This window comes from Crassostrea angulata, chromosome 8 (genome assembly GCF_025612915.1).
Source record: "Crassostrea angulata isolate pt1a10 chromosome 8, ASM2561291v2, whole genome shotgun sequence".
Lineage (NCBI taxonomy): Eukaryota > Metazoa > Mollusca > Bivalvia > Ostreida > Ostreidae > Magallana > Magallana angulata.
The window spans coordinates 38,145,173-38,198,026 of record NC_069118.1 but is presented as its reverse complement, the minus strand read 5'-3'; the positions used below and the strand labels follow the sequence as shown (position 1 = coordinate 38,198,026).

Here is a 52,854-nt window from a genome sequence, read left to right as displayed (position 1 = left end):
TATGTCTTTTGGGTTTTCTTATTTAGGCCTACATGTACTTGATAAATTAGACAATTAATTTATTTCTAAAAACAGATTTCACCATTATAACGATAATTCACTAAATATTAATGATATAGCCTATACTAATTAAATACTTAATATTGATTAAATTTGTCTATTTAGATTGTCATAGAATCATAGAGTCATCATCAAGTCATACTGTAGAATAAATGCCCGCTTCTTTTTCGTATTTTAGCTACGCCATTGATCAAAAATAGCAGTATCCGTTGTCACGTGATACGCATAACTGCATAAATTAAGATGGCGACTGGCTGAATGGAAAACCTGCCCTTGTGAGACTTTCTTCCAAAATTTCGTCCTTATGAAGAAGAGAAATCGGCCTCAAACACAAAATGTCGGAAATTAATACAAGTGACCTAACTCCCGATGAACTTCGGAGAGAAATTGAACGTCTGCAAGTCGAGTTACAGGAGACAACTCAGGAGAAAGTGCAGGCTGCAGAATATGGTTTGGCCGTTCTAGAGGAAAAAGAACGCCTGCGTCTGCAGATAGAAGAGATAGAAGGTCATTATGAAACCGTGAAACACGAGCTCGATTGTGCCAAAGAGGTAGGGGGTTTAATGATATAGATTTAAGATTTCATTATTTTATTTAGGTCTATGTTGTACATGTGTTCGGCCAAGGGACAATTCATTTGGTGATGCAATCTGACCGGCATTTTCCTGATTACACTGTTAATATGCATCTGACGGAAAGCTAAATGAGCGAAACAGAACTTATAATCTGTGAATCAAATCAAAACCAAACAGAAAACATTTTCATTCAACGAGTTTGTATTAAATTAGGCCTATAGTTGCACACACGTGAAGCTATAAGCATGTTCCAAAGCCTGAGTCACTGTGTTGACTAATATATATACATCTGTCTCAGAGAAGAAGGTGTGTATCTTATTACATGCTGTGTAATGCCTACATACTTCTGTGATTTCATCATTTGTGTGCCTGATACAGTTTAGTATATTTCATTTTTTTAGTAACTCACTTTACCACAATAGAAGTAACGAGACTGCACTACAGTTCGATGCATTTCTGTATGTTGTTTCTTGCATGTAGGATATAAATATGCTGGTATACTTGTTACATCGAATCTTGTTCTACATCGAAAAAATATCATTGACATATAATGCCATTCACTGTGTTTGGGATATCTAGAATATTATGAATACTGCATTAAATACATTGAATTACATTGATGAAACTTGACTACGGATTAAGATTAACTAATACAATTTTGTATCAGATTGCCTGATTACAGTGACCAATATTGTTCTCATGTTTATTATCTTATAAATAGTTTCAGGCAAATGTTACAGGGGTAAATATTGACTGTGGTCTTAAATGTTATCTCTGGCTCTTGGGTACGAGGTTACACACACTTCCTTTCTTTCTGGTCAGGGTATATGTAATAACCAATCTAGACATCAGTCTACGAGGGATTTTTGCTTCATGATATAAAGTAGACATGTAAACATGTGACAAAGAACATCATTCTGAATTTTTAGCTTTTAAGTTGCACACCACACCTTATTTTTTTGGCCTTTCTCACTTAAGTTTCTTGTGACTGAATTGATCGAGACAATTCTGTTGGAATTTGAAACCAAATAATGCACTAGTCTGTCACCTCAGACAATATTGAATGCTTGTTTAGATACTTTATTCTTCACATGATTGCACAGTTTAAAAATTATGAGGGGTTTTGGACTTTTGGTTTTGTTTGCTGTGTGTCGATCTTCTGCACATTCGTGTTGGTCTTTGTGTGTTTATATTTCAGAATCTGTTTTTCATCATTTGAAGTTTCAGCATTGAATAATACAAGGACATAATTATAATAGGGACACTATATACATTCAAATACCTTTTTGTGTAGATTTCAGAATTTTATAAATCTTTATTATAAATATGTCTAATTCACAGATACATGTAGGAAGGAATTCAGTTTTAATTTTTTTCTTACATGTATGACACAAATGAAAAATGATTGTGCAGGAACAATTACTGTGAAGATGGTAAACTCTATTTTTGAGAATATGTACATGTACTTGAAACTTCAGACACTCTCCATTCAGGAATTAAATGTTATTGTTTATCTTCAGTTGCTGATTTAGAATTGGGGAGAATTGATTTTTGTATGTTGGACTTGATACATTAATGTAGGGTTGTAAGTTTATATCAAGATCAGGAGCCTAATGCACCATGTACATTACTGTATGATGTTTACTGAATTGAAAAAAAAATATATTAATTTGAAAGATGTGATGTTTGTGTTCAACATCCTTTGTTTGGTAACTGGATGATGTGATAGCTGTTCATTCCCCCCCCCCCCCCCAAAAAAAAAATTATAGATTTTTAAAGAATATTAGGCTATCATTAATTTGTAGGTTTATAATCATAAATGTATTACCAAGATTTAATTAAATTAATCTATTGTGTGAATTAAGTTAAATTTTCTGTATAAATTGTGTGAGATTATTTACCAGTACAATGGATGTAATTAAATTAAGCTACAATGATCAGGTAATGCTCACTTAATTAAGGACTGGTGGCCTGCAGTGTGCAGCTTTGTCAAACAAGTCCTGTTCTGCCAGGGGGCTCACTGCTAACACAGTCAGCCTTGTAACATGTCTGTGCAGAAAAAAAAACTACCTATAAGGGTCTCCACTGTACTGTAGTGAGATGGAAGAGATCTTAAAAAATGTCAAAATGTTTTGCACTGTGGTCCCAGAGAGAGAGAGAGAGAGAGAGAGAGAGAGAGAGATTGGAAAAAAGGCCAGGCTGTGCAGCTGTGTTTATACTTTTTATTTGTATAGTCATTCTGGAGTTTTAGAAAGCACTAAGCTTTGGTATGTGTAAAAAAAGAAAAGTCAGCAAAATGTTTTGAACTAGGCAGTTTTTAGAACCTCATAAAGGCACACATATTAAATAAATATATGTGCATTTTGTGTAGCTCTCCTTTGTTGCATTTATGATCTAAGTTTAAATATGTTTCATAGCACAACGGAAAATGTCTGAGCTCAGTATTATTTGTGGCCTCATTAACACATACTTGATAAATGATTATGTGCATTTTGTCTGGTCCTCTTTTTTATTGCATCCACAGTCAGTTAAATGTATATAAACAAGGGGAAGGTACTCTGTTCAGAGAAACAATTTGTGATGCTTTATGGGCAGATAAATAGCTCCCCTCATTTTGATCTTACAATAAATCAACAATTATCACTCTATACTGCCACTCATTCCAACTGGACCGTTAATTATTTCACCTGGGAGGTGTAACCAACAGGTATGTAATTTACCTGTCCCAGGTAAAGCCACATGTAATGGCTGTTTAATTTTCATCACATTTGTATCTGAGGTAAATTCCCATGTAATGAACCCCAAGTCTTTTGGGTTCAAAAATGAAGGAAAAAATATTTGTCTGTTACAAAATAAGCTCAACAGGTAGTAAATACCTTCTGTCTGACACAAGGTAGGGCACAGGTAGATACAGGTGTGTCAGAGTGATTCGACCGGACAGGTAAACTGTCAACTTGGCTTAGCAAGTTTCCTGTCAAATCCTGATTTTGATCTCCTGTCCAATGACACAAATAATGTCTATATGTCCTTTGATATATATTAATCTGGAGATATTGATTCCAGGTCACTTAAACTGTTATTATACCTGCATGCCAGGTAGCTAGCAGGGCGAAATCTAAGATATTTTTTTCTGGTAACTATAGTAGCATATTGTAGTTCAAAGAAAGCATGGCTACCATGATGGAATCAATACATATATCAAGTGCTGCATATGAAGATGGAATTCTGATTTATATATAGCAGTAATTGTCGACTCTCATGAATACAGATTTAAATTGTATGTGCACATGAGTATAGATATTGTATAAATGATATTGTGAATAAACATATCTTTATTGATAATGGAAGACTTGAATAGCATTTGTATATGTAAAGTTGAATTTATTTGCATCATCTCAGTGCAATATTTTAGGTATTAGTGGTTCTGAGACAGAGCTATAATAAAAGTATCACCCAATGAAACATTCATGATATTTAGAAACTGATATAAATTTAAAACATCTATGATATTAAGAATCTATTTTAGAACATAGTAATTTTTTTGTTCATTTCTGATGCATTCTTGTCAAAATTTGATCACATTTCATTGTTTGGCCTGGTATACAAAGTGTTGGGGTCATTAAGGTCATGTGAGGTCATAACATGCCCCATTTGCATCTGACCTTCATTGGCTGTGACTGGTGCAGTAAGAGGGCTTGTTATAGCAGCTGTTTCAGAACCAGACAACTGTTCCCTTTGTCATGGTAAATTGGGATCATGTTAAAGGGGAGATGAATGGAGAGTAGGGAAGTCTGCATCTGTTTTAATGTGGCTGATGATGATGATAAAATCTGTATACTCCCCAGTGAACTCTCTCTCTCTCTCTCTCTCTCTCTCTCTTGTAGACAGGGAAATATCAACCAATATAACAAAACATTGCAGCAATGGATTAAGGGTAATTAACCATAGTCATGTTAATCAACTGTAAAGGAGTAGCCTTGACATCTCCTACGTCTCGAATTAGCAAAGTCTTTATGTTGTAATGTTATGGATCAGTTTTCCAGATTTGATGCAGCTTTGGTAGACAAGAACATAGATCTGTGCCAATCCCTGTGTTCAAAAGAGGGGGGGAGGGTGTCATCTTTGGCTAGCATGAAGAAGGGCAGTAGGAAAATAGATATGGAGTAGTAGTTGTGATCAATGAATCCTGGCACTCGGTAGAAAGCGAGGGTTTTCTATTAGGTTGATTGAAATATGCTCAACGTTGAATGTGTAGATTTTATACACAAAGTCAAAGTATAGTAATTATGAATGTTTCTGAGGTATTCACATGTATTCTTTTTATGGTATTATCTTGGACACCATATTCTTTGAAGAATTGACTCTTACTATTGATAGAGAGGAAACTTTCAAAAAATGAGATTATTGAATTTATGAATAAAACTAGACAACGGACAAAGATGAAAGTTTCATAATACACATATAATATATTGTAAAAAGGATATTCCTTCTTATATATCCAAACGAACTTCAAGCACAACGAAATTACATCCCCATGAACCAAAAAAATTTTGGCTACCCAAGAACATTGACCCCCACAAAAAAGATATGATTCCTCAGTTTGGAAAACCTATTTACAAGATCTACTAGTAATTAATATCTTTGTCATCATCACAAAATAACCCCCCTATCTTAATCTATATTGCCCATAATGAGATCTGCTGTATCACCGATAATGAGACCTGTATACCATGTATACCAGTCACTTGTTTATCTGATTTCTATCAGGATGAGAATCTCCTTCAAACACACTGCTCTGGCCTCCCAAGTGAAAACATACGGTTGCTGTTGGAGGAGATAATAATGGAGCCAGGTTAATGATCTATTGTGATATCAGGAAGTTATATGAACAAAAACTTCCAACCAACTCAATACATGTACATTGCATTGTAGTGCAATGTAGCCAAGTTTTCTAGAAAGAAAAAAAAGTACATTGTTTACAGTTGTGTAATTTTTTGGAAATCTGTATATTAACTGTGCATCTATATGAGCCATACATTTTTAGACAATAATCACAAGGGTTTATTATAATCAGATAATTTTTTGCTGAATCGATAAACTTCGTTAATTGATACATGAGGGTCATATGAGTTTTCTATTCCCTGTCAATCAAAGATTGGTCAATCTGTTGATTATCATCTGCTTATTTGTTCTTTTGCTTACAAGTGTAAGCTCCTATAAGATTTAAATACTGTATACAGGGAAATATTCGCCTCCGTTTAATTCTTTGCTTCTTTCACTATGATCATTGTCAGCTGGCTAATTTAAGACTAGGCAAATTCCATTGTCTCAATCTATCTCCATTTAACAAAACTGTGTGTGTGTGTGCAAATTCAAGATGGAGCAAAACTGTATGCAAGTGTAGAAGGGCAAAAATTACACAAGGCGAAAATAAACCTGTACACAGTTTGCATTTGGTGAAAACTAAAATTAATACAGATTAGCAAACTTAGCTAAAGACATCCAATGAACTGTCGAGACTGTGTCGTGACCTTAAACTCCCATCATCAATGTTGTATTTTTAAAAAAATGCCGCCTTTTAATCAGCTCTAGTTTCATCTATTCCAAAAGAAGTGCTCATTGATCAAAATAAATGGCTGTTTATATATTTTCTATTCACTTTTCATTGCTTGTAGAATAAGATTGATAGTGATGGGGGTGAAGAAGGAGGATACAGTAAATCTTTCGCTTTCACCAACTGTGTTAACTTTATGAGATGATATCTGTATTAATTTCCTTTTCTGCTAACTGATAAATATGTTAACTTTTATTGTAGGCCTTAAGTAAACACCAGGACACTTTTCGGAAGCAGCAGAAGTCCGGGATCCACCATGAGGACTCGGTCCTACAGGAAGCTGCCACACGGGAAGAAAGTTACAAGTCCACCCTCATCGAGTACGAGACAGAACTCAAGACCTGCAAGCAGGCACTCGAGCGCTTCTCATCTGAAAACGAGCGCCTGAACTCAGCACTGCTCGAGTGTCAGCAGCACAATGACAGCCTGGAGGAGCAGAGGCGGCAGATCAAGAACGAGATTCGCGAGTACAAGATCCGAGAGAACAGGAATCTCGTGGACTACGCGGAGCTCGAGGATGAAAACATCAACCTCCAGAAGCAGGTGTCTCAACTCAAGCAGAGCCAGGTGGAGTTCGAGGGTAGGAAACTGGTTTCAGGAAAAAATATCGTTAACTTTTTAAATGTTAACCTTTCATAAGCTTGGATGAAATATTATGAAGATGATGATTAAAAATATTCTATTATTCAAGATTTTTCATTCACACCAAGGCAGATTATTCACTGTTTTAAGAGATCATTTAAACTATTGATATAATATTTGGATGAATTTATAAATGTTTGAGACAGTTTAAATTAAACTGGTTTTCTTCAGCTCACTTATTACAAATGCCGAGTAATTACTTGCAACTCAGAAATCAATGAAACTCTCACAAATTATTTTTTTTCCAGCTATGAAGCATGAAGTAAAGCGACTCCAAGAAGAGGCAGACGACCTAAATGTACAGCTGGATGATGCTGTCAATTTAAAAAAAATTGTGGACAAAAACTACGAGGAAGCAATCGCAGCTCTCCAACATGAGCGAGAGCAAAAACACGCCCTCAAAAAGGAACTGGACACCAGGCTTAATCAGGAGTCCATGTTTAATTTGAGTAACCTCGCTCAGCTGGGGGGTCTCACAGAGGGGCTACCCAGGTCGATGCATCAAGACAACGGGGTCGCCCCAGAGGAGGACGACAGTGAAAATCCGTCCCTGCGAAGGTTACAGGCAGATTTCAAGAAGGACGACACAAAGTCACCTGTCAAGCCTGGGCCGGGTAAGGTAAATGACATTCTGAGTGAGATCCAGGAGAACGAGGTGAAGAAGTTGGAACAGCTATTGGAGCAGAGTGAGTCCGAGAAGTCGGAGCTTCAGAATGCCCTCGAGGAGGCTCAGAAACTCATTGAGGACACACAGAGGGACCTCATCGAGCAGAAGAGTCGGGCCGATCAATTGAAGGCCCAGATTTCCTCTGTGATAAGTTCCCCGGAATCTCCAGGAGTGGAGGAATCTTTGGAAGAACTTATTGCTAAGGAAAGCGATCCGGAGAAGAGGGCTCTGCTCGAGATGAAGAAGAACTTGTTCTCCAATGAGAAGAAATACTCAACAGCTCTGTCTGAGATTAGCCACTTACAGAGCGAGATCAATAAACTTCAGGAAAAAGGTCATAGTGGTTCAAAGCAAGGTAACAAGGAGTTTGACAGTGCAATCAATGATTTGAGGAGCAAGTGTAATCAATATGAAGAGCTGATCAAAGATTTGGAGAAAGATCTGAAGACGATGACCCTGGCTGCTGGAGAAGCTCAAGGCAGTCTGAACACGACTCAGGACGAGTTAGTCAGGGTTACAGAGGAGCTTGCACAGCTTTATCATCTCGTGTGTGAAGTCACAGGTGAAACACCAAGCCGAGTCATGTTGGACCATGCCAAGGCATCGTCACAACTGGCGCGGCAAGAGAATGGTGAGGAGAAAGAAGAGGAGAAAGATGATGAAAAATCAGATGAGACTTCACCAAAGACCAAATCTAAAAAATCAAAATCCAAGAAAGACATTTCTAGTAGTGAAAGTAAGGGAGATCCTATCTCCTGCTACAAACTGTCAGAGACAATCATGGATCAAGTGAAATATCTCAAGCGAGCTGTGGAACATCTCATGGAGGTGTCCCGACAGCGTGGAGACGACTCGGAGAGTTCGGACGTTTTGGAGTTGCAAGAACAAATTGTTAAACTCAAAGCCATGTTGTCCACCAAGAGAGAACAAATTGCCACACTCAGGAGCGTGCTCAAAGCCAACAAGTCCACTGCCGAGATCGCTCTGGCCAATCTCAAACAGAAGTACGAGAACGAGAAGGTCATTGTTACAGAAACCATGATGAAACTCAGAAATGAGCTCAAGGCACTCAAGGAAGACGCGGCTACGTTTGCCTCACTGAGAGCCATTTTTGCCAAACGGTGCGACGAGTATGTCACTCAGCTCGACGAGCAACAGCGACAGTTGATCAGTGCCGAGGAGGAGAAGAAAACTCTGAACTCGCTGCTGCGTATGGCGATTCAGCAGAAACTGACGCTGACGCAGCGCCTCGAGGATCTGGAGTTTGACCGGGAGAGGAGGACCATGCGGCGACAAGATGGGGGTGGAGGAAGGGGGCGGAGTAAGACGGCGTCCAAAGTAAGTCACTCCCACAACTCATATCCTGACGACCGGCACGGGGGCGCGAGGTCTTATCACCATAACTTCAGGCGAGATTATTAGTCGCCTGTTTTGCGGTGAGTTTAGTCAACAGAAGAGCACAAGTGCTTAGGAATGCCTGGCAACCATTTCCTCTCTCTCTATACATAATATCTTAATCATTTATATACTGTTGCCTCTGTATTTGCAATGTTATAAAGAATGCACTTTTTTGGAATAATATCTCTCTTCTTTTTTAAAAAGTACTTTGTCAAGTATTTTGCTTTTTCCTTTATATGCATGACTTTATTTTAATATACATGTACCTTGATTTTGATATTTTACCAAAATTGTGTTAGGACATTTAGCAATGCTCATATTTTAATACTTTGGCCATTTTTATGAACATTTTCCTGTTTAATCTATCCCAAAAAAAGTTTCAAATTTAAATTCATTGAATTTTCAGTAAGTATTTGAGGGACATAGTGGTAATATGATTATGTATTTCGAGAACATATATCTGTTCCTGAGGTTTTCAGGAAAGTAAGCTATAGGAAATGGTTGCCAGTGATGCCACTCTCTCTTACCTACCGCTTACTCCTGTACTGCTAGAGGTGAAGGTCAGGTCACGGGTTTGTATCATAACCATGGTAACAGGTCACATGTACCTTTAGGTCTCTGTCAGGCTTAGATGTAGGTAACTATAATCAACTCATACCTGTGTACATATAAGGAGCCGAGCACTAAAATTAACAACGCAAGCAGTTAAAAGGTTTCAACATTATATTCTATCAATTCTCTCTTCTGAGTGTTTTCATTCAAAAGTAGGTTGCTCTGCTTCGATCAATGAGGAAGGAACACGCGCTTGACTATAGGTGAAGCTTTTTAACAAGATTCTGAATTTTTCTATTTTCTTAAAGAAAAGTATTTCTTCAGTGTTCTTCTAGCAATAGAAGGAGTAGATCTTTGTTTGTCCTACACGTAGCTACTACCATTCATATATAACTTCAACACTGATCCATTTCTTTGCCTTTCTTGGAGTGATGTCTATAATATCAAATGTGTGTAATAATTTTCAAGGAAGATAACTCTTAGGAAAACGACCAAAACAAATCAGTTTGAAAATGCACTTGGTATGGATATATCAATTTGTGATCCCATTGTCCAGAATTATAGGAAATCAGTATATATTATTTTAGCACTGTATTTCAAATTTTTTGGGAGCCAAGATTATTAAATACTTGTAAAAAGAGTTTTTAAAGGAGAGAAAACAAAAATGACCATTCCATTTGAACACCGTCTAGTAATGACTTGTAGACTTGCTTCTCTTTTCCTCCTTGTACGGGAAACAGCAGCAGTATGTATGATGTGTAATTATCTTTTCGTTATTTCTCTTTTCTTACAATTTGATAGAATGTGTATCTGTATATATGTATTATAAACTTCTAGAGCCTTTGTGTTTGTGTTCCGTCGGACAGATGTGTGCTGCATGAGATCACCTTGCTATTTCAAACAGATCTGTTCTCTTATAGTCATACTAGTACAGTGTATATATACATGTACAATTTACTGCAAATGTATGATATTTGGCTGTTCATCACATTTTGCCTTTTTTTTAGGGGGAAAGTAGCTTCCACTGTATCAATAACATTTCTAAATGTGGGTATATGAATAGAAACATTCGAAAAACATAGCAAAGCAAATCTAGGCTAACTTGTTGAAAAAATCAAATACTGTACTGCCAGTTGTTATTCCCATTATATCTGTAATTACGTGTTTTCAGTGTATCTTTCTCTGCTTTTAAAATGTATGTATTTTACAATTGAATTTTTGTGGTTTAAGTTTCATTCATATTAAAATTCCACTCAACCATAGAAATGTAAAGCTTATGGATCATATGGACAATGCCAGAAACTTGTAAAAACATCAATATGCTTGCATGAGTTCAGGAAAATCAGAACCATATAAAGACTGCATCTTTGAAGAAATTGAGAACCCAGCCATCCCATCATGTAAAGGGGGAGGGGGTGGGGGGGGGGGGGGTGAATGAACTCAACTTTTAAAGTAGAGTGTCATATTGGAAAACATTGCTTCATTATTAGGGCTCTTTATACTCTAACAAACAATAAAGTTTTTGGGCTAAAAAATTAAGATTACTGAATGAATTTGTATATAGCCGCAGTGATAAATGTCTAAATTGAGCATATGTTTTTATTTTCCCTGGGAAACATGCTTACAGTAATACTCAAACCGAAATTCATGCAAACATTTGCCTTGGTCTAACTTATAAAACTTTTTACATTAAGGGGCAGACAACTCCCACATTTACACATAGTGCTGCTTAGCCGTTCAGATGAATATGAATTTGATCATGATTGACATCTTTGCTTCCCTTGAGTTTAATTTAATTTCAGTTTATTAGGTTGTGTCTTGTTGATTATCTTCTTAATATGGCTTTTATACATGAGCATGCTGAAGTTGCTTCAGGAAGATAACTCTGTCTGATATACTTTTTGAAACGATTTTTCTTTAAAAGTGTAGAAAATTGTTTATTTATTATAAAATTATTTGTGGGTTTACCAAATGTGAAAGCTAATTTAGTGGAAAAAAATGTTTATACATGTTAGTGTACAGGGAATTTTTCATGCCTGTTTTAGTTTGGCTACATTTGCTCTTATTGGCAGTTGGCGAAATTTAAAAATGGAGTTAACTTAAGAAAACTGCAAATATGTCTTATGAAGATGAATTTCAAGCATGGTGAAATTATTACTGTAACAATGGTGATTTGGGGAAATAACACTGTGAAAATTACTCTCTATTTAGTTCATCTATTTCACAATTTAAGTTTTTGGTTTGAGCTTTCATTGTATAAATGTCTACAGAATTTTGATAAATTCAACATATTTTTTTCTTTTAAATAAATAATGATAAATAGGGAAATAGAGAAAGTATTCACATATAAATTGTGGAAGATAAAATTTATGTTTCTCCATTTTCAATCTTCATAAGAATCTTATCGAATTTTTTGCAGTGCTAACTTGAATTCTCAAGGAAAAGAGACCAGAATTCCAGAGAGACGCCAAAACCAGAGCAGACAAGCTGAACAAACCAGACGCAGGGGAATGCTACATACCCCAAGAGCCTCTAATCTACCCGGACGAGTAGAAAAATAGTGTGTGGTGCATACAGACATGAAAGAGCTTGTAAAAAGCTTGGATGTAGAAAAAAAAATGGAACACAAGAAAAGTAATCATCATAGGCTACAAAGATTTTTTTCTGTGATAAACTGTCTGGTTGTCAGCATGCTTGTACGTGCGACTCATTGTAAAACATTTTATCTTATTAATAAGCCAGTGTGTCTAATTCAGCTTTTTTAAATGAGTATAATGCTATGATGTAATACGTTTTGTCATTTGAAACCATTCTGTACGGACCTTTTACTTCGTTTAATTTTTTTACGTTGCCAAAGTTCAGTTAGGTCGGTCACAACTAATTAGTGGGTGAAGTGGTGGCTGAATGGTACAGGTGGTGGTACCACTCAAGTGGTGCTTTTCAAGGCTGTGCCTGTCTCCACATCTAACCATTCCATGTACAGAATGTAAATCAATTATACCACACCATTGTGTATTCAGTATTCTAATATGATGTATAGTCAAGGTAGTCATATTAATGGGTGTTCATATCTGTATGACAACATTGTGTAATAAGGTTACCATAGTAACCTATTAGATGTGTTCTGTATATGAGATGTAAACTTAACAACTGATGATTTAAATTTCACGGGTACATGTTTTTTTTTCTTATAAGTTTGTAACATTAGTCAACACTTACAATTTTTTTTTTTAAAGGTATTTGAGCCGACATAACCATTAAGATATTAATTATTGAGACTTTGCAGTGTTCCATATACATGTATATTGCAGAACCTTAAATGATGGAAAATCCCAAGGTTGTGTCAAATTTAAAAAAAAAAGAAAAGAAGTATTAGAATGTATAGGTATCCACGATCCTATTTAAATACAAATTTTGTGTATTTCATTTGTACTAGAAAATTAGTGACCATGAATAAAAAAAAAAGGATTTTGCCATAGATGCTTGGGAGGAATGTCCCCCTTCAGTGTATAATGATTTCTTTTTTATAGCTATTAAATAAACGATTGTATATTGATGCCATTTGAAGGAAATTTTGATAATATATGTATTTTAATTTATTACAAATTTTAATTTTATTTATTGTATTATACATATTTTAATTCGCCATGGTATAGGACTCGGAAATGGTAACAGTCTGTGATATTTTGGATATTTTGTTTTATAAACAAGACGACCGATTCTTCTTCATACCCCCATGACATGGGTCTTTCTGATAGGACTGAGAATCGAGGCTTTAATTCATATGTAGAGAACAAAAATAATACATATTCACATATCATTCTTGAACTTGAAAATCTTTAAATACTAGATTTCAAAATGGAATGTAATTCTCTGTATATATTACCAGTACATTAGACTTTGAAAAATGTAATGAAAAAATAAATTTGAAAAAAAATGAAAGGGAGATAATTTTGAAAGACAAACAAGAATTGTCAGAATAATTCTTTAATTTCCTGTTCTTTGTGTAAAAAGCTTCAAGTTATAGAATATTAGTTAAACAACTTTATTTGTGAAAGTTGAATTTAATTTTTAATACCTTATGTGCAAATATTTATTGTGATTGTATTTGTGCAGTACTGCTGTTCATTCTAATCAATTTAATCAATTGAAATGTGAGATTTGCACTCAAAAAGTTATGCACACATGTAGACTTATTTAATGCGCATCATGAATTATGGTAGTTCTAATTTTTTTTTATAGAATTTTTTTTTTAAATCATGTATCAAAGATTGTTATTGGCCTGAGGATGTGTTTTGTTAAAGATCTGCAATAAAATAATAATATATGATTGTGTGGAATTTTTTTTCATTCTAGATTACTCTTCCTACTGTAGGGAACTGAACTAATGAATCATCATTACATCCACATTTTTTTTTTTATCAGGGGAGGAGGGGGGGGGGGGGGAATCAGAGGCTATATTTGCTAATAGGAACAGACCCTGAAAAGAATTTGATGTATAATAGTAATAAAATTTAAGAATATTTAACACTATTTAAAACGGTATATCAACATACTGAGGATCAGAGTGTTACAGTACCCAGTGCATTCTTAGAATATATGTACATGTGTACTCGGAAAACGAAAATCTGAAACTGTTTCTGACAGAAAGAAAGAGGTCATATCCCTGTTGCAACGCACTTTGAGAAAATTACGCACTTTGAAAAAAAATTTCAAAGTGCGTTAATTTTGGGACCAAGTCAACGCACTTTGAAATTTTTTTTCAAAGTGCGTTGATATCGTCGATATTAACGAACTTTAAAAAAAATATTAATGGTTTAGTGAAAATAGTTGATATTTTTATATACAATAAATGATTTTTTTAACCTTGTTTAGCTTAATGTGATATATTAAAAAAAGAACTCGTTGCATTCTCGGCTAACTTGATAAACAGTTTCTAGATGAGAATTTTTTTCTTTTCTCTTAAGACAATATCGACAATTTACACAGAAAAAAAAATCTCGTTAATATTAAAAAAATATGTAAATATTCTTTTATTGAAGTGATTTATTTCATTAGAATACGAAAAGAGGGTTACTGTTGAAACACATAGATTTTATAGCGTGTATAGCTTTAACATACCAATAGAGAAATTATTGTTCGGCCAGCTCGTTTTTGCAATAACAATGCATGTACTTATACAGAGCATATTTCTTTTTCCGATCTTAAATGTTTACCCAAAGTTGCTGAATATCGTATGTGTTGGAAGGAAAATGGGGGGAAGGGGACCTTCCTCTTGTAATCAATTAAATGATGCACTGGTATTTGACCTGTATCTTTGGTTAACCACCATCCCCATCCCCGTTCTAAATACGGTAAATTAGATTTACGAGTTTGAACAAATCATCATTCTATCAAGTTAGAAATTCAGTTCCAGTGTGATATAAAACTATTTTTTCAAAGTGCGTTAAGAGTGTCGATACTAAAAAATGTTGATGAACCTTCATAACGCACTTTGAATTTTTTTTTTCAAAGTGGGTGAACTTGTTCCAAAGTTTATAACGCACTTTGAAAAAAATTGTCAAAGTGCGTTGAATTTGTCCAAAATTTAACGCCCTTTGAAAAAAATTTTTAAAGTGCGCAATTTTTTCAAAGTGCGTTGCCACATACCCCAAATGTATTGTTTGCTTTTTTTTAAATTTCCAAGCTAAAAATAACTAGAATTCGAGCCGTGTGTGTTTAGTTTTGGAAGGGGGCGGGGTTGGGGGCTTCTTATTGAAATCAAAATTTCTCGACATTGAATTTCAAATCAGTTTATAGACATCACTGTGTTGGCATACAGTCAAAATGAAATCAAATGACAGACAAAAGAATATTATATATATATATATATATATATATATATATATATATATATATATATATATATATATATATATATATATATATATATATATATATATATATATATATATAAAACATAAAGGCTTTAGCAAATTTATACAATTCTTTTTAGTCCCTGAAACTGTTTTCTTTGCATAAAGCATTTCTCAAAATAGACGTTTTGTAGTATTTTAATCACATGGATTAACAATTTCTTTAATGGGATAAGATGAGTATACTACAGTATAGTTTATCATTAAAAATATCACAATATTGAAATCGAAGATTGTCTTACGCAGGACAGTTAAGTATCAACAAGATTTTGATATTCTTAATTTTGATCCATGCAAATGGTGATAACTTGACTTCTGTGGACTACATGCAACAGGTGCGTTGTAAAAAGCCCCCCCCCCCCCCCCCGTCGTTGCTATACTATGATTGCCCCCCCCCCCCCCCCCCCCCCCCCCCGTCGTTGCTATACTATGATTGACTACAATAAAGGATTTCCCGTGAATCTGATTAGATAATTTGCACCAAAGTCATATATGAACATGTACACACGTATCAATGCGTGCACAAACATACTTATGTAGAGAAACGGACGACGCAATATACACCGTACGAACCGCAATCTTTATACGGAATTAATTAATTGAGTAAATTAGGACGTAGTTCTTATAGGAACAGTTCGACGCGACGCAAATGAGTGATGTAATTTGCAGTTTGTATATATAAAGAAGTCAATTCATGTGCAAACTATTAATAGAAAGAATCTTCTCCGGATTTGATGAGCAGACATTTATTAATCATATTTGGTAAGATAGAGAGAGAGAGAGAGAGAGAGAGAGAGAGAGAGAGAGAGAGAAGTGTACTATGTAAACGTCCAAGTGCCGGCTAGTACTGGGTGTCTACTTTCTATATGGATGTTTAAAAAGTGAAACAACACACGTGTTTGGTATTCAGAGCGATTATAGCAGCTGTGTTTAAAATCATTGTAAAGGGGAAATAGGACGTGTAGATCAACCCACTAAACTATATGACTTTGCTTTAAATTATTGGCTCTAGTGTTGATTATGATCTGATTAAGGTATGGTTCTATCTTTTTTCCTTTGTTCTCTTGTCAATGTGACATTTGTGCCAATTATAGTCATCGTGCAAGGGAGTCGATCGATTTAAATGCCTGGCCATATTTTTTTTTAAGTGACGATCGAGGTAAAATATTTTTCATCAGAGTTTACACACGTGTTTTCAAACCTTATTATTTCAGTTTTAGACAGCAGTCAGAATCTTACTAAAAGTGAATTAATATATAATGTATGAAGTATTTATAAAATTGACTAACATGTTCATTTGATAATTAATATACCGGGGCGGGGGGGGGGGGAGTTAGGGTAGGGGATTGATGCTTTTAGGGTCATGCATAGTCGAGGCTTGCAAAAACATTTTATAACAGAATGATTTCAAGTCATTGAGGTTTGATAAGATTTTCATAGTTAAAGGTTTGAATTTTTAAGAGTTGTGTACTAATGTGTTTCAGAACAATGACCACCCTAGTTCCAGAATCTCAAGAGGTCGTGACCTGTGACCTTTGTTCCAAGGCGACTCACCAATTCTGCAATGACTGTCAGGTCGGTCTGTGTGTAGACTGTGTGGGTCACCATGTTGACAAGTTCAAGTCTCTCACTCACGACATGGTACCTTACGACGAAAGAAAATCCCAGCTAGTTCTCTCTCCGTGCCCCACTCATCAGGGGCATAGATGTGAAGCCCACTGCCAACAGTGTGACGTCCATGTTTGTGTCAAGTGCATTCTGGGTACTCATAAGTCTCATCCAGTTTTTGAAATGGCAGATGTGGTTCAGAAGAAGAAAGAAGAGATTGCAAAGGAAAATGAGCACATTGAATCGGTCATCATCCCGAAATACAAGAAAGAAAAAGACGACAGTAAAGTGAAAATTTCCGAGTCTGAGGTGAGGTGTGCGGAGCTGAAGAAAGAAGTGGAAAGTCAGCGAGAGCTCTGGCATCACGAGGTGGATGAAATCTTTAATAAGGTCTTAACAAAAATCAAGTTCATGACCGACAAACACATTGCAGCATTGAAGATACACCAGTCCAAGCTCAGAAGTATGATCCCAAACATCTACCACACGATAGAACAGAACAACGAAATCCTGAAGACCAAACACACTTCTACTGTCACTGACCACAAGTCCAAACTCCATGAATTTCAGGAAATCCCCCCTGTCATCGGGATAACCATTCATGAATTGACCACCGTCACGGACAAAGGGAGAGAACTCATGATAGAGCTAGGGGACTATAGGGCCAGCCTGACTCAAATGATGCTTCCAAACACAGAAGAGGATGACAATGCTGAAAATCTTACAGAACTGTCCGAGAAAGCTACTGTGTTGAGAAACATTGCGACGGACATAAAGAACATGCGTGGTTTGGAGTGCGTTGGAACAAACGAAGCTTGGATCAACGGTGAAGATAAAATGATAAGGCGAGTGGATGTGGAAGGTACTTTGAAGGAATCTGTGACCAGTACTTGTCCAATAGCTCCAAATGACATTGCCGTGACCAAGCAAGGAGAACTTCTTTACTGTGATGGGCGAAACAGAGCGGTCAATGTCGTCAAAAATGGGAGGTCACAGGTTCTGTTAACCACCCCCTTAGGCTGGCACCCGGACGGACTCTGCTGTACCAGCTCGGGGGATGTCCTCGTCAGCTTAGGAACCACTGATTTCAAACGTCGAAAAATCACCTGCTATGATTACGAGAGTAAAAATGTAAAACTCGAAATTGAGAAGGATGAAGACGGGAATGGGATCTTCAAAGGAGGCGAGTTTGCTCTCTATGTAGCAGAAAACAAAAATGGCGACGTTTGTGCGTCGGATCAAAACGCTGATGTTGTGGTAGCGGTAAGTATCTCTGGCAGAGTTCGATTTCGTTACGACGGTTTGTCAGTGGAAGGGATCGATAATTTTAGCCCTAGACAGATAACCACCGACTCCCTGTCCCAGATAATCGTGACCGATGCCCTGAACCACTGCCTTCACATCCTGGACTCCAGGGGTCAGATGTTGGGCTACATCGAGGACGAATCGTTGCTGAACCCCAGGGGACTGAGCCTTGACCGGGCGGGGCGACTGTGGGTGGGTCTCTCCTCAGGAGACATCAAGATCATCCAGTATTTACAGTAATAGTGTAATATCAAGATCAATTAATCAGTATTTACAGTAATACTGATCATTCAGCATTTACAGTGATAACGGTCGAATAATATTTTTACAGTTATATTACAGTAATACCAAGGTCAATCGTAATTTCTGGTAATACTAGTAGTGTAATACATTTTTAAAGGTTATTTACAGTAATAGTGTAATATTAAGGTAAATCAGTACTGGTATTTACAGTATAAATCCTTGTAATCAACAAGGTCACAGGGTTATTTACTGTAAATAATATCTGTTAAAAGTCAATTGAGTGTGCTTAAACCTCGAAGAAGAAACTTTTTAAACATATTACAATACTTTAAATTAAACTTGAAAAAGTTGAATGTTAGTATAATGTGTGTCTCCACTTGAATTTTTAATAGGTACATGTACATCCTTCCTACTTCCTGTTTTTAGTCAACTGAGGCAATATTTAAGCTGTGATAACAGTCAAGAATTTTAAATTTCAGATGATATTTTTTTTCCATGGAGAGGGCATTTTGTGGTACCTTTCTATATTATAACTTTGAATTTTCAAGTCCAACACCCCTGTCCTCCCTCCCCTCGACCCCCCCCCCCCCCCCCTTGCCAAAAAAAAAATGCTATCTGTTCCAGACATGAAATATTTTCAATATTGCTTCTCATATGTCATCTTTACTTGTACCAAATATGTTCCTGCAAGTTTTTACTTGTTATTTTTCTGCTTTAGTGAAGTATTAAAAAAAGCCGCCAAAAATCCATTAAAATTCGATCTCTGAACATTCAGGAAGAAGAAGAATTATTTTCATCTACTATGAACATGTTTTTCTTGAAACTTTACTCATTGACAATGGAAACTGTTGCATCTTTGAATCAATATGACACATTAATGGATAATGCCATGAAAACTTGGGTTTGAAAAATCTGTACTAGTCTCTTGTTCTAATAGTATATGTACATGACACTTTAGAACCATTTTAACAAGAGCTTGGACTTTGGGTAGTTGTGTCAAACAGCAATGTGATGTAGGCCTGTCTATTTCATTGATGGCCAGTTGGCCACCCAGCCATGGCTCTTTGAAATCTACAAGATTTTTTCTTTGCATATTTCACTTAACATCAGCGTCATGTTTGAAATAGTTACTTCCTTCCAAAAGTCCAAGGTTTTGTTAAAATGGTTCTAGTCTAATTGTTAAATGTTAAAATCAAAATTAAAAAAAAAAAAGTTACTGTGCCATCTTTGCCAATCATTATTGAATTTTTGTTTTGTATACATATACACAGCTGTTATTTAAATATATGATTATTTATTTTATGTGCCATAATTCGTATATACACAGCTTGTATTCAAACTGTATTCATTTGTTTATTGACTGTGCCATATTTTAGAATTTTTTGTTTTGTCTATACATGTACACAGCAGGTATTCAATGTTTATGAGTCAATGTTTTACAAAATAAAAAATGTAAACCATGCATCAAGAGCAGTAAACTTCCATGTTGCATATTGAAACATAATGCTGCTACTGTGTAAGGTACACTAGCAGGAAGTTTCAAGAGAATTTGAATGTAGATAGCTGCAAACTTAACTTTCAGAGTCATAGTGTGTACATTTATGAGTTAATGAAATAACTGTGTAGAAATAAGTTGAACAGGTTCAGTGTTAGTTCAAACCACTTAGTTCCACTTATCTGGTAATTCTCTGTAATTGATATTGCCAGCAATATTTTTCCTCAAAGCATGTATTGCTAAAGAAACAAAAGGCCTGTATGGACTACTTTGCTCACCTACCCATTAATATAATCCCCAATACACTGTAGTTCAAAACAAACAGCTAGCTTCTCCACATATATGTCAAAATAACTTTGCAAAAATATTCCAAAATTTTGATCCTTGGAATGGAATGCCTTGGGTTGTTCTTCATTTGTTTAATTTTAGCTCACCTGGCTAATGGATCAAGTGAGTCTTGTCTCGGGATTCATTGTGTGCTTTATTTTTTATCATTTTTATCTTCTCCAAAACATGGAACAAAGCATCCTTTATAATTCTAAATGAAATTCCTCCCCATCAAAAGGGATAAAATTTGGAAATGGTGCATGGTTGGAAAATCCTCTTCTCATGATCAACAAGTACCTGCAGTACTGTTGCTAATCACCTTAATAGATACAAAAATTTTAATTTCGGGCAAATAAACGTGTGCACATTTGAATATTTTTTGACAGTGAATAAAACTTTAGTTCTCACCCTTAGAAGTTTCTTTCCATTTCATAATTATATTTAATTTCCAAAAGATGTGTGGGATCATATGAGAGAAATATATAGTGTAAAATGTAAAAAAAATTGTCTCAAAATAAATGCAGACATCTTGTTTTGGTTAAATAAAGTTTATGACATCTAAATCTCCATCAAACAAATTTGCAAATATAGAGATAATGAATTTTGCCCTTTGCAGTCAGCTTTGCCATTTAATTAATGATTTCAAGCCACCAGAACAAAATTAAGAAAGAGAAAATTCATATATGATATACAGTGACTTTGGTTTAATATCAGTTCACATATACAGTCATGTAATATGGTTTGTATATATATAATCATCTCTGCTGCACATGGGTGTAAAAATACCCTGGTCATATTGCTTTCTCTGGCTGAGATTTTACATAACAATTATTCAGCATTATAAAACAAGCACACATAAGGCTTACAAAACACAGCTTATATAAAAAAAAAAATATGCAAGTTTATAATATATGCATAACCATTTGTAACAGTAACACTGAAATAAGCATGTATATAATACATGCACAACTGATTGTAACAACGAAAGCAGTATTTCTTTTAATCATCATGAATTTGGTACATCATTTCATTAATATGATGATATGTTTTGGAAAATAATTTATTTAATGCCTAAAAACAAATGTTGACTATCCCTAATCAGCAGAGTTCAGCAGATAAGGAAGTACTCAAACAATTAGGATCAGTGACGATTAAAAAAAAAATTAATGGATTGACTAGATCAAAATGATTGAATCGAATATAAGTTTAATGCTGTTACTCTGTTCACTGGCCAAATCATAACACATATAAAATACCGTAGTACAAGTACAGTCACGGGGCTGCAAAAGTAGGTCACTTTTTTTCACTAGACTAAGGACACATTCTTTGAATACAAACATTTTTTCAAGAATTGTCATCAACTTTAAGTCGCCAGTCCATTCATTTTGAAAAGATTTAGATTAATTTAATAAATTTGGAATTTCTTGATATGCTTTTTTTTTGCATAATATTTTAAAAATATTTTTTCAACCTTCTGTACCTTCAGAGGTTTGATATTAACAATTCAGAGTAAGATGTTTTGACTTGAATGAATCAGGCAAAAAATATATATAGTAGAGCTCTAACAAATTGATCTTAATGGCGTGTTTGAAATACCTAAATTTGACAAACGATCGAGTCGACAAAAAAAAGTTTTTCAAGTGCAAAGCTAATGTGCATTAATCAACATGATTTATTTCTTTTTTCTCAACCTAGCTTTGAAAAAAAAGTGACACAGGAGAGGGCGTTTTAATTTTGCAGAACTTGTACCCAATCCTTTTGTATAAACCATCTTAACAATAAAATATGTTCAAACCAAAAAACGAATTCAGAGAAATAAGTCTTGTTTTCAATGAAATATGTAGGGAAATAAAAATAACATGACATACTTTGGCAATTGAGTCTATGATATTTTACATCAACTTGGCCATTCGTGTTTTACAAAAACATGTTTTTCTAAAATTTAGATTATATTTATATTTTAATAAAATAATCTTAAAAGGGTTAGATATACATGTAGTCTTGCGTGTATTGCCTTAATGTCTTTTAAAAACTAAATACACATCAAAATTCATAGTGTCATTAAAGAATGTTGCAGAAAATTAAAAGCCCATGTCCTCTTGAAACTTGAATCATATTTTATATATAAATTCATATAATTTTAAAAAATAGATGATTGCTATAAAATTGCTAGCTTACTGATATAAACAATTAATGCTACAAATTTAAGCATAATTAGTCATTCTTTTTGATAATTTGACATTAAACATTTGATTATAAATATATAAATACATTATCACATAATAAAATATTAAATCATATATATATAATTTTATATATAAATTAATAAATGTATTTTATAACTAAATAAAGTATATCTTTTGAAATTATAAATGAGAAAAATTGATTTTTTTCTTCACACTTTGATATAATCATTTGTTGTTAATTATTTTTTTTTATCAATGAATATTATTATTCAAAAGTGCTGCCAGTTGTACAAAATAAGAATTTAAAACAGGAATAAAGATTTAAATTATATATACATGTAACTGTCTTTATTAATCTGGAGAGAAGTTATCAAAATTAACATATGTTCAATTCCTTATAAAAACACACTCTAAAAACTGCAAAATATATGCCAATGTATTAACCCATATCAAACCTTCAACTTTATAATTTTTAAAATATAACACTTAACAATTATATTAGACCCTATATGTCATTGAATAAAGTACAACCGGTATGAAAGGTTTTCATTGGATGAAAAATTTGATCAAATACTCTGGATAAGCTTGAGAATCCTGAAAAACAGCGAAGGTCTGCGGGGCATTCAATTTGTCCACCACAGAATCGTAGCGACGATGACCGGATTTGCTGCTCTTGTTTTCCGGCGGAACGGAGAGGCTTGGAGATCCTTCGGTGAAGCTTCCAGTCAGAACGCGACACAAATAGACGGCCCTCTGTCTGCCTGTGATCTGTAGCTTGGTCTCCTGGAGACTGTGGATCAGTGAGGTGTCAAAGTATACTCCATTACCAAGGCTCATAGCTGTGTCAACCAAATAGTAGAAAAATAAAAGTACATTTGTAATAATTCAGGTTTGTCACGACTAATTTATACAAAACAATCTTTGTTAAGGTCTTACTCTAAAAGAGTTTTAAGAAACATTTTTAAAAGGACTTAAAGGGGCATGGTCACGATTTTGGTCAAATTTTATTTTTCTGGTTTATTATTTGCTATTCTTAAGAAATGCATTTCTAATGATCAAAAGAAATTTGGGTGCCGGTCATTGAGTTTTAAGCAAGATACAGGGCTCACAATTCTTCGTCATGTAAACAAGGCTCATGCCCTGTTTTTGTTTACATAGGTTCAATATACCAGTAAAAAATCTTTTTAAAGCCGGTTTGTCTATCTTATTATTCATCTAAAGCATAAATAAACAGTTCCTAGGAATTAACACTTTCTTTTTAATCCTTAAAATGGAATTTTCACTTCAACATTCGAAATGTAAACAAACACTTTGTTAACATAGCGAAGAATTGTAAGCTCTGTAACTCGCTTATAACTCATCAAATGACACTCAAATTTTGATTGCCTTTTAAGAATGCCTTCCTAAAGCATTGCAAACATTAAAATCGAAAAAATAATTTTTGACCAAAATCGTGACCATGCCCCTTTAAAAAAATTTTTATGGCAAAAGCATTTGCAACAGCAATTGAAACTTCTAGTTAACTGAAGAAAAAAAATTGCATGCAAATAAAAGCACATTTTCTTTTTTTCATAGTTCAAATAACATGTTCAACTCACTTGGAAAAAAATTGTGAATTGTGATGAGTAAATCTCATAATGTTTGCCAAATAAACTTCAGTGATTTTTTAATACTGTGAAATCATTTAATATCGTGGGTCCTTTTTTTGTGGATTGTGGGATTTTTGCTTATTCGTGGGGATGTAATTTCGTTGATGCGTCAGTTTTCACTTATTTTGTTTTCGATGAGGATGTTAATTCGTGGGCGAGGGCTACCCACGAATACCACGAAAATGAGACACCACGAATTCTAATGATTCCACAGTATACTAGTATAAAAACATCTTATGATCACGGCAGATATTCCTCTACAATCAAGTTACTATATGTTAGTATCTGATGAAGGATCTTACATTTTCGGCTACACTTGTTCCTGTTGAATCCTGATGAATTAACTTCTGATATGTCTTCTATGTCTACTGTATGCCATAGTTGCTGCTCCAAGGGGAAAGAACTCCCTTGGGACTGAGTCTCTATGAACTCTTTCATAGCTGAGTACTGCTCAAACAAGGTACGATTCTGAACTCTTTCCACCTGTCAAAACCATGATGATTTTATTACATGTATATCAATATTTTCATCCAGTTCAGGGGTTTGTACAAGATTACTGCATAAATACTTTTGCTATCAAAGAAGATCAAAATATCTCTCTATATTTACATTTTCCAGTGTCATTGCCTGTGATAACACTACGTATCGATTTTGTACTATATAACCCATAATGCAAATGATGCCAAATCGAGGCGCCAGTGGGGTTTGCTTATTTATATTTAAATATACAATCGTACGATGGCTTAAAATTATATAAATATAAGTAATAAGGAATCATTCTTTGAATATTATGAGATGATAATTTTGGTCGGGGTGTGATCAAATCTATCATAAAGCCCTTCGGGCTTTATTGGATTTGATCACACCCCGACCGAAATCATCACCTCATAATACTCAAAAAATGATTCCTTATTTAGAAGAGTAGAAAGGCATAGAATTTATCCATGAATGACCACTACTCTAAATAGATAGGTCAAGCTGCATACTGTAAAAGTATTATATTGGCACATACGATATTTGGTGTAAATAAGGTTTTGAACAAGTTGGAGTGGATTTGAATTGGCGTATTCCTGAATGTGACTATTCTTATACATATCTGCATGACATTTAGCGATGTACTTGATTTAATTAGCAGAGGCTGCATTCCGCCAAAGCGCTAAAAGGAATACACAGCCAAATGTAGTATGTTTACAGTAATTGTACGTAGCTCGCTCAAACTCACCTCAAAACTTGAAACTGTCAAATGGCCAGCCAGCTCGCCCTTCAGCCTACTGACAATGTCTGTGTACTCCTGCTTAGTGCGGTTCAATGGTATCGTGATCAAGTTATCGTCTGCACTCATTGGTGACCAGTGATCAGGAAGAATTGTCTTGCTTGGTTCTGAAATTTTAAAATTTTTTTGTGAATCAATTTGATTTTAATATGCTCAATTTTTCTGTTCAAAATTAATTCAAAATGTATCAGAAGATTTATTTATTTTTGAAACATTTTGCATAATTTGCTTAGAGAGGTTATATTTCTATAAGCTTCAATTTGATTGTACCCTACAAGTCAGGGAAGCTATCAAGGATAGTTTCAGTACTTTGATTAATCTCAATGAAAACAAATAAAATTAACATTTCTATGATTTTTCAAAATAGATTTTCGACCCAAATATAAATAACACATTATCATGTTATTTAACACACAGTTTTCCACTAAACTTCATAGAATATCTTTTTAATATTTTCTATTTTGATACAAAATTAAAAAAAAATTACAGTGCACTTTCATCTCATAATAAATACTTATTCAATTGACCATTCATCCATTCTCATACCTTTAAGTTTTGAATGACGCTGAAGCTCGGAAACTTCCGTAGTATCAAAAGGGTCGTGCAGGGTCATCTTTGTGAAATCGACAATATACTCCTCTTGACCAATATGAAACCGAATCCTTTTCTCCTGCTGCTGATAGTATTTCTCTAGACTCATGTTCAGCTGAGGGGAACACTCCACCTCCTCCTGGTCATTGAACACCCTTCTCCACTGGACCACCGTCTGGTAGTGGCTCAACTCCTGCTCCGTCTGCTGTTGCATGTTATGTTTTCGTAACAATTTCTGAATGACGTTCTCCATCTCGAAGACGTCTTGCGTCAGTCCGTGTAGCTTGATGCGACCTATGCGCTGGAGCTTGCTGAGATCTATCTCCACGCCAAGCTCTCTGGCCTTGTTTTGCAGCTTAGATTTCTGTTATGGGAAGAATTACAAAATTAAACTCAACTGTTAATCATGGTCAGGATTTTGGTCAAAAATTATTTTTCTGTTTTTAATGTTTACAATACTTCAGTAAGGCATTTTTAATAGGCAACCAAAATTTGAGCATCATTTGTTGAGTTTAAAGCGAGTTACAGAGCTTACATTTACAAATACAATTTGAATGTTGAGGTAAAAATTCCAGTCTTAGACCTAAACTGAATATTTTAAAAGTTAGAAACTGTTTATTTATGCTTAAAATAAATAAGAAGATCTGCAACAAATCAGCTTGAAAAACATTTTTTGCTGGTACGTGTATAATCAACCTAGTATGTAAACCAAAACAGCAAAACAGGGCATGAGCCTTGTTTACATGAGTCTACGTGTTTACGTGTTTACGTGAGCCTCGTATCTTGCTCATAGCTTTACGACTGACTCTCAAATTTCACTTGACCATTAGAAATACATTCCTAAAGCATTGCAAATAATAAAAATAGTAAAACTGAATTTGAACAAAATCATGACCATGCCCCTTTAAGAAGGAGAAATTACTTACCCACAATCAGAAAACATAATTTACTGAAAATTTTACCTTGTCACATGAACCTGACACATGCTGTATTTGATTAATATGTTTCAAAGTACAGTGCATGGTGGAAATTACTATGACAACAAACATGTACTGTAGAAATGCTTTTTGTGGTTGTGTTTTTAAAAGTATGCATTTTTTATAGTCAAACAATATGTGTATTAAATATGCAGATGAGTTATTGATCACACTAAAGTTTTGATTTTTTACTTTCTACAATATGCATGGGGGTATTTTACGTGGTTTTAAGCTTACCACATAACTATCATAGTGTAAATTTTCCCCATGTGTAAATAACCAGTATTTGTAAGATTAAGTATGCACTATGAAGATACAAGAAGGGAAAAGGCTTGGGGCTTGGGGTCTTCAAGTCTAAATTTTAAATACAAGCATTTCAATCTAATACCTGTTTATCATTTAGAGTCTTCAGACCGGAGTCGGTGAAGTCTTTCCTTTTATAGTCCTCGCTAGCCATCTCCCGGAACTTCTCCATCGCTGAACGGAGTTGATCCTGATTGTGTCCATACAGCGTTAATTCTATGGAGGTTTCTAAGACGTTTTCCGACCTCAAGGAATCTCCTAGACTGTATTCAATCTCTTTAGGAGCCTTTTCTAATTGAAATAAAAACAGTTCACTGCACACTGTCCTCTTGTGATTAGAAAGCATACTCTGCTCTCATGTTTTATATTTGCATAATTTTTTTTTGCAATTCAAATAATTTTGGTCAACTTAATAACTGTTGATAGGAGAAAAAGGGGGGAGGGGCGGTCATAATTAAATGTGATTTTTATGCACAACTTTTCATTCAAAATGTGTATGATGAGTTATTTTTTAAAAAAGTGCATTGCCAAGCCTTGCACCAAATATGAGCATGGACAGGACAATTCAAATACAACCCCTTTAAAATTTCTCTTGTGGTGGGTATAAAAAAAAACAAGATATATTTATTATGTATGAAATTGTCCATGGACAGATTACCATGAGGGGTCTTGAGCCTCTTCCATGCCTGGTCATGCCCTTCCCCCTCGACTACATTCAAAAATTTCTCTTTCAGAGCTGCTGTAAATGCCTCAACAACAAGAGTTTTGATGTCACATAGGTAAACTTCACGGATGACCGAATCTGGATTTGCCAGGAAATATTCTTTTATCGTCTCCACAATGACCCGTGTGGCCATTTCCCGTGGATAATTAAAGACACCAGTGCTGATGGCAGGAATAGCTATCGATCTGGAAATATTACACGTATTTGATTCAAAAGAAGAAATTAAAATTCAACTTCTCTAACAGCAATAGCTTACCTAGAGTATGAGATAAACTATTTAATTTTCTTATGATAATATATTTGCTAAATTGCACTCAACTGACAAATATGCAATAATTACCTTTGATTTAACTTCCTAGGTGTCTATGGATTCAAAATTATAATCAGACAAAATCTCAAGTTGATACCATAATTATAAATCAAGACCACTAAATTCTACCTTGAAACATCATAATGTACTATGGAATCATTTAAATTCGTGGGGGCCAATTTTCATGGATTGTGAGTTTTTTGCTTATTCATGGGGATGTAATTTCATGGATGCTTCGATTTTAAGTATCAATAAGATAACAAACTCTTTCAAAATTTGTTTTCGTCGAGAATGTAAATTCATGGGGGAGGGCTACCCACGAATACCACGAAAATTGAGCAACCATGAATTCTAATGATTCCACAGTAACTTTTCAAGTGAAAAAGAATGCATTATGCTCTTTTTGACATTTGACAGCATCATTATCCCTTAGTGTATCTTAGATTTATATATCAATTTGTGTCCCCTGTCCCATAACTACTCATGAGTTGACACAATAACTTCATAGTGTGATGCATGAATGCTACGAAAAATGAACAAATGCCTGGAGCTACAAGTACTTTCAGTACTTTAATTTTTTCTGACAATGATGACACCTGTCACTCACCTGAACTGATTGTTTGGTTGGTCGCACTCCATTAGACAGCTGTAGATTGCCTCCCTCAGAAGCTCCGCCTCCTGGTACTCTCCGCCCTGCCACACAGGACCCACTGAGTGAACCACAGCCTTGCACCTCAACTGACCCGAAGCAGGGCAGCAAAACACATCCCCGGGACTCAGCGGCCCCTGGTCACGGATAAACTTCTGACAACACTGGTACATCTCATCTCCACCTATGTGACAAAAATAAGGTCATATTGCTGTGTTTTTCTTTGTCCTAATCATACGTACAGCCATACAATGTTCTTTAAGCAATTTACTAGAGAGGTGATTGGCAATGTAACAGGTGAGTTATTTTTCTTTTATGTTTTAGAGGAAGCAAAGAGGTATAGCACCTTTTCCCATTATTTCACCTACACCTGTGTTTAGACGGAAAGTACCTGTTACTAAAAATAGCTTCAGGTACCTAGCTGTCGCAATATGATTTTTGAAACCTGGACACACTGTACTGATGTTTGATGTTTGCAAAAGGCTATATTTGAGGCCAAATCGTATATTAAGTGCGCCAACCTCTTTGATTTTTCTGATACATGTATATCATCTGATAGTGAATATCTTTGTACACCAAGCAATGCTGATAAAAATAAATGGGTAGGAAAATTCTGGTATCTTTATATTTTATTGTGTATTGATGACGATATTGGTCATATGATATTAATATAGTACATGATTGTACTTTTATTCCTTAATTTGCTTATCAAAATTTGATCAAAACACTTACAATGATTGAATGAATGAATAAATAAATGAATGAACGAGTCCGACCTTTTTGACCTATGACTAGGGCGAGCCCTCCCTCCAGTTTCAGTTTTGCGTCTGCTGCATTCACGATCACATCCACATCTAGATCAGTCAAGTCTTGTTTCACCACCACAATTTTCCCTCCAAAATTTAGGTCACAGGATGCCAACTGTACTCAGAATGGAAAGAGAATTTACAATTGCATCCATATCCAGTAAAATAGAATTACAGTTAAATGCCACAGACCAATTAATTTTGTTTTCTTATACCGGTACTTGAAAATATATATAATTATAAAATTTATATTTATATTACTGATAAATTCATTAAACGCTTTAGGACTATAGGGAGAAATGAAACGAACTTTGCTGTAAGCATGAATTTGTTGTAAGCATTTTTTTTCTTTAAGGTGGTATGGTACATCTGTTGATATTAATGTGGATTAAAGTACTATATAATTGGAAAACTTTCACCGATTTAGAATTTTCAAATTTTACAATATCTAACCAGAAACAGCTTTTAAAAATATTTGAAAAGGTAAAAATTGTAAAACCCCCAGCGGGATTCAAACTCATGACTTACAGGTTCGTAGTAAACCCTCTAACCCACTGCGCTACGAAGTTAGGTGACCATTTTTGGATAGAAACTACTTATATAATTACACTTTATTTCATTGTTTATTTCGATAAACAATACGTCACAACATGGAAGTGTCCCATACCACCTTAATCTTCAGAAAGACAATAGATTTAGTACCTGGTACATGTCCTTTTCACGAGACTGTTGTTTCTGGATGGGTGTACCGTGAAAACTCTCCTTATCTGCCGTGATGACACACTGAAATTCATGCTCCACATCCTCAGCTTTTGTGCGAGCATTGTCTCCAAGTAGATACTTTACCACACTAGGAAGTTTCAGGGTCTCCATTCTTTTTTCAATTTTTTGAATCAAGGCAACGACTTGTCCCTTTATTTCAGACAAGGCGCTCTCAACAGCAGTGACGCAAACAGCTGTCTGTGAGCAGTAGACCTCGGCAGAAGCTTTGTTCTGACCCCGGGTAGCTATATTTTCTAATTCCTCTGAGCAAAAGTCACTGAGATACCTCAACATGGCAGGAGGCAACTCAATAGCCTCTCCAACCATGACATTAGTCTGGAAGAAATTGTCTATTAATTCCAGGACCCTTTTCTCCAATTCAGATACCATTAAGGTTTTTACAACCAACTTCTCTTTATCAGCAACAACCTTGATTAAATGATCATGATCCTTTTCAATTTTCTTCATTTCTTTTTCAAATTCAGGTGATGAAAGAAGCAATTTGTCAAACTTGGAAACTTTGCGTGGTGTTTCGATAATGAAGTTCTTGATAAACTGAGCCATCTTTACTGCTTGTTCGTCTGTTTCAGCATTAACTTCAATGCAGCGATCATGTTTGATCTCATAAAAGCCTTTAAGGTTATTTTCCTTCAATTTTTTCTCCAAATGGATTTGAATTTTGGGAAATTCCAAAAAATTCAGTTTCTCCTGAGTAAATGACCCAACAGGGACCCTACTTCTTCTGTGTAAAAGTTCAAGTAATGCACATTTTGCCTTGTACACATCGGTGGGAAACCCATGATAATTGATCCTCAAGTTCTTTTCATCTATGTCTATTCTACAGCGTGGAAAATACTCCTCGCATTTCTCACAAAACTTTGTAAACTTCAAGATTCTCAAGCTCATTTGTTTTTGCAGCTGGAGTACCTCAGTTATTTCATTTTTTATTTTTTCCAATTTTTCATTGGCCTTTTTAATGAAGTCGGTTAATTTGCCCATTGCTATGGAAACGTCATCTTTCCACCCAATGACCTTGACCTCTAACAACTCCTTCTTTGGTACAATGACTACACACCCCTCAGCCTCACTTTCAAACTCCTCTTTCTTTCCTTCGACTTCTTCCCAAATTTCCTTCAGAGGTCTTACAGACTCAACAAAAATGCAGTTAAAAAACTGGTCTAATTCCTTTCTAACCTTTTTTTCCCATTTCTTTGCTCTTTGCCTACAATCAGGGACATCATATTCTAGAAAGCAACTAACAGAGATTTTTTTAATGCCACCTTCACTCTGAATTTCTGCCAAAGCATATAGTGGATCTAACTTGGATTTCAATACATCTTGTGCTTTTGAAGATTTTTCCAGAAACATTAACTTTTCTGTCTCTTTGGGGTCATAGGTCAGCTTTGATGGAGGGGTGAAGGTCAGCTGCAGTTTGGAGCTCCTAGTGACCCCAAGGCACTCGTAATACAGACAGACTTCTAGCTCCTGTCCATCCACACTGTGGTATTGACTACAAACGTCTCCGGTCACTGGAATAAAATAATTACAAAATCAAATGCATGTATATCACATTTAGATCAGCGGGATGTAATTTATTTTTTCATTTGGTTCAACTGAGAAAGAAAAATGCTTTCCATTTCCTGTACAAACATGCTCCCTTTCTGTTCTTAACTTGCATCAACTCTTCCATCCCGCCTTCTTTAATTTTCATGCTATAATTATGCTAATTAATCTAGTTGCTACCAGTTTGCTAATTAAACTAGTAACCAATACATGTAAGGTCAACAGACAAGGAAATAATCCCTGAAATTTTTTGGTTATGTTTATTAGTCAAACTACCGGTACAAGTTCATGATTGTGTACAGTAAAACACGTTTATAGCGACCACTCTTATAATCACAAAATCGAAAGTCCCTGGCACTTCATCATAAGCTTGTTTTACTGTGCTTTGGTAATTAAACTGGTTCCCAATACATACCTGCAGGGTCTATGAACCAGACAATGAAGGAGTCTTCTCCTTGCTTCTGAATCTTGTGGATCTTGCCCCCGTTCACCCTGTACTGGAAATGCATGCCTAGGCAGTCCTCTGTTGTTGTTTCAAGGACGTTTCTTACAAGGACACTGTGTGTAACCTTGACCTTTTCAACTGTCAGGTGTCTATCGTCAAGTGTCTTGTTTTCACACAGCTCTTGGAGTTTTTGAACATCTGTTACCATACAATAATATAACACATTGTCTTGAATTGACTGAATCAAAAACTGAAAAATCTATATATTTATATGGGCTTTTATTGGTTAGTAGCAAAAGTAGAGCATTTTGCTCAAAAGTCATTAATATTGAAGAACTGCAATAAATGCAAAGTTTAGTTTTAGGAGATACCGATATCCGAGGCAAAAGTGACCACAGCTTTCGAGGCATCCCTGCAGATGTTCGACACACGAACATTCGCTCGATTTTGTAAATAGTTCTCCAGGCCATCCTGCGTCGTCTTGGGATCAATTCCTAGAACAAGGATGAACAAATATAATACATGTACTGTGAACTTTAATGACAAAAACATATGTGTATTAAGGGAATTTTCCATTAAAATGCAAACAACAGTCATTAATACATCGAAAAGATTAAACACTGTAAGTTATTTCTTTTGACCTAGTAGTTGAATAAAGAATCAAATAGAATATTGATAAAAAAAATATTGATTGTAAAATATGTACATGTACATATAAAATACAGTATTTTCCCCTAATATATCTCTGGGATAATTTTCTTGTTCTAGGTATGGAACATCATTAGTGGAAATAATTTATTATAGATGATAGAATATGTTTATTACATCAATTCAAAAAATAAGACTCTTTACCTGTTACAAACACTTTGTTTTTATAGAATTTGGGTTGTGAAACATTTCGCCTCTGCACATGCTCCTGGACCCTGAGTTTGACCCCGTCCAGCATGTGACCTTCCTTATGTAGAACACTCTCTGCCACTACAGAAAAGGAACCCCATTAACATCATGATAAAATTATTTTGTAACCTTCCTGAAAATTTTTTTATTTCACTTCATTCAAGAGATTTGGACCAATTTTAATCATCTTGTAATTTATCTGAAAAATTACCATAGGTTTAATCATTTTGTGATGAATAAGACATAAAATTAATATCGTTGTTGCATGCATTAAAATGGGCGTGGAATACATTAAATGTGTTTAATCAAACATTTGACAGCTTACATAGCCCTTTTCATGATATATATGATATGCACGATATCTTTTCAATTGATAGCATTTTAAATGCCAATTTCTACTCATTTCAATGGTAATGTAATGCAGTGTAATGTAACGCAGTGTAATTTAATGCAGTGTAATATAATGCAGTGTACTTAATGCAGTGTAATATAATGCAGTGTACTTAATGCAGTGTAATATAATGCAGTGTACTTAATGCAGTGTAATATAATGCAGTGTACTTAATGCAGTGTAATATAATGCAATGTACTGTAATGCAGTGTATATAATGCTGTGTAATGTAATGCAGTGTAATGTAATACAATGTAATGCAGTGTAATGTAATGCAGTGTAATGTAATGCAGTGTAATGTCAACCTAACTTACGTGAGTGATATTCACTGCATATTGGTGATCATACACATGATTTCAGGAGGAAATTCGATCTACCATTGCGGTAGTTAACAAACCTTCTTTGTCCTTGAACTCTACGTATGCGACACTCTTATCAGGCTCCATTCTGATTGGTAGATGGATGCTGTCTGCCTTCCCTCCACTCTTCTCATTCTCAAAGTAATCCTCGAGAGTTTCCTCCCTTGTTTCGGGTTTGAATCCACTGACCTCCAGTGTGACCAGGGGTCCCTGTTCCGGTTCAGCGAGTCCACTGAGGGTAAGCAAACTATCGTCGTTGGGATGGTAGGGCTCTATGTTAATGTAGTGGGTTTTGAAAAGAAGGGGCTTACTCTGGAGAAGTCTGCCAACAGCTGGGAATAAAAGAATGAAGGAAAAAATCAAAGTCCTGAATGTACTTCAGACTTCATAAACTTTTCATGAGGGTAATTTTTCAAAATTTAGCTTGTTCATCGGGTTTTGAATTTCAGGTTAGAGTAAGCTGGTAATTATGAGATTGAAAAACTTATTATAGGACTGTTAAAAGGTATATGAGTTATCTGCAAATTTTACCAACAGACTGTTAAATGTTTATGAATTAACAGTTACTGTTTTTTTGGAATCGTTTAATTTCAAGACATCACAAAATCAGTGTGCATTATGGTTTGCTTTCTTTATACCTCTGTAATCAGTAAAATTAACAATGGCCTCTCCTCTCTGTGTGTTCAATCTCATATCCTTGACTGGTCCTCCTCCATGTTCCCGTCTCCTCTCAAAATACTCTCGTAATTCCTCCTCCTGAACATCTCGGGGCAGATTGCTGACCACAATGGAATGTGTGTAGGCTTCCTGCTCTGTAAACAATGGCCGTGAAAAAAAAATTACAGAGGCAATTACCATAAAATGGGACATTTATTTCAATACCTTTATTGGTGATGATTTTATCCACATCGACAGCTTTGAGATATGCAAGTTCATATTTGTCCGCGCACGGAAGCAAATAGATGTAGGCAAGTACCATTAGGGTCACAACTATACTGTTGAACTTTGTTGAGCTCTTGATAGTATTCTGTTTTATTTATACAAACATCTAATCCAATAACTAAATGAATTTATAATTAACATAATCACATTAAAGAAATATCAAATTGGTCTTAGATTCTTTTATTCAGAACAATAACTTCATCAGACCAATATAATGCTTCTCAAAAAATACCCCCGGGATATTGATGAAACAGACTGTAGCTTATGGATTTAAAAAAAATGCTTAGAAAATAAAGCTGTTAATTTTCATTTGTAGCAAAAAAACTGATGTCTAAAAAAAAAATAAACCAGAGATGTTTGTAAAACACTTATGCCCCCTCCCTTGGAAACTTCTGCAAAGAGAATGAATGGAAACTGCAAATAATTGAAACATCTGCAAAGAAAATGAATAGAAACTGCAAATAATTGGAATTTTTCAAAGTCCAAGGTGCATAACTTTGACAAAAATTATTCGATCGTATCCAAAATTACACTTGACTTAAATAAAATTATGAATAATTTGTATACAAAATGAACGGAAACTGTTGGTGAACAGACCCACCGACTGAGAGACAGCAGCAATGCAATAAGCCCTCCCTTCTTCAAAGGGGGGCATAAATATTTGGGTTTTTTTTAAATTAATAACAATTAAGTAATGAACTAAAACATTTTAGTTAATGACCATTGTGACCAAGTGGTAGCAGTGTATTGGAATACTTGTTGACATCTCTATAGTATTTATGAACAGAAAAGTTTTTCAGGTGGGCTATTCATCAAGGAGACATGCAATAAGGATAAAAAAGCGTGCATGGTACATGTACAGTTGATGACCACACATAAAATTAGTCTTACCAAAATCACTCCCTTTATCAACACTCTTCTGGGATCTGTAGGTAAGCTCCAGGTCTTTTTGCTCAGGAAATTGCTCCCCCGAATTACCAGAAAGTTCCAGTACACTAAAAACTACCTAAAAGTCATCAAATTTAAAATAGATTAACTTTTTTCTGAATAAAAAATCATACATTTAAGTCTTGTCTGATTTAAAAAAAAACCCACATGTATGATGAAATTTTCAAATTCCTGCTTTCAGAAAAATAAAAAAAGAAATTATGGTTTAATTGGACCCCATCTATTCTATGAATCTATTCACAACAAAAGATGTTTGTGAAACACTTATGCCCCCCTCCCTTGGAAACATCCACAAAGAAAATGAACTTAAACTGCAAATATTTGGAATTTTTCTAAGTCCAAGGGACATAACTCTGTTGAAAATTGCTCAATCGTATCCAATATCAAACTTGACCTAGATATTGTTGGTGGACCGACCGACCGACAGAAAGCAGCAAAGCAATATGTCCTCCCTTCTTAGAAGGAGGCATAAAAATTAAACGTAACTGGTTTATAAAGTCCCCCCCCCCATCACTGCATGATGGGTAAGTTGTAATGAATCAGATTGAAAATCTGTACCGTTCACTGAAAATCTGTTCAGTACTGTAAAAATCCATTAGCCAAACTTCAAATTTAGTGAATAAATTAATGATGACTTTAGTGATTTCAAGATTAAAATACATAAAAAACAGTGGTTGCAATGTCCAACTTGCTTATACATAGTACTCAACAAATGGACAATAAAGTTCCAAATTCAACCTTTCTACCGATATTTTTATATGATAACAAATATCCCAAATTAGATAAAGATTTGCATGATAATTATGTTATACAGTTTCTATCACCTGAGGATTAGGAACACTCAGACTCTTTATAGGAGTTGAGACGAGGGAGGTGAAATCCAACCCGAGTTCTCCCGATGCCGCCTTTGGGGCCATTTTCGTCAACGATCCCTGGAACAATTTCCTTCGCTCTAGAAAATAAATATGTGTTCAATTTTGATTTGAAGTTGCTCTCAACAATTCTAAAAGTAAAATATTAACTTAATATGTGCATACAGAGTAAGCTTATATAAGGATCCTCAACACCCCATGTCCCTTACATTTTATGACAGTAGGTCACAACAAAAAATCCAATCAACTCATTGTGAAACTGTTTACTGTAAATTCCTAATTAAACGTGAAAAATTAATATCCGCGTAAAATTGTGATAAGCACATCTTGCTGATTTTAAAATCTTGCTTTAATTTTTGTACAGATGTAAACTACTTGGAATTATGATAAAAATTCGGCGTTCACGATTTTTACACTCTCCCGATTTGATGCGAAACCGTTGAATCGCCGAATTAAGTACTTGCCTAAAATAAGGAAACTACGGTATATCACTGAATTTGGGTGAATATCTCTGTAATGCAACGGGTATAGCTTCAGTCTACTCACTCTTAAGTACCAAGTTAAAATACAGCAGCAACTTTTGTTTTCATTAACAGCAACAAATATTTAAAAGCTGGTACAATATGCATTATCCTCAAAACTGAACTTTTTTCCCTTGTCATTTTCAATTTGAATACATGCTAAAATTCCAAATCTTTAAAAAATATAAAACTTTGGAATTGTAGGTGAAATTTTTTTCAAAAGGCGTGGAGGACCCTTAAATCACTTCAAAACTGAAAAATGCAAAACTACTGCAAAGCTCTGCCGACAAACGATATTCTAGACACTGTAAATATATTACACTTGGCTGTGTATTTTGCAGAATCATGCAGCTTCTGCTAAATCAAGGACATCGTTAAATGTCAAACAAATATGTACATGTATAAGATTATATTAAAGGTGAATTCTGAAAATCCCTAAATCAAGTTCATGCTATCCAGTTTAAAAAAAAAAACATTTTCCGCCAAATATTGTGTACGTTAAGGATAATATGTTTACAGTTGAAGGTATAATCTCATTATTGTGTAATTCCCAGCTCTGCATACATTTGAGCGACAGTATACAGTTGTTGACTGGGGTTGAGGGCAACAGTTGATCTGTCGGACCGGCTCGCAAACTGTTGCCCAAGGTTTTGGCCTTGGGCAACAGTTTGCGAGCCCGTCCGACAGATCAACTGTTGCTCGAGACACAGTCAACAACTGTTTTGTTATACTCCTTCTAATCAATAATTTGTTTTCGCGGAATGTGACGTCACCGGCCAACAGTCTTAATTTTTTAACAGTCGATTTCAATAACTACTAGTTCCAATCCAACAGATCCAGTCCAACAGTCAAAATGCTGGACTTTTTTTCGTAAAGAGTTACATGTATATAGTAACTGTTTTACAGGGGTATAACAAAATTTTATTCCTCTGATAATAGCCGTAAAATCAAAGACAATGTAAACACCTGGGGCCTGTTTCTCAAAGAGGCGTAAATCTGGGCCTAAGTTAGTCCGACTAACAAAGTTACGCCAATATTTATTCGGGTCTAAGTTGCGTTTCTGAAAGAGGCGTAAGTTAGGGTTTAAATGTCGAAAATTTAGACATCATGAGTACTAAGCATGTGCATATCGTATTTTGTTTTGCTTTGAGGCTATGATTATATGTGGTGGATCAATTTTCCAATTCATAGTACATGTAGTACCCGAAAGTACGCATGTTATACTTTACCACTGAATGTGCATAGTTCAAGCTGTTCATGACATTTTATATTAATAAAAGTAGAACAAATGCCTATACACTTCTTAACATAATGAAATTTTAGAGAAAGGTTTCAGAAACCAAATATGTGACAATTAAATGCATTATAGATGATATTGAGGCACAATCTTACATATAAATTGAACGAAACAATACATAGAAATTAACTTCAATGTTCGTGTAAACTTCAAATATTTATAGAATACAGGAACAAGGTACAGTGGATATGCCCCAGTACATCTGCAGAATGAGAAGTATGCTTCATAGACACTGTAGATCTTTAGACATTTTCAGATGCTGGGATAAAGCTTGATTCTTTTTTATCAGTCCACTATATTATTTATAGAAAATAATATGACCATGAGTATAACAGCAACCAACTGAAATCAAAAATATCTACTGTATAAATAATATTACATGAACCTTGTCCATCCTCTTTTCCAATATTGAAAGAATGTAGACAATGACATGGAAACGATTCTTAATTTTCTGCGATTCAAATGATAATATTTTTGAAAGATATTAATAGTCAACAACAATTAACAAGACAGGAATTATCAACATTTGAGGTTTTGGTTTAATCGATTGATTATTTTTTTTTTTTCGGGGGGGGTGGGGGGTGGGGGGGGGGGGGGGGTTGAAAGTAATATAGTAATATACACCATAAACAGGGAATAATTTGCCCTGTTTAATTTTCAATTATTTCATCCTTGTTGTCAGCGGGCGAATTTATGTTGATTTTCAATATCTAATATTAAGTAACTTAAGTAACAGCTGTGACTGGGCGAAGTCACGACAGAGTGAAACTGTTTGCAAGTGTAGAAGGACGGAAATTACACGGGACCAAAATACCCTGTATACAGTATCTTGATTAAAATAAAGATATAAAAGCAGTTATCTAAGAACACTCTTCCTATTTAAAGAAAGTTTTATAAATAAAAGGTTTTTACAAGTTTAATGGAAAAGGCATCTAAAAAATCCCCTATCCCCTTAAGATAAGACATTTTGCATCTTTGCGGTTTTAACAAGTGCATGTGAGTTTTACTTTTTTCCCTATCTGCTTTGAGTTATTGGGGTGGGGATGTATACAATTGTTTATATAATAAGTATGACAAATGCAAGCTAGTTAAATTTATAAACAATGCACACTGTTGTAAAACTGCTAAAACAATGCTTTTGTATTGCAAGTCAACAACTTTGAAATAAAAAAAAATCCCTTGATATACGCACATCTTAAATATGATGAAACAAAACTATCATCATGAATTCAAGTAATTAAAGATTAATTCAATTAAATGAGTACAAATAAACAATGCATATGAATAAGCACGAAGATCATTGACAGTACATGTGCACCATACCTATTTTAAAAGAATTACCATCGATGTTAAATATGAATGCAATTGATCACTTCGATAATCCTAGAATTCATAAGATTAATGAATTTGATTTCCAAAAATTCAAGGTGTGCATGTGAAATTTTATGATATTCGATAACCTTGACAAACGCTTGTCAACAGATCTAAAATTGATGCAGACTCTGCACACTTCTAAAACATATTTTTAAGTAATATTTTAACAAACAAAAATTGATTGTACCTAATTGCGAGTTCATAAACATTCCAAAATACATGTAGCTTTCATACGGTTTTGTAAAGATACTAGGAGTAAAAAAAGGAAAATGAGAATGCATACGTGTTGTAAAGTTTTCAGTAATAAATGTATATGTAAAGAACAAACAACCACATACAAAGACAAATTACAAATGTAAACGTTTTGAGTTGCTCTTATTCATAATTTTGAAATCGGTTTCGTTTCACAGGTTCAAATTTGATTAGAAACATTAAATTTCTAGTTCATGCTTACTGAGTATTGATTAAAAAAATCAGTAATCTATTCGTACTTTTATACATCTATCTTGACTTGTTGGGGAATACATGTTTAATTTAGAAATGAAGCATCTTTTTAATAATTGTGTTTCTATCATTTATCGGGGTATACCCATTCTTCACACTTTAGATAAATTTCATTACGAGAAGTAATATTAATGTTTATTACATACGTTTGATAAGGTGAGCCCATTATTTATCAAATTGATTTAATCTTAATTTATTTAGAAATAGAAACAGTTATCGAACAATAGGTATTTTTTAAAGTTATAAGTACATGTACAAATATTTAAATAAATGTGAATGTATTCTTTAATAACACATAAAACAAACCAAAAAATAAAATTCTCAGTATATTTTGCCTTAGAAACAAAACACTCGCTCTTTGTGCACAGACTTACGCCAACCCATTAGAAGGCGTAGATTTAAACCCAAATTTAGTCCCGACTAAGTTACCGCCTTTTTGTGAAATGCAACTTAGTCTGGTTTTGAGGTTTAGTCCCTGATTTAGTCCGGACTAAGCTTACGCCTGGTCGTAGGCCTTTTTGAGAAACGGGCCCCTGACCAATAATTGGCATAAAACATTCAAAAGCCATATCCATTGTATTTTATATTCTTACCAGCATTTCCAATCCCACAGCTTCCCTAGGGCTGTAGGTTGGAAAAATATGATGGTAAAAAGTATTTTCTCAGATCAAAAATTGCAAATTTTAATTTTAGAAAACAATCTTAAAACAATAGTAGCCTCCCACCTTTCTCTATCTCTAACAAACGCCTCTGTGCCTTGTCTAGCTGGGTTTCCAGATCTCTTTGTCTCTTCAAAATGTTCCGGATTTCACTGGCATGGTAACCACCTTCATATTATATGATTTTAATGATTATACAATCATGAATACACAAAATGTCTGACAAAAATGACACAAAAAAATATTTAACATCATGATAGTAAAACAAGCTTATAACGAAGTGCAAGGGACAGGAGATTTTACTTCGTTATATGCATAATTCGTTATATCCATCAATTTTACACGTGTAATTAAGTAACAGGGAATGAGAAACACTTCGCTGTGAGCATCAATTCATTATAAGTGTGTTCGCTATAATTGTATTTTACTGTATATTCAATAATATTTGTTATTGTTTTTAAATTCACACTTTTCTGGCAATTATACGCATTTTTTTTTTAATGAAACTAAATACAGCTAATTTATTGTTATTACACATTAAATTTATTTGTCTTTGATCAAAACAAGAATTCTGGCACAAAATTGGCATTTATTTTATTTAAAAAGAAGAAAGAATTAATCCTGGATACCTCATCTCAACTAATTAAAACTAATTAAAATAAATTCATATTCAAATCAATTGGGGGGGACCATGAAAAATAAAAATTGCAGATGTAAATACCATAACAAGGTACATCTATTTCGATGCCTTTATTAGTGATGATTTTATCCACATCCACAGCTTTGAGAAGTACAAGTTCATATTTGTCCGCGCACGGAAGCAAATCGACGTAGGCCGCTAGTACCATCAGGGTGACCACTATACTGTTGGACGGTTCGATTCCTGCCACTATTACATACTCCGGCTGACACCCCATTAGCTGTGCCACGGTTCGCTGAACATGTTCAAGCTGTGGTCGCATAAACGTGTCCAAACCACCGGCCACATGGAATTTAATGAACTGGTAGCCATTTTCTGTCAAAATATTATAAACAAAATCATTAATTTACCGTACTATTTGTTGCAATACAAAATACTCTAAGTACAAAAATTGTAATAGCAGTATTTTGTAGTAAGTGTAAATCAACATATATACATGTATTAGATATATATTTATTAGACAACTTACGGATGACTGACACAAAATTATATATATATTTAAATCAAGAAGGTCATAGATCAATTTTGACTGTATGGTACATTGTATTGAGTACTATATAAGGTATAATAAAACAATTTCTTATTTACGGTGAAACAAGACTGAGTGTATTAATGTATGCGAGATGCTATGGGACTATACTCACATGTGTAACAGAAGAGGAGGAGTGACAACAACTAGGCTCCAACTCAGGACCCTTCAGTTTAAAAACCAACGCTCTACCGCTTAGCTAAAGTGTTAACCCACTGAGTTAGTGCTAGTAGGAGCGTGGCAGTACTGAGCCTTTATATACACACTAGCTATTACACATGAATCACATACTGGTATTTTTTTACTCTTGAATTAAGTGTAAAATAACCATTGAACCCCGAGTGAACATTTCCTCATTTATAGCAATAATTTTGGGAATGGATGTATCATATATACTGGTATACATACCTGGTGTGTCCTTTGGGCAGTAGAAATGGAGAATCTTGTCAGATGATTTAGCGAACTCTACACATTTTCTATGTAGGTCACGGCGACCTACGTTCCACAGACATGCCTGTACAAAGATCAGGTTCTCCCTGTTCAGGTACATTTTTTCTTTGAGGACCGTGAAAAAATCCACAGCACTTGTGATGCCAGAAAGGGTTCTTTTCTGTAGACCTCCATCTCCTTCAAAGAAGTACCCGGTACATGTATGTTAGAAATATACAACAATCAAATTCTCTGTTCCTTAGCAAGGTTTTGTAACTCTTGACTTTGAAATTCCTTACTTGATAAATTACTTCCCCCCACTTTTTTTTTTGGAATCAGCAGAATAATTGCAGAATGAAATCTTTTTGGGAAGATATGTTTTCATTTTTTATATTGAAGAACTGGTTTTTTCTTATCAATGGCTCGATCTTTAATTTTGGTTATAAATTTCCATCTTTTGTATGCTTATGAAATTTTTTTATACTACATTGTATCTTAATACCAACTTTAATATTTCTTTCTAAAAGTTGAAAATTAAATTGAAAAAATTTCGTGTTTTTTATTTGGTCGAGAAGTTGACTTGCAGGAGTCAAAAACCAACAGACCGTGGAGCAGACTTTTTAAATTTTGAAGATCTTCATCCGTTATTTCACTGGCAAGTTTCTGTAGGAAGGTGTTCAGCTGGAAATCTTGAGGTATCGGCATACACAGGGACTGCCACCCTAAGGTTGGTGAAGACTCAAGGCCTGCCACTGGGAAGCAATGAAGAGATTTGAGTATATTGATTTAATAGTAACACCACAGAATGATAACATGACTCCAGTGCTCAGGTATCTGAATCAAATTCTTCTCTGTCATTTGTTTCAGTAGACTTTATATATTTTTTTAATCTAACAGAGAAGCAGAAATATTTGTTGAGGACTTAATTTCGTTATTTTTGTTGGCAGTAAAAATCAAGGAAATTAAATCTGTAGTGAATTTTTAAACCCAAAGATTAATAAATATAGAGTCGATATGCTATACATTTTATGGATTACGATATGACGAAATTAAATGCCAACGAAATTTTATTTTGTTTAAAAACAACATCCTATGCCTGTCGACTTCTCAAAAGAGAAGTGCCTTCATATCCAGCATGAATCACCAAAGAAAGTATTTTATTACTTTTAAAAGTAACTAAATCACTGTAATCTGTATGCATGTATACAGAGGTGAATTAAAGCATACTGTCAACATAAGTACAAAAAACAATAAGGAAGTTCTGCACATACCGTTTCATATGAACACTCAGTCTGATCATTTTGATCAAGGTTTAATTAATTTGGACAGCTAGTACTTAAAACATTTTCAACAAATTCATTGGTTTTAAATAAGTATAACCCATACTCGAGTCAGTTTTAAGATGAACAAGCTTTTAAAACCTTAAATAGTACTGAAGGTGGTATAATTGAACTAGCTGTGACCACATATGATATTCATTAAGTGATCAGTGTTTCAATTTTTAACTGTCACTGAAGTATTGACGAAATTGACTGAACATCAAATTTATGCTTCCATATACAGCTGAAAATTTAAAAAGAGACTGAATTCTCGGACTGGCTTATCTTATATAGAGACCTCAGGAATGTTTGAATTCTAAAAATACATATAAAGTTGCATGATGAGTTTGAATAGAAATACATGTTCATGCATGAAAATCTAATAAGTGCATCCAAGATTAACGCTTCCATCACATTTTGCCCATTTTCTTAATAAGTACACATACCTGTCAGTAAAAAAAAAAAAATTAAATTGATTTTTATGATTTTTTTCTTTAAAATGATCCCTAGTTCTTTATGCCCAGAAAAAAAATCACAGGCATTGAATTCTTATGGAGATTTATAATGGGAATTAAAATTATCCATTAGGAAATTATATATTCTTATGACTCCTTGCACAATTTTTCACCATTATCATAATGGTTTTGTTCATACTGCCTATATATGTCAACATGGTCAACGAGCATTTTGAGATTTAATGTTAACAAATCTGGGATTATCTGAAGATTTGCCCATACAGGGTTTAAATTGTAGAGGTACTATGTTGCCTATAAAATGTGTCCCTTCTACAAACATGTATGGTTAAGAAAATCAGGAGGACCAAAAAAAAAGATAATAAATACATCAATATAGGCTTATAAAGAAATTCAATATTTTTAAAAAATGACAGAACGATTGCATTCGCAAGGTCAACTATAGTGCTTCAGAGTGCATTCTACTGACGCTAGACCTCGGTCACTATGACTTTGACAGCATTGTAAATAAATAACACTCACTTCTTTGTCGCTGTTTCCAGCTCAGTCCTTAAAGAAATCGAGTAAAGTTTACATATTGTAACCGTTACAACCGTTACATGACGATTAAATTATCATAATCACACCACATTACTTCCAAAAATATTTTCTTGTGAAGTCAAAACGAAAGTAGAAATTTACGACAACATCTACTACTGTTATAAACCACACCAGATTGTTTTTTTATACACCTAATATATTTTTTTCAGTTATATGTTTCATATGCTGTGGATATATATTTTTAAAATGATTTTAAAAGTAATCCATTTTTTTTATTGCGACAGGTGCCGCAAAATGTTCTTATTTCCGGTTTGTAAAGGGAGATACACGAGTTTTGACAACTAATCTTAAATTTGCACCAAAATGAATATAAGATGTGCAAGGGTATGTGTTATTTACTTGTTTATTACGTAACATTATATTTACTTTTAGAATATCATTATTCCAGTGTATCATCAGTTCCAATTTTTAAAAAGTGTAGAAACAAAGTGTTGTCCTCTTGTTATAACAGTTATAATGTTATTGTATATTTTTTATTTAAGCCGGAAGACCTGATGAATATGCAGCACTGTAACCTGTTGTGCCTGCCTGAGAACTATCAGATGAAATACTACTTCTACCATGGACTTTCCTGGCCTCAGGTACATGTTTCAGACTTGCAGAAAACTGTCGACCATCATGCAGGCGCAGGCAGGACTGATTTAAAATGCTTGTGGTGTGGTCAATTTCCCTATGTGTCCAAATAAATATAAAATATATGGTTACTCTCTTGTATTTAGGCAAGGTAAGAGAACATGATAGACAGTAAAGGTGCGGTCATACGATACGATTTTCCATCAGATTTTCTCATCTGATTTGCTTTCGACTAAAATTGTATCGTGTGACCACCTAAGTCGAAAGCAAAGTCTGAAGTTAATTGAAAATCTAAAGTGCGTCCAATTTTCATTTGACTCTCTGGTGAGAATCGTGATGTCACAATGACTTTTTCCTGTACAACAAAAATATCAAATAGGATTAATTAATCGAAAATCGATTGTAAAATCGTATCGTGTGACCACCTCAGCAATCGACTCCAATCAACTTACCTGAGCAAGTCGATTGAAAACCTGATGTAAAATCGCATCGTGTGACCACACCTTTAGGCTTGCTGCATATGGGCCCTTTTCATACCATATCCTTAGTATCACTTATATGTGAAGACAGTTAACATGTATTTTGTTTATACTGCAACAAAAAATCACAATTGATGCTTCAGACAGACTATTTTTAACAAATATTGGTGCATAACTGCAGTTTCAACATAATATCATGATGCAAATTGACAGTAATCGAAAAAAAAAAGTTGGTGTCACAATGCTTTTGAAAGTATAGGGTAAATGCAGAAGCAGGGTTGCGAATAACCACTCGCCCACTCGCAAATGCGAGTAATTTTTACTGTGGGCGACTATTTCTTAAAGATTTAGTTGCCCACATGGCGAGTACCGTATTTTTCGGGGCATATGCCGATGTGGGGCATAGGCCGAATTGCTCATTTTCAGACAAAATTCAGGAAAAAGCCATAGACTAGCCGAATTATGGGATAGGCCGATTTTCAATCGATGACTTCTATGGTGAAAGTATGACCGCTGCATGATGAAGGAATTTAAGTTGACGTATTAAGTATATACTTTCAGAATATCGATGTAGAAAGTCAAAAGAGTAATTAAAGTTATTAAATTTGCTTAACATATATATTTTAAACATTTAAAAAAAATTTAATTGTGTTTTGTGGCTGTTTGGTCTCTTCCGTATTCGTCGGTATATATCGTTAGGTATCGTAATGTTACATAATGTAAATTTAATTGCAACACCAAACTCCGTGGTACTGTCTGATAGAACTAAGTATGATATTTTACCAAACCTTTTATATTTTTATTAAAACCTTACTGCTCAATTTCATTTAATCAAGTAATACTTTGAAAGCTACTTGTAGATCGGGGTATGGCGTCCATTAGCTCAACACGTGGTTTCATATTCAAATAGAGTTATCCCCCGTAATCGCATGAATGAGAAAACGAAATACCACACATGAAATATTTAATTTGTGTTCTTTTCCATTAATAAATTAAAAAGTGACTTGCCGTTATGCAAAGAAGTTGTAATGTTAAAAACACAATTAATGCGGTGAGGTGTAAGGGTGTACACTACGTGCCCCCAGGCTGTGTTTTAGTCATGGGTTTCACACCTTTGTATATACACACGACACCAGAATACCGTTATTTCATCCAACAGAAAATTAACTGTAAAAACACAAAGCATTGATTTATTCTGCACCCAAGACCAGTGATTCCCACAAACGCAGACATGAAGAAATTCACAAAAGTTCCGTCATATTTCATTCTACCCGGTTTCGTTTTTTTTTTACTATGCATTAATAGTTTCCAGGGTTCATACGTGAACGTGGGGGAAAAATTCTTTTGATTGGGGTTGTAAAGAAATACCTCATACAGTACTGTACATTTTATTACTCGCAATGTCATTACAAAAATTATCAACGGGACAACTATCAGAGACGTATATACTAACGGGCTCTGTTATATCTATGTATCTGCAACTATCGAACAATAGTTCAAACGGACGAAAAAAAAACCAACCCATCATCTGCTAAAAACAGTGGATTTTAAATTTGACTAATTTTTTCAACTTTGAGCCTATGATTAGCCGATCCCGGGGGATAAGCCGATGCTCGCGCATTGGAGTAAAAAAATACCGGCCTATGCCCCGAAAAATATGGTATAAATTTTTTGGGCAATCAAGGACCAGCTTAAATTAAATAGTCACTTTTTGATCGGCAACTTCGTTGGAATTTCCTCCGTAAGAGAAGTTAAAGCTGCCCTATATTATGAGTTTACAATCGTTTGAATTAACCCCAAAGGCAATCAAATGATAATTAACTAATTCTGAAGAAGTTTTCACAGCTACAGTTAACACCTGTTGTAATTAATAACTCGAGATTGTCTTATCTTTCGGGGTTATAAATACGGGTGATGCAACCACATACTGTGCAACCGATGTTTATTACTTGTAGTGTTGATATTACTATTATTTGGTAATTTGTAATTAGTTAATAATTCTGTCAAATTAATGCTAAAATAAACATAAAACCGCTTTTTTACAGTTATCTTTTTAAAAATAAGATTTTTTATATAACGGTTGTAACTGGGTCAAAGGGTTGGACTAATACCTCAAAAATACACAGAAATACAGAGACTAATTTTATTTGTCATTAAGCTTACAATTACAAAACATCTCATCTATAAAATGTACGAATACAAAGAGAATTAAATTTAATAAATTGGATCTAATTCAAATTAATAATGGTACTTTACAATTTTTATTCTACATGTATATATTTTAATATTATAAACTAACTTCATTGTGAATATCAGTGGAGTGGGCCCCTATAAATTTTTGTGGGCTTCTATAACTTGAAAAGTTGGGAGCCCACATGGCCCCTGGGTTTGAAAATGTTATTTGCAACCCTGAGAAGGCTATATTTGGGATTGGGTCAACTTAATTTGATGAATAAAAGGGGTAGTTGCAGGGTAATTATATATATTTAATTCCATAATTTTGATTTAGTTACCAAACTTGAAACTTATTACTATAATTGCAACAGGATTTCTGGTATCGATTATCAAAAGCTTTAAAAAAAAAAGTATTTTTTAAAAGTTGATGAGTACTTTAGTAAATGGTAAACATAATGTATTATTGCAAATAAATCTATGAATACACATACTTTTACCATTCTTTTCTTTTGTATTTCAGCTCTCATACGTAGCAGAAGATGAAGAGGGGAAAATAGTGGGTTATGTATTAGCTAAAATGTAAGTAAACATTTGAAACAGTACCACATGCAGTTCTATATAGCATAAAGAATTACTCAGTAAATTAGGTTCAAAATATTTCCCTTATGATACCCCAAGAGATCAATTATCTGATGGTCATATTCATTATTCAGTGGTTTACTTTTTAAATACTTTCAACTGTTGCTAAGGATAACTTTTCACTGGAGCTTTTTTGACAACAGTTGGTAGATTGTGCAATTTCATACATATACTGTTACCGCAATTTTGTGCTATTGTCGATTTTTTGTATATTTTCTACATTCACAAAGTTTTAAAAATAAGTTTAAAGGCCAACCTTATGATGAAAGAATACAAAAAATACAAATGTACATGCAGATGGTGGTCCCCTTCTATAGTCTTTAAGTACCCAAGGTGATCTTGTTAGTGATAATATGTTACCATCTAAGGTGCTGTGTGCAGTTCTTGATATATGGACAGATATATGTATAAAATTTACATCTGTTTTGTAGGGAGGAGGACCCAGAAGACTCTGTTCCTCATGGTCACATTACATCACTGGTAAGTTTACGTCATAGTAAGATTATTGACACTGGTAAGATTCCATCTCTGGTCACTCAGATTATGTACATCATTTTTAAGATAACATTACTGATACAATAACATTGTTTGTTATATTCAGTAGTAAATTCTCACTATATAACTCTATATAGACGAATAGTCAATAATTATAATATTAGCTCGTCCGAAAAATATTGACCGGTCAATATTTTTTAAATATTGACCGGCTAGGAATAATACCTTGAGAATATTCCCTCTATTTTAATTAATCGATTCTGATTTGTTGATTCGTAAACGATGACGTAAATAACTCTTCACGATTCAAAAAAAAAGGTGACGTCATAATAGACAGTCAGTCAAGGCAAGCAAACAACAGACGCGCAATGCGACGGTTTGCTATCATTACGGATATAAGGATTTGCGAATAACTTTGAAGTAAAATCAGGTAGAACATCTGTATGTTAATTCTTACGGGCGGCAGAAAATCACCAGTGACCGTTTGATGCTGAGGATATTTTGGAGATGAAATTTGCACAAAATTGAATTCGTGAATTTTTTGTTTAGCTGAGAAAATCACGACGATCTGTTTTTAATTACTTTCTTAAATTTTGGTTCGTTTCTTCATATAACAAAACAAAAGTTTATATTAGCCGCCTTGAAACGAAAATATTGCCCTCCGCTTCGCGTCGGGCAATATTTTCTCCCTCGGGGGCTAATATAATCAATGTTGCCCTCAACCCCAGTCAATATTTGTATAATGTAGAATTACATTACTGATACAGTTACATATTGGTAAGATTACATTTTTGGTACAATTACACCTCTGGTGATATTACATTACTGATGCAATTACATTTCTAGTAAGATTACTATTATCTATTTACAAAATGTATTATTACAATTAATATTACATTGCTTGAAAATTAGCATTATTTGTAAGATTACATTGTGGGCACAATTACATCACTGGTAAGAGTACATTACTGGTACAGTCATGCACTGAGAAGATTCCATCAATGGTAACATTTCATCACTAGTAACATTGCATTACTGGATTGATTTGATCTCTGGTAACATTGCATTACTGGTAGGATTGCATCACTACGAAAATATAACGATTTAATACTTGAAGCTGGTAAGATTGAAATTCTAATAAGATAATATCACTGGTCAAATTACATAAGTGGTAATTTCAAATCACTCGTAAAACCACCAGTAAAGGGATTTTGTCAATTTTTATTGAAAATCAAAGAACTAGAATGGGTAAGTAGGGAACAATTTGGTGATATATATATATATATATATATATATATATATATATATATATATATATATATATATATATATATATATATATATATATATATATATATATATATATATATATATATATATATATATATATATATATATATATACACACATGTATATATATATACAGTATTTGAAAGGGAGGAAAATGAACTGTTATTGAAACATGTCTATGAGAGAGAGGTTTATTTGACATGAGTTTGGGCAATTAATTTTGTCTTTGACATTTGTTCTGAGAAAATAAAGATTTTTTTGGCAGAATTTTTTAAAATTATTTTTTTGTAGGCAGTGAAGCGGTCACATCGAAGGTTGGGGCTGGCCCAGAAGTTGATGGACCAAGCTTCCAGAGGAATGATTGAATGCTTCGACGCTCAATACGTCTCCCTGCATGTTAGAAAAAGCAATCGCGCAGCTTTACATCTCTACAAAAACACACTCAAATTCTCGTATGTCCATCATCAATATACAAATCAGTAATATCTAACATCTGGCTAGAAAGAAGTACATTTTTTGCTATGAAGTTAAAGATTTTTTTCTCTTGTCAAACACCACAGTATGCAAAAAAATGTATAATCATGTATTTCATTCTTGTTATGCATTTTAGAGTAAGTGAAATTGAACCCAAATATTACGCAGATGGGGAAGATGCGTATGCTATGAGACGGAACTTGGGTGAATTCAGAGAGAAAGTAAGGGCGAGTATATTTTTTTATTTACATTTTTTTTACATCAAAACTCTGCAAATATGTTGAATTTTTTTTCATTGGTGATATTTATACTTATATTCATGTCTTGCATTTTCTTTGTTTAGGTATCTTCTCTCCATATTATTAATACTTAAATTGTTATAAATTTGTTATAAAAAGAAATAAAAATGCCTGAATGGTAAAGAGCATTACAAAACTGTTAAAAACACTCCAATTTAATGGTCAGTTTCCTCTTCTCTTTCACAGTATGGACTGAAAGCACAAGCTGAGGCAGGACCATCGTCATGACAACAGTGAATAGAAAGTGGAAATATGTGAAATAATGACATCTGATAAAACTTGATTCGCATGTGAAAGGAGTGTTAGACAGCTGGAATTGACTGTGTATACTTGCTTGGACTGTTCAAGAATACATTTTATTCTCATTAAAATGAACAATATATATTTTCTTTTTTCGCTTTGTGAAGTATACTGTACATTAAATTTTAAACTATTAAACCAACCATGTAACGAAAATGTTGTTATTTCTACCGTATTTGAATTCACCATAATTAGGATGTTGATATTCATGCATTGTGTTTTTCTTTTATTGTTTAATATGAATTTGATTCATAATTTAAAAATATTTACAGCCCTCTTTTACATGTATCTCCTCATTAGAAAAAACAAGGCACCTTAAGGTCAAGATAAAGTAAATGAAAGGTGCCTAAAGGTTCATGAAATTTGAGATATAAATTTTTTCAATGATGCTTCATAACAATAGCTTTGTTTGATAGGGTGTACCGGGGCTTAATTTTTTTGTAAACGCAATGAAAAATCAGGTTTGAAACTGTCATTTTCAATGAAATACATGTATAACGGAATTGATGAACAAAGGACTAAGTGCGGTTTTATGCATTTTTTGCCCCCAAAATCAAAGTTTTAGAAAGAGCTTTAAAAATCAAAGTACTGAAGAACTGACGGGAGTTGATTTTGTCGATGTTTATTTATTTTAAAATCAATGATATGTTATTTTGCATGACAAGTACATGTATACG

General features: G+C 34.2%; 4 protein-coding genes across 7 annotated transcripts; 3 read left to right on the top strand and 1 right to left on the bottom strand.

The window, feature by feature from the left end:
- The first annotated feature begins 272 nt into the window (after nt 1-272).
- LOC128159549 (protein bicaudal D homolog 2-like) lies at nt 273-13,839 on the top strand. Of its 2 annotated transcripts, none has more exons than XM_052822662.1 (4): nt 273-611; nt 6,451-6,829; nt 7,140-8,896; nt 11,928-13,839. In XM_052822662.1, the coding sequence occupies exons 1-4, from the start codon at nt 396-398 to the stop codon at nt 11,931-11,933; spliced, it is 2,358 nt and encodes a 785-aa protein (XP_052678622.1). In that variant the 5' UTR covers nt 273-395; the 3' UTR covers nt 11,934-13,839. The 2 variants fall into 2 exon arrangements, with proteins under 2 accessions (XP_052678622.1, XP_052678621.1); XM_052822661.1 differs by having other exon boundaries at nt 7,140-8,994.
- Nucleotides 13,840-15,969: 2,130 nt separating this feature from the next.
- On the top strand, nt 15,970-20,046 carry LOC128157748 (tripartite motif-containing protein 2-like). 2 transcript variants are annotated; one of them, XM_052820358.1, is made up of 2 exons: nt 15,970-16,185; nt 16,908-20,046. In XM_052820358.1, the coding sequence occupies exon 2, from the start codon at nt 16,912-16,914 to the stop codon at nt 18,574-18,576; it is 1,665 nt and encodes a 554-aa protein (XP_052676318.1). In that variant the 5' UTR covers nt 15,970-16,185; nt 16,908-16,911; the 3' UTR covers nt 18,577-20,046. The 2 variants fall into 2 exon arrangements, with proteins under 2 accessions (XP_052676318.1, XP_052676317.1); XM_052820357.1 differs by lacking the exon at nt 15,970-16,185 and adding an exon at nt 16,221-16,457.
- A 1,036-nt stretch (nt 20,047-21,082) lies between these two features.
- Nucleotides 21,083-45,517, bottom strand: LOC128159357 (protein mono-ADP-ribosyltransferase PARP14-like). The gene is made up of 21 exons (XM_052822420.1): nt 45,376-45,517; nt 43,667-43,813; nt 43,041-43,259; nt 42,125-42,418; nt 41,470-41,571; nt 37,001-37,128; nt 36,120-36,234; nt 34,925-35,098; nt 34,325-34,618; nt 33,492-33,617; nt 33,011-33,133; nt 32,610-32,837; nt 30,572-32,160; nt 29,840-29,984; nt 29,022-29,247; nt 28,039-28,289; nt 27,466-27,671; nt 26,056-26,464; nt 25,459-25,616; nt 24,539-24,719; nt 21,083-23,426 (listed from the first exon to the last, which is right to left on the bottom strand). Coding segments are annotated over exons 1-21 (5,409 nt in total). The 5' UTR covers nt 45,377-45,517; the 3' UTR covers nt 21,083-23,133.
- A 151-nt stretch (nt 45,518-45,668) lies between these two features.
- Nucleotides 45,669-52,339, top strand: LOC128159356 (N-alpha-acetyltransferase 11-like). 2 transcript variants are annotated; one of them, XM_052822418.1, is made up of 7 exons: nt 45,669-45,777; nt 45,936-46,034; nt 49,201-49,259; nt 49,751-49,799; nt 51,396-51,556; nt 51,715-51,805; nt 52,064-52,339. In XM_052822418.1, exons 1-7 carry the CDS (start codon nt 45,757-45,759, stop codon nt 52,103-52,105), a joined length of 522 nt encoding a protein of 173 aa, XP_052678378.1. In that variant the 5' UTR covers nt 45,669-45,756; the 3' UTR covers nt 52,106-52,339. The 2 variants fall into 2 exon arrangements, with proteins under 2 accessions (XP_052678378.1, XP_052678379.1); XM_052822419.1 differs by having other exon boundaries at nt 51,715-51,799; nt 52,064-52,338.
- Nucleotides 52,340-52,854: the final 515 nt, after the last annotated feature.

Bases quoted from the DNA above. Each gene is read 5' to 3' on its own strand.
- LOC128159357 (XM_052822420.1), bottom strand. The intron at 37,129-41,469 runs GTGGGAGGCTAC...TTTATTTTCTAG, and splicing joins TTTGTTAGAGATAGAGAAAG to AGCGAAGGAAATTGTTCCAG. The intron at 26,465-27,465 runs GTATTAGATTGA...TTCCCATAACAG, and splicing joins AGACTCTAAATGATAAACAG to AAATCTAAGCTGCAAAACAA.
- LOC128157748 (XM_052820358.1), top strand. From the start codon at position 16,912: ATGACCACCCTAGTTCCAGAATCTCAAGAGGTCGTGACCTGTGACCTT.
- LOC128159356 (XM_052822418.1), top strand. From the start codon at position 45,757: ATGAATATAAGATGTGCAAGG. The intron at 45,778-45,935 runs GTATGTGTTATT...TTTTTATTTAAG, and splicing joins TGAATATAAGATGTGCAAGG to CCGGAAGACCTGATGAATAT. The intron at 51,806-52,063 runs GCGAGTATATTT...TCTCTTTCACAG, and splicing joins AATTCAGAGAGAAAGTAAGG to TATGGACTGAAAGCACAAGC.
- LOC128159549 (XM_052822661.1), top strand. From the start codon at position 396: ATGTCGGAAATTAATACAAGTGACCTAACTCCCGATGAACTTCGGAGA. The intron at 612-6,450 runs GTAGGGGGTTTA...CTTTTATTGTAG, and splicing joins AGCTCGATTGTGCCAAAGAG to GCCTTAAGTAAACACCAGGA. The intron at 6,830-7,139 runs GTAGGAAACTGG...TTTTTTTTCCAG, and splicing joins GAGCCAGGTGGAGTTCGAGG to CTATGAAGCATGAAGTAAAG.